The 72,089-nt window shown below is 39.6% G+C and overlaps 3 protein-coding genes across 3 annotated transcripts; all 3 read right to left on the reverse strand.

Moving 5' to 3' along the window:
• Window positions 1–1,010: 1,010 nt before the first annotated feature.
• Window positions 1,011–16,053, reverse strand: LOC114559603 (probable polypeptide N-acetylgalactosaminyltransferase 8). Its single transcript, XM_028584347.1, has 10 exons — window positions 15,818–16,053; window positions 15,451–15,617; window positions 8,150–8,336; window positions 6,438–6,607; window positions 6,177–6,265; window positions 2,404–2,589; window positions 2,101–2,238; window positions 1,836–1,928; window positions 1,514–1,684; window positions 1,011–1,286 (listed from the first exon to the last, which is right to left on the reverse strand). The coding sequence occupies exons 1-10, from the start codon at window positions 16,051–16,053 to the stop codon at window positions 1,167–1,169; spliced, it is 1,557 nt and encodes a 518-aa protein (XP_028440148.1). The 3' UTR covers window positions 1,011–1,166.
• Window positions 16,054–37,295: 21,242 nt separating this feature from the next.
• LOC114559604 (probable polypeptide N-acetylgalactosaminyltransferase 8) lies at window positions 37,296–42,284 on the reverse strand. The gene is made up of 8 exons (XM_028584348.1): window positions 42,136–42,284; window positions 40,313–40,510; window positions 40,036–40,150; window positions 38,772–38,957; window positions 38,463–38,600; window positions 38,198–38,290; window positions 37,854–38,024; window positions 37,296–37,597 (listed from the first exon to the last, which is right to left on the reverse strand). Exons 1-8 carry the CDS (start codon window positions 42,282–42,284, stop codon window positions 37,478–37,480), a joined length of 1,170 nt encoding a protein of 389 aa, XP_028440149.1. The 3' UTR covers window positions 37,296–37,477.
• A 126-nt stretch (window positions 42,285–42,410) lies between these two features.
• LOC114559605 (probable polypeptide N-acetylgalactosaminyltransferase 8) lies at window positions 42,411–47,941 on the reverse strand. The gene is made up of 4 exons (XM_028584349.1): window positions 47,707–47,941; window positions 46,169–46,517; window positions 45,800–45,966; window positions 42,411–42,454 (listed from the first exon to the last, which is right to left on the reverse strand). Exons 1-4 carry the CDS (start codon window positions 47,873–47,875, stop codon window positions 42,411–42,413), a joined length of 729 nt encoding a protein of 242 aa, XP_028440150.1. The 5' UTR covers window positions 47,876–47,941.
• Between the last annotated feature and the right edge of the window lie 24,148 nt (window positions 47,942–72,089).

Consider the following 72,089-nt stretch of genomic DNA (forward strand, 5'->3'; position numbering starts at 1 on the left):
GACCAATGAGCAGAGAAGTGCACTTCTTGTTGGCCGCTATTAAAACAATGCTGATGTTTGATAACAATGTACTTTTATGTTTTGATGTATTCTATGTATGCTGCAGCTGGGGTAGTCAACTAGGATTGAATCAAATAACTGTTAAATCTAAATCCATATCTTATGTTTCATACCTACTCTCACAGATAGATCATTTAGCATACTGGAGGAAGCCCTATTGTCCCCACAGGAAGATACCTTCTGTCCCAGTCTTGTTGTCGCAAACTAGATTAGAACAAAGGAATATGTATTCCTGTAAGGCTTGGAAATAACTGACGTCCACACATTAGAACCTTTCATCTATGACCTGGAGTAACCTGGAGATTCAGAGGTGCGCCTTATCTTGGGGGACAACGGACCAATAGAGAGAGTTTTCATTCAAGGAACCACCCAGTAACTCCAAAGACAATATTTGTGAAACTTAGAAAGCTTTGGGACTCTTAAAGGTCCTATGATATGCTGCTTTTTGGATGCTTTTATATAGGCCTTAGTGGTCCCCAAATACTGTATCTGAAGTTTCTTTCCCAAAATTCAGCCATGGTGCAGAATTACAGCTACTAGAGCCAGTCCCAAAAAGAGCTTTACTTAGGATGTGCCATTTATGTGTCTGTAGCTTTAAATGCTATTGAGGAGGAGAGAGGGGGGGTGCAAGGTGGAGGGTGGGGGTGTGGCCTTGACCAACTGCCATGCTTTGCTTGTTTTCAAGCCATGATGTCTCTCTCTTTCTCATGGGCGGGCCAAACTATCTGGGTGGGCAAAGCAGAGAAAGGGGGAGGTAACCTTTCCCCTTATGACATCATAAGGGGGAGATTCCAGATTGGCCCATCTGAGTTTTAATTTTCTCAAAGGCAGAGCAGGATACCCAGGGCTTGGTTTACATATGTCGCCATTTCTAGCCACTGGGGGACCATAGGCAGGCTGGGGGAACTCACATCAATGTTAAAAAAAACTCTTTTCATGCCATGGGACCTTTAACATGTGACTCCACATGGGGGGAGCATTTTTCAGTTAGCTGCAGTGATACATCCTGTTTTGTCATGTCATTTTGTTTACTAAACCATTTTGTTGAATCTTCATTTGGACCCAGCCTCTCTCCTTCCTCAGAAATTCAGAAAACACCACACACTTTAAAAGGCTTTGATTATGTTTTGGATTTCCCATCTTTGGCCAGAGCATTCCTGTATTAGAAGCAGGTTGTTCTCAATCTCCAGACATCTTTTTGTATCTCTGTTCTTCAGTTCTTTGCCCTGGAGAAGAAAAATAAGTGTCAAGAATACAAACGCACAGCCTGTCATTATACAATATTTAGACAATCAGTCAATAGTTTGATCTATGAGTCACCCTGAACTTGACACACTGACTTTTAACGTTTACTTTTTTACTGGAATAAAAAAAAATCCTTTTGCCACATCTCTTCCCTGACTTTTATATACTTTGCTCTACGTTTTAATAATAGTTTAACAACGTATAATACCTGAGTGAAGTCCCAGTAAATCCCCATTCCTTTCTGCTTAGCCTCTTTGCAGTTATGAAGGCCAGGCTCCGTTTCTTTTCCCCCCGGGTCAGTTAAACACCGGTTGTCATTGTACTTGTGGGACTTGATGCCGCCTATATAAAGCTCACCGTTTGACCGATAATAACAGATCTAAAAAAAAAAAGTCAAGGAGAAAGCAGATTGGTCAGTTACTGTAAATAAGCAAATGACAGCAAACAGACAATATTTCCAATTGCCACTTGTAACTTTTTAGTGACTATAATCATTAATCTTGACAACCACTGTTACTTGCTTTACTTACTTGAGGTTGATAGTAGTAGCAATTGTAGGCAATGGGTGTGTGACCTGGCACGGGTCCTTGGTCTATGCACTGGTCAGCATCAAGATTCCTTATCTATAAATGGGGGAGTTCATCATTTTATCAAACCCAATGAAAATGTATCCAATACTATGACATGTATCATTAACATACACAATGTAATGTGGCAGTGCACATGTGGCGCGAACACCCCGCAGTACTGCCTCTACCACACATACAAAGATACATTAGATACAACTAAACTTACTCCTCCATAGGCAACTAGGTTAGTCAAGGGATCCAACTTGGGATACACATTTTCCAGGTACCATTTGAAAGGTTTACAGTTCAACCTTTCCCTGAGTTTTTTCCTTTCAGAGATATCCCCAATGTCAATTCCGTGATTCTGCAGAGAATAAGGCATGATTTGTTTGTCACATTTGTACTCATAAGAAAAGCCTTTCATTATGGACCCTCGGATGTTCATTCTGCATCATGTGTGTATGAGGCATGCAGTATTCCATAGAATGGGCATCATCATTTTTGTTGTACTTGACAACATTTGAATTACCTCAAACGGCAAGTTCCAAGCCAAGTTGACGTTGTGTTTGTATTCATCCATCCAGACTTCTGCTACCCTCAGGGCGTTTCTCTTCATGGCTTCGCTCAGGTCAGGCATGTAGGGCTTGTGGGCCCTCTCAATGTGGGCAATCTTGGAGCATGGAACTACTTCAATACTGCCTCCACATGTCCACACCTATATGAGCAAAAAATAAGCTTAGCTTTATACTACTTGATAAAACGGAATAATTAATCAGTTACCAACGATAATTGTGGAAGTGCAAAGCATGAATAAAAACAAAAGTTAAGAGTTAATAAGAGCTACTTAGAAGTTCACAAAATGTGGGTAGCACCCAGGGGCGTAGCACCAGACCCTGGGCCCTATGCATAGGCAGTCCTGATGGGCCCCCATGTTCCTCAACACCCCCCCCGAAAAAAAATAAACAAAATAATCGGGCCTCTGTACACATGAATCCATAGGCCTAGATGTTTATAGGGTAATAACTATTAACTATAATGCTTAGTAGCCTGATGACACACATTTCAAACCTCCTTTCTCAACATTCTCTAGCCTATTTTACTGTGGTTACTACTACATTTTGTTTGTTTTCTCTGTACCTTTACTTGCCAGCCTGCATACTATGGTGTCTCTCTGATCATCTGTTAATTTATCTGGCCATAGTCCTGGATCCTCTGGCAAAAACTGGTCTGCACTGCTCTGCCTACTTTCCAGTTCCTCATCTCTCATTTCCACACTGTGCTCAGAGCAACACTCATGCTCCCTGCTGTCTTCACTCCCATCATCCTCAATCACATCTTCTCCATCATCTTTCTCTATGAAGGATACATCTGATATTAACCTCTTATCCTAATTGTAACCTAATATAATAAAACACACTAAGATGTTAGTGTTACTTAACACCTTTCAGTCAAAATGGCTAAACATGGTTTGCTTTAATTTTGATATAAGCTTCCCTTGTTTCAAATCCAAAAAGGAGGCCGAGGGGTCTGTTGCTCCCTGCTGTGACAGTTTCTGAAACTGAGGGCCTTGTGTTTCACAATGTTAACATCTGCTTCTACTGAATCTGACATAACTATAATGTTGACATGATATGTATCTACCGATGAGCTACCAAGCTACCTATGACACTGATTAGCCTATTATTGCTAATTATAGACATTATAGCCTATTAATTTAAAATTAAACAGGTTTTAAATTAGGCTATTACAATGGTGTGTTATATGCAAACAGCATTGCTAGTGTAGTTTATTTATTTAGCCTTTACCTCAGATTACATGTATAACCAAATTATCATTCAAAAGTACTGTACTGTTCTGCTCTTTCAATGGGTTGTCTCAGTCCGTTTTTAGCACTAACGGTCACGGAGATATTCGTTAGTTTAGCACCATGGATTTGGTTTTCTAGTTAGTGCTCACCTTTCTTTGAAAAGAAGTCAGTTACCAATTGTTTCACCTCATTTTGTTTTCTCTCCTCCTCCTGTCTTTCCTTTCTTTTTGGTAGCCTGATTTTGCTTTCTTTGAGAAAGACATTTCTACAGCAGAAGTTTGCGCTCCACCAGATGCTCAACTAACATAAACAAAATGCGTGCAGATGGACTAAACCATTTGGCGCATTAGCAAGGGGTGGGTAAGACCTTAGATAGTCTTTTTTGTATACAAAATGTAGTCAGTCAATCACCCAAGTTATTCAGTCAAAACACTTTACATTTCATCTGACATGCATTATGAAATTTAATTAGGAAATAAAAATATCCAGGTGAAATAAAATATATTACAGACTTTTCAAGGGCCCTCTCTCCCCTTGGGCCCTGGTAATCAGTATTGGTATTACCCCCAGTCCGACGCACTCTTATATGCACTTAACAGTTTGTAGGGCTCCATCTCTGGGAGACCCCTGCAGCTGACCCATAAAGTTAATAATTATAATAGAACATTTGTCAGGCAACCAGTGGAGACTCAAGGACTCAAGTTACTACTCCTAGCCAAGAAATAGCCCCTCTGGGAATTTTTGTACATATTTCATTATATTATATTATATATGAGTGCCAAAAGGACACAACTGAAATAATGACACATAGAAAACAAGGCATAACAGTGAAATTGCTTAAGTGAGCTTAACGCCGTGTTAAAAGGTAAAAGGTGGGTAGATAATGCTAACAACACTTGGGGCGCGTTATCAGATTTTACAGGTGAACCTAAACTAATTTTGGCCATGTACTGAGCACAATATTTGATTATTTTGTGTTATCAGATTGAATGTTATCATAAACAGACAATATTGCTACAGTCTAGGTTGAGAAATAGGTTGAGGTTATTAATCTTAAAAATGACAAGAGTGGGCCTTTTTGACACAAACATTTCCCCAATATATTTCAGAATATGGGCTTATGGAAGTATACAATTGTAAACCACATTCATTTTATTTAAAATGCATTAATTACACTTCAATCCACACTGAATAAAGATAAGATCATGTCTTCAGCTGTCCTATAAATGAAGGCCTATTTTAGGCCTTCATAGGACAGCTGAAGACATCTACAAATACATACACTATTAATATAACTGCATGTACATTAACCTTTTCATATATACATTATTCTGCATTAGTCTGTCTGGAAAATGTTTGTGCTAAAAAGGCGTATCCCACTCTTTTACCATTTTTAAAATGTTTGATAAGTAATTTTCAACTTAAACTGTAGCAATATTGAGTATCTTATAACACAAAAAGATCAAATATTGTGTACATGGCAATAGCAGCGGACTCAACTCTGGTAAAAATTTGTTTTGGCTCTCCTGTATAATCTGACATAATGCCTTGTATTGTGTTAAATAAATTAGTCTTAGAGGTGTTAGTTGGTGGATTATGTTACCTTTGGGCAGAGACAGGCTAGCTGTTGTCTTCCTGTTTCCAGTCTTAATGCTTAGTTACCATACAGACACAAAAGTGGTATCAATCTCATTTAACGGTCAGCAAGAAAGGGAATAAAACATGATCCAGTTAAAGTGCTCATATTGTGCTCATTTTCAGGTTCATAATTGTATTTAGAGGTTGTACCAGAATAGGTTTACATGGTTTAATTTTCAAAAAACACCATATTTTTGTTGTACTGCACATTGCTACAGCTCCTCTTTTCACCCTGTGTGTTGAGCTCTCTGTTTTAGCTACAAGTGAGACATCTCACTTCTGTTCCATCTTGGTTGTGAGTCACACATGCACAGTAAATACTGCTAGCTAGTCAGTTGCAGAGTATGAGGGCGTGCCACGCTAGCAGCTAGGCAAGCATTATAAATTGTGTTCCAAAGTGACCACGTTGGTCTCTGAAGTAAAGGCTGGACTACAATAGAGCTGTTTGGAGCAGTTGGTGAACAGTGTTTTCTGTTGGAGATGGTAAGTCCCTTTGGGGGGGACTTTGGGCTTTTTCACTTTGTAAACCTATAACATGTACAAAAAGATATATAACACAATAAAGGTTAGGGGAAAAGCCAAAAAGCATAATATGAGCACTTTAAGTCTAAATGGGGTAATCCATGTATTTCAAGGTTTATTAGACGCAAACACTGCACAGCTGTTAATAATACTATGATACAGGATTTTACAAATCTGGAAAGATATTACAGCAGGAATCTGTCCCAACGATTGTGAGGTAACCAGTTCTGGTTTTACTAAGTAAGAGGGACAATTGTACTGAACCCATGGATCAACTTGCTGCAAGTTGACCTGGGACTGTGTCATCAGGTGTTAGATAGATGAAGCTTACTCACTCGAATTCCCAGCTCAACATTTTCTCCACCGTACACTTGCATTCCTTCATCGAGAAGTCCGATTTCTCCCAGATACTTTCTTTCAGCAACTAGGATCCCCATGACAGATGGACTTCTGAAGTGAAAGAAGAGACCTGTTACTACTGTAACATGTTGCATCGCCATAAGCATAAAAGTAAAGCTTTCAGATCATTAAGAATGCCTCATCCAAGATACGTATATGTACACGATATGTTTGACACACATGCAAGTTTGTCAAACATTGAGTTTGGTCCGAAAAGCTCTCATACATGCACCATAAAGCCCAGTCGAAGGCGTGTGATGCTGGCTGGTATGGAATAACCTTGAGGTCATCAAAGTTTACTTTGTCAAACACAGGGGACGTCACCACCGTTCGGTCAGCCTTGATCTGCGTCAGCAGGGGTTCCGCCCTGAATGAGGGGAAGGGAGGAGAGGTGGCTTACCCATCACTTCATTAAACTGTTGTTTCTGGAACAACCAGTGACACTGCTGCTTCATATTTCTTCTTCTTTGTCTCTATGAAATGACTGTAACTCCGGAATGGGAGCTGGCATGTGTTCTGATGTGCCATTCGCTCCTTTCACTCCTTTCATTTTATCAGCAGTTGCTGAGATCAAGCATTCCAAACAGACAGAACACACCCAAATGGTTTTGAATACTTCCATCTCCTGTGCATTATGTTTCATTTGTACGCAACCCAAGGGAACACTGGTGCAGCATTTGGAAGGTGGAGGGAGCTTCAGACTGAAAAATGTCCAATTTCGATGCAGAGATCTAGTTAATGTTACCCAAATTAGACTGTTTTGTTTTGGCTAATGCGCAATTACAAAGTCAGCTTGCCAAACTTACTACTGCACTACAAATGAGCTGTGACTAGAAGGTTGCAAGTCTGAGCAGCACTTGCCCTACCCTCATTCCCTCCACTGTGCAAGGCCTATAACACCCTCATTACCTACGTGGGCATGCCAGTACACCCGACTGTGGTTGTACTGGGATAACTCTGTGCTTGGACGGGGCTGTTGCAAATGGGAAAACAGGGCGTTCCTGAAAAAGTTATTGTTAGCAAAATGTATTATGGTTAATCAAGGGCTAAGATGTGAGGTGTTATGGAGGCCGCTGTGTTCTCCCATCCTGGGTGTGTTTGTTGTCTTTCTCCCCTTTTCCCTGTGTCTGTCTGTTTTGCTGGAGCGGCTGGAAGTAGGTCAAGGGTCGTGGCTGGGCGATCAACCTACTTGCACGGCTGCCGGCGATTCTGCAATCTCCTTCTGCTCAGCAGTTGCTGATTCCTCTGATCATGGCTGCAGTATTTAGACCTGGTTGGAACCTGTCTTCGGCGCCAGATCGTTACAGCTACCAAAGTGACCTACACCACTCAACCTGTTGCCTTAGACTGCTGTTCCGCCAGCCATTTGCTCCTCAGACCTTCCATCTCCCTGCTTGAATTCCTGTGAGAGTTTTTTGGACACGCCACACTCTGCCCACGCCTGCTGCAGTCTTGTCTCCTCCACCGGCGCAGCTAACTGTCCCTGGCTGCTTTGTTTATTTCTGTGACGATCATTAAAAGACATTTTAAACGTTTTCCTCCGTGTCTGACTGTCCGTGTTGTGATACTCTGTGTTCTGGGTCATAGCCACAGCCATAACATGAGGCAGGCCAACTTTGACATCAGCTCACCAGAGTCAGTTTGCACTTGGTGGTGGTATAGACATTGTAAACATTTGTCAGTACTGGTGGTAAGCTTGAGAACTTTAAGAGAATCTCATTACAATTTGAATTTGAAAAAAACGGAGGGTTGTTTAGGAAGACACGAGTTAGGACAGCTGCCACTAATATATAATGTTAACGGCTTCTACTTATAGCACCTTTAATGTGGAATCAAAAATGACATATATGCCAGTGAAAATGGTATACATAAACCAGGTATAAAAGATTTATTGTTGCCTCATTCTTACCACAGCTCATGGACTTCGATGTGCGCATCCAGGATGGCCACCACGTCAGCAGTAGCAGCCCTCCAGCCAGACGCCCTGGCGTGAGACAGGCCATATGACTCATTGTTCCTCACCCTTATGATAGCGAGACTTGGGTTCTCCTGCTCGAGCGACTTCACGTACATGTCAAGGTCACCCTTCAGGTTTTCTAAATTGAGAGAAAATGCAGGCATTTTTTTTTTATTAGGGGTGTGACAGATGTTGTTTTTATCATAGAAAATTTAGACGGGGCAGTGACACCATTTTCCATACCGATTACCCAGAGTGCAAAGTACACTTACAATTTTGAGAGCAACAGTTGTGATTATAGACGTGCCTCACATGCTCACAAACTACAGGTTGCAATTGAAATGAAATTTAAACATTAAAGGAAAATGAACCTAGGGGTTAATAACACATGGGTACCGAGTCGACCATTCTCTGGGACATGTTTTCATGCTAATCGAATGTGACCATGTTACTGGTTACTGGTTAAACGGCGTTCGTCGTACTGTCTTTATAAACTATCTTTTTAATAAACTGTCTGTACACTTACAAATTCCTACAAGTGATGATTTAAATCACAGTCTAAATTATAATACATACAGTTTAAAAGGGTTAAGCATGGCAGAAACGAAATACACTCCTTAAAAAAAAAGAAACAAACAAAAACATACATAAATAGAATGGAATAAAATAAATTAAAAGAGGGGAAGGGGGTAGCCACTCTGATATTGTTGTAGTTGGTTTCTCAAAAAATGTCAAGAAGGGGTGACATATTTTGTAAAATTTATTCTCAGATCCCTGGGTAGTGTAAGGTATTTTCTCTAAATTCATACAGCAGAGTGTATCTGATCCAGGACTGAATCCCACATGTGAAGGTAGAACCTAGGTCCTGCTCCCATATGGTTCTTATAGCTGCTAATGAAAGGCTATGCAACTTTGAAATAAGGTTGTAAAAGACAGAAATTGTGCCTTTTAATGTGGGGTTAACAGAAAGAAACATGATTAACTGGGGGCTTATTAGGGAATTGGGGAATTAACTTCTGTATATAATGCCGGATTTGTAGAAATCTGAAAAGAATTGTCTTTACGAAACCAAAGTTTTTTTGTCATTTAAGAGAAACTAGCAAATAGATCATTAATAAATAAATTTCTGATGCATTTTAAGCCTTTTTTATGCCAGATCTTAAATGCATCATCCACCATCGCGGGAGCAAACAGATGATTAGCTGCAATTGGGCTGAGAAGTGAAAAAATCTGCAATCCAAAATTCTTCCTAAATTGGGTCCAGATTCGAAGGGAGTGTTTAATCATGGGACTACTATTGGGAATAGCAGAAGAGAGTGGGAGTGCGGCGCTTAAGAGGGCAGATAGAGACAATGGGCTAATAGTGCTGGACTCCATTGTTACCCAGACTGGGGCTGAGTCGTTGAGGTGAAAATGCACCCAATACACAAAAGAACAAATATTAGCAGCACAGTTATAGTATTGGAAATTAGAGAAGGCCATTCCACCTGTTTGTTTGGGTCTTTGAAGAAAAGGTTTCCGTAACCGAGGGTGTTTACCATTCCAAATATAATTTATCATTAAAGAGTCAAGGGCCTTAAAAAAGGATTAGGGGAGAAAAATGGGGAGACATTGGAAAAGATATAGGAACTTTGGAGAAGTGTCATTTTAATTGAATTTATGCTACCTATAAGAGAAAAAGACCACTTTGATAATATTTGCTTTGCCTGATCCAATAATTTGAGGAAGTTAAATTTAAATAGGTTTTTAAAATTTCAGGTAAAACATACCCCAAGGTAACTCAGATGATCTGTCACCACTTTGAGTGGAAAAGCAGTATACTTAAGTTTAAGAGCTTGTGTATTAATCGGAAAGTGTTCGCTCTTACTCAAGTTAAGTTTGTAGCCTGAAAACTGACTAAAGACCCCCAATACAAAAAGTGCCCCCGGTCGGGAGGTGGCTGGCTTTGAGACAAACAAAAGTAAGTCATCAGCATATAATGATACCTTATGCTCGATTCCTCCTCTCCATATTCCCTGTATCTGTTCGTTACTGCGAACCACCGCAATAGCAAAAAGGAGTGGGCTCAAAGGACAACCCTGCCGGGTCCCACGATGCAAATCAAAACTACTCGAGTAACGGCTGTTTGTTAATACTGAGGCAGAAGGGCATGCATATAATAGTTTAACCCAAGAAGTGAAAACAGGACCCAAACCCAATTTTTCAAGGGTAAAAAACAAACAAAGGGGGGAGTTTACCTGAGTCAAATGAGTCTGAGAAAACTGAACATAAAAAAGGCAATAATTCAACTGAGAATTTCTTTAAAAAATCAGATGAAAGTCCGTCTGGGCCAGGAGATTTACCTGATTGCATAGATGTTATTGCTGCAGTAATTTGCTTTTGAGTAATAGGTGCCTCAAGGCTATGCCTCAGGTCTTGAGAAAGGGAAGGCTTGTTTAGGCTACTGAAAAAGGTTTCCATAACAGTTACGTCTACTGTACAATCCAAACTATACAAATTTGAATAAAATATTTTGAACTTTTCGTTAATCAGCTTCTGATCTGATGTTGTACACCCACTGTCTGTCCGTATTCCAGGGATAAGTTGCTTCTCTCTAAATCTGCACAGTTGATTGGCCAGGAGTTTACCAATCTTGTCACCATGCTCGTAAAAAGTACTTCTGCTCCTAAGCAACTGGTCGGCAACTTGACCAGAGGAAAGAAGGTTGAATTCTGTCTGGAGTTTTAAACGTTCTTTGTAAAATTCAGATGAGGGCGAATTAGCGTATTGTCTGTCTATGTTCAGAAATAATTTCACCCCTCAAATAGGCTTTCAGGGCTTCCCAAATTGTTGCAGTGGACACATCTAGTGTTTTATTTATACTCAAAAAAGTTTTAAGAAAACTCTCATCTGAGAGCAACAATGGATCCAGTCTCCACTGCCTTCTTGTACAATCAGTATCTGAGAAAGCCAATTGAAGGAACAGAGGAGCATGCTCTGAGATCACAATACTTTCATAACTGCATGACTTAAGGTCTGACATTAATGAATTATCAACAAAAAATAATCTATTCGGGTGTAGGTGTGGTGAACATGTGAAAAGAATGAATATTCTCTTCCTGTATGGAATAAAAACCTGTATGGATCAGAGAGGCTGTAATCAGCAATACATTATTTGATATGACCAGCAGATCTGCTAAGAGTGGCAGGGTTATGGGAAGAGCGGTCTAGTACTGGATCTAAATAACAATTAAAATCCCCACCTAGAAGAGTGAAAAGTGAGATCAGGAAGTTGAGAAAAAAATCTCTTAAAGAATTGTACATCATCAACATTAGGCACGTAGACATTGACCAAGATTACTGACTTATTGTAAAGTTTGCCTGAAACAATAATAAAACGTCCATTTTTATCTGATATAATGTTTGAGGACTCAAAAGGAATATTACTATCAATTAGGGCTGTCAAAATTAACGCGTTCATTTTTGCATCAATTTTTTAATATTTAACTCGTTAAAAAAAATTAACGAAATTAACGCAGCTGTGTTTGTTTACTTCATGTGGCGGCTGAGAAACGTAATATGTCTCCATAACACCAGGCGGCGCTACTCTGTATTGTTGCCCAAGTAATGAAAACCGGCAGTTGATTGGACGAACGCGTCACATGGGTTTGTTATCTCTGGATATTGAGAGCCAGACTGTCATGGCGGCCGTTCAGAATACGATCTCATATTGTACTAAAATAGTTCACTGAAACATGTTTCTGAAAACATTTTAAGCGAGAAATAGGCCGTGCAGTTGCTGAATCTGTCTTCATTTCAGGTCAACAAAGGTCAGTTTAGAAGATTTTCGTCAGATTTTGAGAGACTAGTCACGTCACTTCACTCCGCTCGCCATTTCCCCGACTGCCCTGCTGGCGACTGAACATAGGCTCGTTGGAGATGAACTGCTCCTCACCTGTAAAGTAGACGAGAGCAGGCGACAGCAGCCGGGGACGGTGACAAAAGCCGTTTGTAGCCGTTTCCAGCAGCCTTCAGCAGGACTAAATAAGCCAAATTGTTGCTGCTGTTGTTCTGAAAGATATTAAACATTCTGAACTTAGCAGAACCTTTCCTTGTTTGTTTTTTTCTTCATATTTGCAAAGTTAAATGATTTAGCATTTAAATATCCATTATTATAAGCTTCAGTCTCAATTTAAAAAAGCGATTAATCGCGATTAATTACAGCAAATTGTGCAAATAATTAGTTAATTTTTTTTAATCGATTGACAGCCCTACTATCAATACTTATACTGCCTTACCCCTGAAATTAGAATGGAAAAATTGTCCACGCCAGCATTTACCTAATCGCCATTGGTCAGAGTCAGGTAAGTTGGTTTCTTGAAGGAAAATTATCCCAGCCCTGAGCTGCTTTAGGTGGGTGAAGACTTTACCTCTTTTCACTTGGTGATTTAGCCCCTTGACATTCCAACTAATTAAAATCAGATTGTCCTTCATCTAACTCAGTTATAGTGAGGGAAAAAGAAAGGCACACGTACAGAATATAGTAGCAAAATAACGAGGAAAAGAAAAACACACACAAAATAACTGAAAATACAGCAGGTGGTGGCTTATCAGCCAAACTCCCAGTTAACTCCAACCCATCCCACCCTAACCTCACCCCATATATAGCTCTAAACAGCAAACCACAAAGTGCGTGAAGTAACATCAGTCTGAGCGATTGGCTGGGGATATGAATCGAACATTCGTCCACAGTTGTATACTCACAGTCAATCGAATTTACTATGGACTCGCACCCAAAGTAGAGATGTAGTTGGATGCCTCAAAGACGGATCGCAACCACGTCCTTTTGCCGCTCTGGAGAGTGATGCGCAGCTTCGCAGGGAAAAGGAGAGGGTTGGAGATTGCACTGATAGAGCTCTGCCATATTCAGCACGAACGTTCTGTCTCCGACTTCTCCCTTCCAAATCAGACAGTTTAGGCTTCAGCGACTTGTTATCTAGACTTGTTACTAGTAAGGAGCCTCAAGTTGCTCCAGGCGTCCGCAGACAGCTTCTGCAGTCGACTTGAGATCAGTTATACGTTGCCCCTGTCCTGAGACCACGGCCTGGATGTTGTCTAGCTTAGCTTAGTGTCCATGCTGGCGAACGATGACTTGAACTCGCCGGCTATGGCTGCTATGGCAGCACGTTTTTGAAACTAATGTATTTCAATGGGAAGCATCTTTGGTGATCACAGCACAATTCTCTCTGCCAGTCGGCTGCAGCAGAGAAGCTGTATACAGCTTTGCTCTTATTGGTATTTTTAGCCCTATAACCGCTGTTTTAACCCTCATGTTGTCCTTGGGTCAAATTTGACCCGTTTTCAAAGTTTCTATGTCAAAAATTTGGGTTTCTTTCAACCAAATTGCCCCAAAATACCACTGATGGTTCCATACATGAAACAGGCTGTGATTATCCATCAACATAATTTATTGACCATGAATTCAAAAAAGCGTTGAAAAAAGTGACAAATCCAGTTAATTTTCCATAAATAAGTGCTAAACTATAGTGGTAATCAGTTGGAATGAAGTTGGCTGAGAAGATTGAACACAAAATTGGGTGATAGTTTATACTTTATGCTAATTATGCTAAACAGACAGAGAACAACACAAGGGTTAATCAACATTTATTCCCAAGATCTTATCATAGTTTATATGTATTTCTTTTAATGTTATTATTTCGGTCTTATTGCCAGGGAAGCTGGATTGCTTTGTTGTTTATTGATCATTTTAAAACTATAACGCTACATCTATCAACATTTATTTAGATGCTAAAACAGTATTTTTTCATTACTGGTATTTTTATTGTATAAATTCTCACGTACAACGTGCAGCTCTTTCACAGACGCAAAGTGGTAATTACTACGTCGCTTCCAGAAGATTTCCGCGGATTTTTAAAAACGTTATTACGGTGCATAACTTACTGGAACAAAACTGAGCAATAAAAAAAAATAAAGAAATAAATGCCATGATAACATCTAAATAAATGTTGATAGATGTAGCGTTATAGTTTTAAAAATATCCATAAACAAAGCAATCCAGCTTCCCTGGCAATAAGACCGAAATAATAACATTAAAAGAAATACATATAAACCATGATAAGATCTGGTGAATACATGTTGATTAAAACAGCGATTATAGGGCTAAAAATACCAATAATAGCAAAGCTGTATAGAGCTTCTCTGCTGCAGCTGACTGGCAGAAAGAATCGTGCTGCGATCACCAAGATGTTTCCCATTGAAATACATTAGTTTAAAAAACGTGCTGATATCACGAAAAAAAACTAATTAAACGTGTCCGTATACACAAATCAATAGATTAAACATTTCACGAACTGCCGTGAGAATGGGTATTCACTGTAGATGCTGCTATCTACTTTAGCTAATTAAGAAAGCTAGTCAACAGGCTTCATCTTTTTTTCTGACAACGTTTTGTCTGAGGCTGACAGAGGCTTTTCTGACTCTGAGGCCGTTTGGTTTTTAAGCAGTTTCAGCTGAGGGACATTTTCTGAGACGTGACGCCTTTTCAACTGACACTTGACTTTCATAAACTTGACAGAGATTTTTCTGAGACTGACGACTTTTGGTCCGAGGCTGTTTTTTCAGAGACCTAATGCAGTTTTGTCTGAAGATGACAGAGGTTTTTCTGAGACTGAGTGACTTTTAGGCTACTCCGATGCCGATTCGCCTATGACCTGATGCCTTTTCATCTGAGACCTGATGCCATTTCGTTTGAGTCTGAGACCTGAGTCTAAGATCTGAGGATGTCCTAAAATGAACACCGTACAGGCTAGCTGTTTCCAGTCTTTATGTTAAGCTAAGCAGCTGCTGACTGTAGCATAACATTTTACCATACATATATGATGGTGATATCAACCATGGCATGCCATCTAACTCTTGGCAAGAAAGTGAATACACATGTTTTCCAAAATGTCCCAATTCCCAAAACTATTACTTTAAAGCCAAAAGTTCAAGTGACAAAATGCATTTTAGGAGATTTTACAAGACTGCTTAGAAAAGTAGATACGTTCCAAAAAATACAATCACAAAATAACACCCATAACATAGATTAGAGCCTAAGATTAAAAATAAAAGTTAGAATATGAGCAGCAGTGGCATTGCACAATGAAATGTGATTTCAGCCTGTCATGTCTCGCAGTATGACAGTAGCCTATACATAATGGATCAACGTGTTTATGACATGTTTGCACAATCTCATCCATTTGCACTCAACTTACCTTCAGAGCTATTGTCATCCACCAATATGATCTCCTTCAGCAGGTGTTTAGGGGTGCGGTCAATGATGCTGCGCATAGCTCTTTTGATAATAGACAGGGCCTCATTCAGGTAGATCAACACTACTCCAATACTTGGTAAGTCTTCTGGGTAACTCTTTTTCAGACACCTATTCAGAAACAGAAGGATTTCTAAAACCACCATCTTTCCATCAGTGAGCTGTGTAAATGCTTTATCTAAAGACAAACCATGTGAACAGAGAGGTGAAGAATAATCAACAAACAATGAACTGGATGGGGGGCATTTCTTTAACTTTTATCTGCATATGAATTGAAATGACAGCTCTGGCATCATAGCAAATTGTTGTACCTTGGATCCCTGGTATCTGGAAGAGCTCGATCTAGAGGAAGGCGATCGCTGAGAAAAACGTTGTATCCATACTTGTCAAACAAAGCCTGTGCCTCTCTTTGGTCATCCTCAGAGAGATTCTCCCCCCACGTCGTGAGCAGGGCAGATTTGGGAAACAGTTTATTAGACTTTTTCTCTTGAGGAGTCTCATTTTGGTCTGCAGCTTTTCTCCATCTCAGTCTGTCCTCTTCAAGCATTTTCTGCAGGGTGTCCTGCTTTTTCTCAAAAGCTCTGACTACATTGTCTTGATAAAAGGATGACAGGGAGAAAGTCAAATGAGCAGCATGATTACTGATGACTACATGTTTTCTTATTTAAAATAAAGCACTTTTTCTTGAGATGAATGTTCTCTAGATGGATTCTACATAAAATCAGTGGTGTAGTCTATGTGATACGTAGCTCCAGGATTTCCATATACCCACTTAAAAATGCCCAATGACATGCAACAACATACTTTCCATTATATTTTTGATATATTTTGAATTGTCATATGTTTTTCTTCTTCACATAGGCTATATAAAGGTATTTTCACCGTAAATTGGTGCATAAAAGTGTATCTGAATACAGGAAATTGGGTCGTTGATGCTCAAAACTTCCCTTGGGGAGGACACCCAGAAATTTAATTTCATTTATTTGTATTTTGAACTATATATATATATATATATATATATAAAGGGTGTCACGATTTCAATTTTAAATCGAAATCGACCAAAATTAAGTCACAATCTCGATTTTTTAATAAAAAAATGGAATCGTCGATGCTGCCACGCCCCCATGTCATGTCCGGTCGGCTTGTCAAGCGGAAAAAAACACGCACGTTGAAGTGCTGCAAGTCAACCTCCTCAACAGAACTTGAACCCCCTCCTCCTCGCTCCTATATTCTGACTCGCTGGTGTGGAAGTATTTAGGATTTCCAGTGAGTTATGTTGACAATGTTTGCGTTGTTGACAAAAAGCCACAGTTTTGCAAGCTCTGCTATGTGCGTGTACCATATTCTGTGTGTTTACCATTGCACATTAGCCTAGCAGCTAGCGGAGTTTTCCTCCGTAGCTTAATCCCGACAAAACCGCACAGTTGAATTTCAGCATGCATGCACGTTTTGTAGCCTACAGAGCAGCTTATATTGGTTATATTAGAGAGAGCAACAAGTTAACGGACTGCCAAATCGCGAATATATATATATATATATATATATATATATATATATATATATATATATATATATATATACAAAGTATATATATATATATATATACAAATACAAAGTGCGTAGCAACACACCAAAGGAACAAGAACAATATCTATACAGTGTTACAAATAATATTAAAAATACTTTTACAATTAAAGCTGCACTCAGACGCAAATAGTCAGTAATGAAAAGGGAACTCCCTTCTGAGTTCAATGATACCTCACACAAGACTACGTCATACAGTTAATTAGCTGTGAAAGGTGGAATGGCCAAAGCATAGGGGTCGGGGCAAACCTTTATCAATAAAAAAGGAAGTCTCTGCTGAGTTCATTGATACCTCACATAAGACTCTACCTTAAACGAGTCACCAATTATGAAAGGGGCGTGGCTTAATCATAGTGGGCGGGCCTAACCATCACCAATGAAGAAAGAACTCTTTGCTGAGTTCAATGACACCTCACACAAGACTCTACCATAAACAGTTAAAATGTTATGAAAAGGGGTGTGTCCTGAGTAAGTGGGTGTGGTTAAAGTATAGGGGGCGGCACAGTACCACATGTAGACCACACATTATAAGTTTCATGTAAATCGGATGATGTTTGTCATATAAGGCTAATTTCCTGTTGCCAGTGGGGGGCGCTATGACCAAAAGTCAATTTTGGCATGTAAATTTCCTCACACCGTTGGAAGAAAAGTTTTTCTTTTAATAACTTTTCATCTTTTATGGTCTTTAGATGACACAGACCGAATTTGAAGTCCATCGGATGAAATCTCTAGGAGGAGTTCGTTAAAGTATAGCACCTTGACTTTTAGGTCTACTTCCTGTTGCCACTAGGGGGTGCAATGACTTTGAGTAAATATCGGCCTTTAGATATTCTCAGGGTTGGACAATTATGAATCCTGAAAAGTTTCGAGCCAATTAGAAAATGTACACTCAAGTTACACCCACTTCCTGTTTTGATTGTCAAAACGGTCAAAACGGACAAAATGGACACCCCGCCACGGCCATGACCTATGACCTTAAGATGGCACAGACCAAATTTGAAGTTGATCGGATGAAATCTCTAAGAGTTCGTTAAAGTATGACATGTGGAAATGGCCAAAACCCTTAAAATACGTAAAGTTTCACCAGAATTGCTGCGACCAACAATTTTGGTAAGTTTCTGAGTATGTTAAGCCCCTCAAAAAGGTGATTAATTTGCCGGTGGAAGAATTCCTTCAGTTTCAATTCAATTCAATTTCAATTCAATTTTATTTATAGTATCAAATACGTAACTGCAGCTGAAGGAAAATGTATTAACCCTCCCAGGGGCGTAGCACAAAAAAAAATTTATTTCTATTTTTGGGGCTTTTTTCCCTTTATTTCAGAGTGAGAGACAGTGGATAGACAGGAAAGGTGGGAGAGAGACGGGGGAAAACACGCAGCAAAGGGCTGCAGGTCGGATTCGAACCCATGCCGCTACAAAGGACTCACAGTCTTACTGGGTGAGCTAGAGGTTGCCCCAGAAAGGCATTTTCTATGGGTCCCTCCCCGCATCCACAGATATTCAATCTAGCATATTTTGGGGCCTTACTCACATGAGGGCCCTGGGTACTCAGTCCCCTTTTTCACCCCAGTTCGACGCCCCTGAACCCTCCTGTTGCCCTCGGGACAAATTTGACTTATTTTCAAAAAGTTTCTAAATGAGAAATTTGGGTTTTCTTTTGAACAAATTTTCTAAAAGCAATAACATTGTTAGGGACAGCTTGTTATTTATATAAGGGGCCAATGGGGGAGTCTTGGGAACTTCAATCAAAATAGACATAACCCTTCCTTTATCAACAATACATTTTGGATGACCCTCCAACATGATTTGGAGATTAAAATAACACTGCCCAACAATTTACAGTACTGATTTGCACTTAACAAAACTGCACAGATTTCTATTACTTTTTTACAACCATAATAGACATGGCTAAACAGCTGCATTCTCATCTGACGCATCACACTCCTCTGTTATGGTGTGGTGGCCATTTCAGTAGATTTACTCACTAACATTGTTGTGGAAACACAATAAGCATGGAAACTAAATGCACACTTCCTGCATTACTTCAAATACTAAGTTACTCCTCTAGTAAACTAGTATTCACATGAAATAAACAATAAAACATTGAGACCATTCAGCAAAGCACGCTGGGTAATTCAACACTGGTTGCTATGGACTCGTCACTAGGCTTCCTCAGTCATTGAATATTTTAGCATAGGTAAAAGTGCCGAAGCTGAACATTATCCAAAACTCCATTTCTCAGACGAGCGTCAATTTGGGAGCTTGCATGCTACCACTCCTTCCTTCTCAAATCCCTTGAAAAGGCTGTCGTTTGCACAATTTCACAAATAATCACCATGACTAAACTTTGACATGTACCAGTGTGATCCACTCAACATCCTCTGATCTTAGCTATTAGTCGAAATAATTCATAATTTCTGCTTTTTTTTAACTAAAAAAATAAGTATAATGCCACATAAATTAGGTTTATTGACAATGAATTAAAAGAAATGTTAAAAAAAGAGCCAAAAAAACTTTTAAAAAGTGTCAAAAGCATAGAAAAAAGCGACAAAAACGTTGAAACAACAACAACAAAAAAGTTCATTTTTAATTTTGACCCAGAAGGACAACAAAATCATGGTCAACGGGAAGACAACACAAGTCTTAAACATAAATAAGAGTCTCTGTGAGGCTAGGCACAGCTTGCTTTGAGCTAACGTCAGCATGCTAACATGCTGATATTTAAGAGGTCATTTTTTACCATGGTAACCCTTGTTAGTTGCTAGTTGCTTAGATGTCCTTTGAGGACAAACATGTCTGCATAACAAAATTGCCATTCAATTATGTACAATATTAATATTATTTCCCACTTTTAACTGAGTGATCCTAACTACTAAATATTCATTCTTTTTTATTTTAACCCATTCCCAGTTTGTTTACATAATGCCAATGTTGTTTTTATGATTTTTTTTTGTGATTACTAAATGCTAGGGGTATTTTGTTTTTACAGTCTGATATATGTCAGTTTTTTAGCAACAACATTGCAGTCCTCCATAACAGCAGCAATACTCTTGAGTGGAAACCAGGAATATATTACGTATTTGCCCAATAGAGGAAACTGGAAAATGGCTCAATCTTGTGAAAAATAGTAAGGCTCTAGACTGAAAGCCTGATATAATAGAATGCATGATTTATTTACTGTAATGGCTGTGGGATAACCAATAATGGCAAAAATAAAAATAGTTTTTCTCTACACTAGATTAGTAATTAGATAATCAGCTTGTGGGTTGCACACGGTCATTAAAACTGTGTTGTTTGTTTGGCAGGCTTACTGAATGCTCTTACAAACCAACCAGAAAAACGAAAGCAAATGTTTGGCGCTGAAGGTGGTATCACGCACAAACTATCTGTGTTCACTTTTAACACACATTAATTTGTTCCGGCAGCTGACAGATAGTAGGTGGATGGTTCTTTGGGAGTGGGGTGGTGACAGGTGGTGCATAGGCAGGACAAGAAATATATTGCAGTGTTATTAGAGCAGAATAAATTCTGAGTCTCAGAGTCAGCAAAATCTGCCATATTCTGCTTTGAATGTCAGGTAATTTCAGTTAAAAAAACCCTGTCATGTGTTTTTGTTTTGGTGCACAACTAGTAGGGCCAAAATGTATTGTGAACCCAAATTGATATATGGGCCAGATCTAAATCTGCAAGGGGCCGGATTTGGCCTGCGGGCCTTGAGTTTGACACGTGTGGCTTAGTGGGTTAATTATTACCGGGATGCAGAGTTAGAGTTCAGTAGAGTGAAGGCCGCAGGAAAGAAGCTTCCTTTGAACCTGCTGGTACGGGTGCGGAGAGACCTTGCTGATGAGACCAATCACCGTAGTGTTGTCTGCAAACTTTACAATGGTGTTAGACCCAGGTGTGCAGTCGTAGGTGAAGAGGAAGTAAAGGAGAGGGCTCAGCACACATCCCTGTGGTACGCCGGTGTTAGGCGAATTGGAAGGGGTCCAGTGAAGGTGGTAAGCAGGTCTTGAGATGGGCCAGGACCAGCCTCTCGAAGCATTTCATTATGATGGGGGTGAGTGCAACTGGATGGAAGTTATTAAGGCTTGTTGCAGTGGACTGGTTTTTTGCACCGGTACGATGGAGGTGGTTTTAAGCATGCAGGGACAGCTGCCTGGTCTAGTAACAGATTGAATATGTCAGTCCAAAACCTCAGTCAGCTGCACAGCACAGGCCTGATTGGTCTGAGTGGCCTAGATGGGGGAGGGGAGTAGCTTTATATGCATCAGCTACATTATTGAAAACTTGGTCTAAAATATTTTCTCCTCTTGTGGGGCATGATACATTTTTTATGGAATTTAGGCAGCACAGTCTTTAAATTGGAGTGGTTGAAGTAACCCGCGACAATGTAGGCTGCCTGAGGGTGCAGAGTTTGTTGCTTACTAATAGCAGAATGCAGTTCTTTCATGTAGGGATGGGCGACACCACACTTTTAGGATTCGATACGATACCGATACTTTTTCTTGCATTTTTATCGATACCGATACCGTTAATTTCTTATTGGCAATTTTTGTCAGTAAAAATATTATTACATTTAAGACAAATCACAAGACAAATACGGAACAATTTATACAAAATGTATTATGGTCAATACATAATAAAATTAAAATTAAAATAAATAACATAAATATGAATGAAATAAATTAAATATGAACAAAAACATACACATTTTCACTTTTCTTATTTCTCAAAAAAAAAGAAAAATACCAATCTTGGTAGAAAAAGCTAAAATGAAAAAAATAAAACTAATACATCATAACAATGTTATGTTTCTAACCTCTTTGTAGAAGTAAACATGTAACACTTCACTGAAGCAAAAACAAGAGGTCATAAAGATCAGAATAAACGAGGATTTCCTCATCCTATAAACCTGCATAAGAAAGACAGTTGTTCCCTGAGAAAATGAACTTGGCTGTGTCGCACGCATTGGGTCGCACATTGATGCTCATTTGCTCGTCTCCTGTCACGTGACATGGGCCAGCTCAATACGGCGCCAGGTACAGGGGTGTCACGGCACATAGTAATTTAAGTAAGTAATCTAAAAGAGCTGAAAGTGATGCATACACCCCCAATTATTATTTTTTAGTTCATATCAATTCTTTTTTAAGGAAATCAATGCCAAATTAGTAGCGTGAGTATATCGATATATCGATACCACAGGATCGATATGCCCATCCCTACTTTCATGGCAATCTTAGCATTAGCATCAGGAGGTATGTAAACTGCTGTTGTTACAGTTGATGTAAACTCTTTGGGCAGATAGAAAGGTCTACACTTAACCATGAGATACTCCAGGTTAGCTGAGCAGTGACTCTCTGTGATAGTGATGTCCGTGCACCGCATTTTGTTAACATAAATACACAAACCCCCACCTCTGGTTTTGCCGGAGTCAACAGCTGTTCTGTCCGGAGGAGGCAGCGTGTAGCTAGCTCAATAACGCTGTTGGGTATTCAGCTGTTAAGCCTAAGTTTCTGTGAAAATCATGATGTTGCAGTCCATAATCATTCTGTGTGTGGTGATCCGCAGCCACAGTTCATCCATTTTGTTCGCCACCGAGCGAACACTGGCGAGGAAAAGGCTTGGAAGAGCAAGTCGATGTGGAGTTAGCTTTAGCCTCTGCAGCGGCGTTTCAGTCCTTCCAGAAAAATGCAGAGTTTTTTTGTGATTGTTGTGGGCAAAAATCCTTGATTATGCGGCACGTTTTCTTAAAAAAGAAAAATAAATTGCGGGAACTTGCAAAACTGCGGGAACTTGCAAAAACTGCCGTTTGATGAAAAAGAGAAAAAAAAGTTATTACCCCCCCAACACCCTGCTTTTCGATGATGTTCATGTCGCGTAATTACAGTACGTCACTTCATAAGTTCCCATGGAAACAGGGGAAAATGGCTGCTCTTGTTTTTCAACTTTCTGCTAAGATATATGTGACTTTTTTGCAACGAAAATGCGGGGATTATGAAATCATGTAAGCCCCGCATATTTTAGCGTGGAAATCGGCAATTTATGCGGCAAAAGTGTGGCGTATTTGAAAAAATGCGGCCCCCACATAAATATGTGGACTTTGGCTGATTATTACATTGAATTATGCAATCGCATAATCGGGTTTTTCTGGAGGGACTGGTGTTTGCGTGTCCGTCTGCAGAGCCCTCCAATCGGTGTGGGGATATCCGGATGTGCCGTTGGTTTAGCGATCTCTGGAAGTACGCTAATAACAATGTCAGAATGGCAGGAGCCGATGTCCAAAAGTTCCTGTTGGGTGTATGCTAGACTGTTTTAACCGAAAATACTTGAGATAAACAAGCATATTATTACTAATTTGCAGAACACAGCGTCACAAAGCTTCAACCGCGCCGCCATCTTGCTCACACATACTTCCTATTTTAAGCTGCTCTAATCAATATATTTTTTATAAAAAATGAATCAAATGACTATGTGTAAAGTAAGGGGCCATCCACGTGGAAACGCTTTTTGGTGTAAACGCATATATTTTGCATCGTTTTGGCTGATCGCCCAAATGAATCCTGTAAATGTACTGCCTTTTTTGAAACCTGGTCCCAGGGTGAAAAAATCGAAAACGCTGCCCTTGCATCTTCGTTTGGACGGCAACGCCGCATACTTGCATATCAATGATGTCATCGCCACACCCTTCAACCTCTAGACTTCAACCTCTCATCCCGCGAAGTCTCATAACAACAATGACAGACTACATGCTTGTGTTCCTGCTGGAGAAGATATTGAGCCTATTAGGGTTACTAGGGCAAAATATACTGTCTGCTTGTATACAGCACGCAAGCTTTATGTGCATGCTCATAGACAGTATATAATTGACCAATAGACCCCGTTGCTCTGGACGGAGACCAGTGAAGGATATTAGAAGCACTTTTCCGGTGATGGCCAGCTTTACTGCGCAGCCTCCAACTGAGAGAATGTGACGTGAGCAACGTGTCTGAAAGTTGGAAGTCTTCTGGTAGCTGTGCCAAGAGAAATCTCAATCATTCCCAATCTTACAGATACGGAGAGTGTAGGTATATGTAAGGAGATAACATGGGCACAGGCTAATTATTGCTAACTAACATGCTAGTTAACATTAGTAATTAAACCTAAACAGCTAATGTAAGTCGAAACTGCCTGCGAGCTTCTCCTGTACTATACGGTAATTCCTCTACTATGCGACAGTAAGTCACTTGGTTATGACACAATCGTTAGCTTATTTTTACAAAAGCGTCTGCTACGGAGCCATAACGTGAGGTACAAGGTAATGGAGCCTTTTATACATTGTCGTGTTTCTTTGGAACTAAACAACGGACAAATAGAGTCTTTAAACATTTCTGATGCAAAGTTATTCGCAGTCAAGTGACGTAAAAAAAAAATGGCGGTCAGCGGAATGCTAACAGGAAGTAATGGCCAGTTAGCAACAAAATGGCGCCATAGATGGCTCGAGTTCTGAAGCGAAGCTTACCCCCTTGTGCATGCTCCGTCTCTTCTTCTCTGTTTTTTGTTGAATTTCTGTAGCAGAAACACCGCCACCTATAGGCCTGGAATATGAAGTAGTGTGTTGAGTCATTTACAAATGGATCTGTTTGGACGCAAATATTCTTGAAACAATGCCAGGGAAGATGGGGAAAAAAAGGTTGTTTTGGTACGTGTGGACGTGGCCCAAAAGGTGCCGTTCAAAGTGACAAATCTACAAAGAATTATCAGCTGACAGACACTACAGTTCCCCTCAGCTCTACATAGCTTTTCAGCATCGTTTACCAGAAACACATTTTAGTGTACTGTTGAGCTGTAATTTGAGAATGTTTGTGACCTGACCCCCATTCTTTTTCCTGCTTCAAAACGGACCAAGCACTGCCTCAACTTGCATGTGTCGCTCAGCGCAATGTCGTTTCGTTGCTCTGATTGGTTGTAGATCTTTTCAATTGCGCCCAGAGGCATTTTGGTCTGCGCTGTTAATAAATCGAAAATATACTGAGAGGTGCAGTTGGTGGAGAAAAGATAAAATGAGAGTGAATATTGGACTTTATAAGGTAGAGAGAGAGAGAGAGAGAGAGAGAGAGAGAGAGAGAGAGAGGAGGAAGGGATGGGGGTACGATTTTTGCATCTTAAAGTGCTCATATTATGCTTTTTGGCTTTTTCCCTTTCCTTTATTGTGTTATATATGTTTTTTGTGCACGTTATAGGTTTACAAAGTGAAAAAGCCCAAAGTCCACCCGAAAGGGACTTACCATCTCCAACAGAAAACACTCTTCACAAACTGCTATTTGTTGTAGTCCAGCCTTTACTTCCGTGACGAACATGCGTCACTTTGTAACCAACCTGTTCTCACATCAAACTCGTAAAATACAGATGTTTGGACACTGGCTGTCAGCGTCTGAAGCGACGAAAAAAGCGTCCTTCAGCGTGTTTGTATAACATACCGGGGAGAGCAGCAGCTTAACAGGGTTTAGCGAGTAGTATGTAAGGCCTCCACGTAGGGAGGTTGGTTGGGGTGGCGGATGGGTCAAACATAGGACTCTTACCCAGGAGACCGGGGTTTGTGTCCCACGAATTTCCTAAAGTCGCTTTCTTCTTTAACCGTCCCGTTATTCCCGCGTGTCACAGAAGCGTAAGCCCACCCACGACCTTTCCCTAAACTCAACCATCCCATTCCCACGTATCACGGACTTTTCCTTAACATAACTGCGTCAAAAGGGATGCCAATAGTCCCGACCAAGCGCGTTTAGTTGAAGCGCATTATATGACTCTAAATGAGACTTTTAGCGTCAATAACAACGACAAAGGCACCTGACCAAGCATCCGTATTTTACGAGATGGGAGTTAGAATCTCTTGTTATGGCACGTCAGAAGAATACTTTGCTTCTGACCGGCTCTAAATACATAAATAGATAAAGTTGCCAAACGTGTTTTAAATGAAGTCTGTTACTAAGGACAATATATAAAGTGCTGTACATGTGTGTTTCTATAGTGGACCAATGCACCTTCAATTATTTTGATACATTTTTTTGTATTCTTTAACAACTAATTGTAAAATCCTCCCAAATTACAGTCTTAGTTTACTGACCAATAACTATATAGTGTAGGCTACTGTACATTCATGAAACAACAGGGAGAGGACACCTCAATAGTTTTTGACCTTACATTTTGCTGGGGGGAAATAACTGATGAATACACTCTGTTACATTCTACAATGTGCATTAAATGTATCACTTAATTATCTTTATAGTTCTTAGATTTCTTCAGTGTCTTTTCTTTTCTACATCCATATATACAAGGGAGCAAAGCATATAATATGTAAAGAAGGAAACTTGTCCTCTATAAACAAAAAAACGTGAGAAAAAGCATGGCAGATAATAGCGGACCGACTGAATGATTACGAACTACTGCTCTTAACTGAAACCATTAAATGAGTCACTTGCCTACTCTGGCCTTGTGAGCAGAAGATGTCTCGCCCTCTCTCTCATAATATAAATTTCCTAAGTAATTTATTAACTCCCGCTCGCACAACTGTTTGTTTGTGCAAATGACAGAGTCATTGAATGGTTTTAAGAGAAGTGGTTCATGACTGTATATTTGTAGACTACTATTCAGTCGGTTCGCTATTACCTGTCACACTTTTTCTCACTGTTTTTCATTTAAATTTTGTTTACCGAGGCCAACTAACCTTCTTTACATATTATATGCTTTGCCTCGTCGTGTATATGGACATAGAAAAGAAGGACACTGAAGAAATTGGACTCTGAAATCTAGAAACTATAGATAATTAAGTAATAAACTCATAGTAGACTACACATGTAAACATGACTTTAACAGAGTATTCATCAGTTAAAAAAAACAAAAACAGCAAAATATAATAATATATACAAAAAACATTGAGGTGTCCTCTCCCTGTTGTTTCATGAATATATAGTAGCCTGAACTGTATAGTTACTGGTCCAGTGAACGAAGACTATAATTAAGGATTGTAAAATTAGGGTATGTTTTTATAATTATACAATCCTCTCAAATTATAGTCCCAGTTTACTGGACAGAACACAAATTGTGTGCCAAGAATGCCAAACAATAATATACATGATAAAGACTACTGTTACATACTGTTAAATAATAGAAAAAGAAATAAATCAACTAAAAAGATGTGTTGGTCTCTAACCAGTCGGTGAAAGGAGCGTGAAATCGCCCTCAGGCGGATCCACAGCCGAACTATTTCACATATCTGCTTTACAAAACATGACCCCTATCCCATGTCCCCTTCAGTAGCCTGCTTAGCATTATATTTATGCATCCCAAGAAAGCTCCTCAGTCAGCGGCAACCTTACAACCCACTACTCCTTCAGCAAAATAAAATTGAACCATTGAATCATAAATTTATGAAAACCAAGGTCACAATTTCATTATATACATCATCACAGACCCTAAAGCTAATGCTCGTCCTGCTGATTCTGCCAAGTCCCTCTGAAAATCTAAGGTTTTTATTAAATACAAAACCAACAAGAAATATATGTATATATTATAAATATATATTGCTCTGCTGCTCAAATTGCTTTCTAACATGTATTATCTGTGTTTTTTTTACTGTTACTTTAATGGCAAGTATTTACTACACCACAAACTAATAATGTTTAGAAATTCTTGTAAATGAACCTCTTTCTCTGAAACCAACACAATGCCATCAGCATACAACAACAACATTTATCTGGTCTTTCAGTTACACTCTTGCATGTGCATGAGTTTGCAATAAAATGTCTTCCTCTTCAATTACTTTCGATTACAGATCTTTAATATAATAGGTTTACTTCATTACTAATCCGTTGTTATGCGATTACAAAGCCAGAACTTTACACTCGTCGTTTAACTCTTTTTTTTAAGGTTGCTTCTGAATTGGTACTCACCCAGCTTATTTAGGGTCTTTTCAATCGTGTCCAGTTTCCTCCTCACAATGTCTTGGTCTGTGACTCCCTCTGTAAAAGATTTGCCTGTTCTCCAACTCACGATCATGTAAATTATGATGTATATTAAGAATAAAAAGGCTCCAGCTTTTGTAGCTCCTCGCATTGAAGTCTTCATTGTGCTTTCACACAAAGGATTACATTAGTTATTCTGTCTCTTCTCTATAGCCAGCAGCTTTACAGATAAGTTGTACAATAAAGCAGATCTTATCTTAAAGATACCATCGCTTACCATAGTTTACAGTTGTTTAATAAAACAAGATTTAATGAGGCTGACATCAGAACAGAGTCAACACACAAGCCTAATAGTACCTTGCTGACTTGAGGGTGGTCAAAGTACACCAGTATTTACTGTGCCTACAAGCATGTTCAACTTCCTTGATTTTATCTTATTTGGTTTTATAACATGCAAATATCTTATCAATGACAACCTGGAGCATACAGTACAGGCCAAAAGTTTGGACACACTTTCTCATTCAATGTGTTTCTTTATTTTCATGACTATTTACATTGTAGATTCTCACTGAAGGCATCAAAACTATGAATGAACACATATGGAATTATCTACTTAACAAAAAAGTGTGAAATAACTGAAAACATGTCTTATATTTTAGATTCTTCAAAGTAGCCACCCTTTGCTTTTTTGATTTCGCTGCAAACCCTTGGTGTTCTCTCAATGAGCTTCATGAGGTAGTCACCTGAAATGGTTTTACCTTCACAGGTGTGCTTTGTCAGGGTTAATTAGTGGAATTTTGTCCCTTATTAATAAAAAAGCAAAGGGTGGCTACTTTGAAGAATCTAAAATATAAGACATGTTTTCAGTTATTTCACACTTTTTTAAGTTCCAATTCCATATGTGTTCATTTATAGTTTTGATGCCTTCAGTGAGAATCTACAATGTAAATAGTCATGAAAATAAAAGGAAACGCATTGAATGAGAAGGTGTGTCCAAACTTTTGGCCTGTACTGTATGTGGGTCAGTCTTTATTACTTGCAATACTTATATACAGTACATTACTGGAACTATCATCATACACATATTACATTTAAGATTATGGTCCTGCATGAATGTTCAAATCTTCAAAACACATTTGGGTTAATGGCTTGTTTTAGTTTTTTTGGCAGACACTGCGTCACAATTATGCGTTTATCAAATTATACAAAGCCACCGAGCTTTGGCAGTAGCAAAAATAGATCCTTTTTGTCACTCAGACTTTTTTGTGTTAGTTGGAAGACAACATCAGCAGAAAACTGCACTTTAAAATCATTCTTTTTATTTTTTTATTTTGGAAAAGTCATTTATGGCTACCGAAGCCTGCATATCATTCATCACTTTTTAGTTGTATCTATATCTTGTTAGATAGATATATAGATAGATAGATAGATAGATAGATAGATAGATAGATAGATAGATAGATAGATTTTTATTGATCCCAAAAAAATGGGAAATTACGGTGTTGCAGCAGTAAAAATATCAGACACACATCACACAAACAGAATATACATGAAGTAAAAGGATACAATATACATGAAATAATAATAGGATACAATATAAGAACAGATGGTTTAAAATAAGTTGGGAATAAAAACAGTACAACTGTTTAAATAGTATTGATAAAGCTGTAGATAAACAAACCTATTGTGCAAGTTGCAATTAGTGCAGTTGTGATGTCTATGAGTCTTATCTGTCACTCAGTGAAGAAGTGTTAAATAGTTTGATTGCCTGCGGCAGGAATGATTTCTTGTATCGGTCTGTGCAACATCGAAGCTGTCGGAGCCTCTTAGAGAAGGTGCTCCTCTGTTGGACCAGTGTGGGGTGCAGAGGGTGGTCGGGGTTATCCATGATAGATAACTGTTTGTTCAGTGACCTCCTCTCCACCACAGCTTCAAAAGTGTTCTGTTTGCAGCCAATAATGGATCCAGCCTTCATGATCAGTTTGTTCAGTCTGTTTGTGTCGCTGGTTCCGATGCTGCTGCCCCAGCAGATGGCGGAGGAGAACAGAGCGCTGGCCACAACAGGCTGGTAGAACATCTTCAACTGTCTGCTGCACACATTGAAGGATCTCAGCTTCCTCAGGAAATAGAGTCTGCTCATCCCCTTCTTGTAGACTGCAGTGCTGTTCATTTTCCAGTTCAGCCTCTTGTTGATGTTGACACGCCCAGGTATCTGTACTCCTCAATCATGTCCACATCTCCACCCAGGATGCAAAGGGGCTGCGGAGCCTTTCCCTTCCTCGTGAAGTCAATCACCATCTCTCTGGTCTTATCCACGTTCAGCAGCAGGTGATTCTTACCAGACCACTCCACAAAGTTGTTACCAGATTTGAGTAGCTTTAAATCAGTGTGTCATTACACTCTGCTACTTCTGTCTGTTACCTGAAACCAAACCCACCTTGAAAAGAGGAAGTATCTAACAGGAAGTAAGCCATTAAACACATGGATCCAAACAGACTGTAGTGTTATAATGGTCTCTGTTTGGAACTTCTTTCTTAGTCAGGATTAGGGCTGCATGATATGAGGAAAATATCTATTTGCGATTATTTTGACTGATATTGCGATTGCGATATGATTCACTATATTGGAGGGAATGATCATGTTTGTATTCTTATTCTCATTTTCATTGAAAATTGAAAGAAATTAAAATGATTATAGTGTGATTTTTGCGAGGATCTGTACAAACAGATTTTTTTCTTAAGTCTGTAGGAAAGGATTTGTAGGCAGAGACTTCTCTGCAGTACCACAATACTTTCAGAAACTTTACATTCAGAATGGTTTGACACATATTTTGCCTTTTCACAAATATTGCGCCCCCTCTGCAATTTGGATATTGCACTAGTCCATAATACAATTTACATTACAATGAACTGTGCAGCCCAAGTCAAGATGGCAGTCTAATTGGGAGCAGTTTGCATTTTAAGTCTAAGGAACAAGATGCTAGGATGCAGGATAGAGGATACAAAAAGGGAAGTTCAATCTTAAACATTTTTTATTTACTTTTATTGGTTTTACGTTTTTTTTTGGTTAAACCAGTGCAGCATAGGTAGTCACTGCAGATGCACTGGTTTTCCAGAAAGTATAAGTTCCTCTATGTGGAAATGTTAAGAAATAAATGTTGTCAACAGTGGTAAAAGGACCCAAAATGACACAGATCATCGGATCACAGCCATGTCTTCATATTTACAGCATCATGGGAAACATGCCACTCATTCACTGATCAGGATCCAGAAACGGTGTACCCCAGTCAGGATGTGATATGGGATACGTTTGAACAGGCCTTCCAGGCAGTGAGGGGCCTGGTCACATACGCTCCAGTGTTCAGAGACTATTACTACCAAGGTCTCACCCAGTTCTACATGGACAACGTCATGTATCTGGAACTGCGAGCTTTACTCCCACAGGTACACTATTGGCACGCCTAGTGTGTCCTGTGCATTCCGTTGTCTGGTAATTTATTAGTGTTTAGTTTTTTTGTTGCTGAGATATATACAAGTTGGACGGCAGCACTCATGACACAGCCTGGATTCTGAAGACCCACCAGGAGGTCACCAGACAGTTCACATCAGACCACCCAGACTTCTTTGGAGCAAGAATCATCTTCACAATCAATAGTTGACTACCCTTAGGCTACATTAACATTGCTAAATTTTTTTTAAGTGGAGTTTTGAGCCAAAAGCGACCTGTGCAAAGTGTTTTTAGCTCCAGTAGAAGAACTGATCTCCGTTTAAACTAACACCCCCAAACCTCATATCTCAGGAACATTCCTGAGCAGAGGTATAATCAGATAGAATGACTAAAAACATTCAAACAATTAGCCAATACTGACCATTACATAAATGCATAAAATAAACATTTTGATTTGCATATTTGTTAAGCATCTCTTAATTGGGACCACGATCAAAATTGCAACACAGTCTCCTACTTCAAACATATCTTTGGCATATCTGCAATGCAACTTGGTACTTATTGGCAGACATAATTGCAGACATCTGTGACGACTGAAATTGAAACAACTGTGATGTGTTGGTCAGGAAACAGACTCAAGACTGTCCTGACTGCAGCAGTATGGTAGGTGTCACATGAAGAGAATTCCTAGTGATTTTGGTGAGCCCCTGATCTTCCATTAGCCTGGATGCCAGCCGAACTTAGCTCCGCCCACAACATTTGAGCTCGGGAAGTTTGGTCTGGACTTGATTCATTGTGGAGCAACTATGCTTGAACCAGAGCTGTTCGGACCAATCAAATTGTCAGGGTGGGGTTTATATGATGATGGACAGATGATCAACAGTAACGTAATCAACCACGTCATCAAAGAGCACTTGGGTTGAATTAGTTTACAACAAAGATGGCTGGCGCTGGAGAATTGAGATCATAGATATATATACTGAGTCAGTAATTAATTGAGATGTGTAGATTCCGCCATTGCGTCTGTTATACAATATATTGACAGCGCATTCATTTTAAAAGAGAAACAAGGCATTTGTCGATCGGAAAGATGTTTTTGCCATCCTTCCTACAGGATTCGGCAAAAGTTGAATTTATCAGCTGGCCCCGATGGTCGCTAAGAAGATGGGGCGCATACGTCACATACTCCATTGCTCTGATTGGTTGTAGGTCTATCCAATTGAGTGCAGAGGCATTTTCTTTCCTGGTTCGTTTGAAACACATAATCACAGCCCAATGGAGCAGTATCAAACTCATATTCTGACTTGAATCTGAGTATTACGACGTCAGGCTAATCTTCCATGCATCTCCACAGTCAAGTGAAGATTTCCACTTTTAGTGACCGCGTGCATCTTAATGACACCTGTCCTTTCCTATAGAGCCATTATCAGGCCAAATTGAATTAAGTTTATTATAGGATCCCCATTAGATGTGTCCTTAAACACAGCTAGTGTCCCTGGGGTCCACATTTTTACCAGATCTTTTGGTGTTGGTGTTACCAGATTGTACCAGGCAGGGTGGGGGAAAAGTAAGTCAACTTTATGCACAAAATATTTCTAATCTAATGTGGTCAAGAAAATGAATTGCAATTAAGTTTACCACATTCTACTCTCAATGCGTTGAACTCCTTTGAATTGAATGGCCCCAGAATAACATAGTCTTATATCACATATTTCCTAGGAACAGCCCAAATTTTTTTTTTATATTTCTGGAAACTTTTACTTTTACTCCACTATTTCCCCTAAGTGTCTTCCTTACTTGTTACTTGCAAGAAATGTTTTTGTACGTTGGAGTGAACAAAAAATTTAAATGTTTCTTTTCTTTGTTTCTTTTTTTTTCTTTGTTGATGTCAGACTTTGAATTTGATGTTTAAGAAGGTTTGGAAACTGTGCATATTATGCTATACTATAAGGAAGCCACAATAAAGTTCACAGTCAAAGGTTTTTTTTTCTCGCCTAGCCAGAACGCCCATAATTTCCAACAATAGTAATTAGACATCTGAACAAGTTGTACCTTTGTAATAATCAGAACTACAAAAGTACTAACAACAATACAATAGTTTAAGCTGATTGGGGAAACCAGACAAACCATAAAGGAGTATTTATAGAAGGAGGCTTGGTTCTCAAGTATTGTACCTTATTTGGCTCTTGTCTGTACCTTTGTCATGCCCCAAAATGTACATACAAACCACTGGTCTGAGACCAGCTGGTGTTCTCAATGTTGGTTGCGCAGATCTTAGACACTTTATACATTGTTTGTCTGCTATTTCATTACTAAATTCACTTCTGAGACTTTTTATGCCATAAATCAACAATGTAGAGCTCAAATATGGTCCGTTTTACAAAAAATGATGGCTAAGGGACCGTTTGGTATTTATGGAATGGACCACTGGAGGAAAATAGGTGATGGTCTTGTATTTTTATTCTTTGTTGAGGGGAGGGTCATCCAACATTTTTCAGTCCAGATGGGGGGTGTCACCCAACTTTTGTATTCATGAAACAGCAAAATTTTAAAGTGGCTTGTTTGGTGCATATTTTTCCATGTAGCTCTTAGTCTCTGCCCTCCTTCGCTACCAGATGGGTCTGACCCATGAGTTTGCTGTGGGGCAAGGGGAGCTGTCCCCCTGGTGGCTGAAACAGATAATTGCATAGTTTAATAATTACTCTGGCATGACCAGATATTTTATAAATATCTTAAATAACACAAAACTAAACTAAATGGTGGTAGGTAATACATCTGATTTCATATACTGCTTTAGTAAAAAAAATATTTCCTGGCTGACGATGCGAGCAGCAGGATGTAAAAAACGAAAATGAATGTTGCTAGTCTGGACATCTTACCGTGCCAAGGTTGCAATAAAGGTTTCCTAAATGCCATGTAAATACATTAGATGTCAGCTTACTAATTGATTGCGGATTTTGTGTAGATTTGGACTTACGTTTATTCCACTTTGTTTAAACGGCGAAGTGGCGGAAGCCTAGTGACGAGTCCATAGCAACCAGTATGTGTGTTGAATGTTACCCAGAGTGCCTTGCTGAATGGTCTCAATGTTTTATTGTTTTATTTCATGTGAATACTAGTTTACTAGAGGAGTAACTTAGTATTTAAAGTAATGCAGTAATGCAGGAAGTGTGCATTTAGTTTTCATGCTTATTGTGTTTCCACAACAACGTTAGTGAGTAAATCTACTGAAATGGCCACCACACCATAACAGAGGAGTGTGATGCGTCAGATGAGAATGCAGAGGTTTAATCATGTATGTCAGTGCTGAAAAAATAATGGGAATCTGTATATCTTTGCCAAGCGCAAACCACTGTAGAAGGTATAGATAAATTCTTGGGAGAGGGCCATTCCTTTTTTCCAAGCCACTTTGGAGCGTCATTGAATTTTTTTACTGGCGAGGGGAGGGTCATGTCTATTTTGACTAAAGGTCCCAAAACTCCTCTGGTGGCCCCTTAAATAAATAACGAACAGTCCCTAATTGCTAATTTGGTTCAACTGTGTCGGAGTTCAGATGCTCCACAGTCTGACGCGACAGCCGATGAGAGAAATACCTTTGCATGCTCGCCGGACAATACTGGCGTCTTTTCTACAGAAAGTCGCCAGATATGTCGCTAGTAGCTTTTTTGAAAAAAAGTCGCTAAGGGGATCTGAAAAGTCTATCGACAAAGTCGCTAAGTTGGCTGGAGCTTCGCTCAGCTCGTTGTAAAGAGGGGTGGGGTTATGTATGTGTGTGTGTGTGCGTGTGTCGCTCGTTGTAAACCAACCAATCAGCGCGCAGCTCATGTAAATATTCATGAGCATACCAAAAAAGGGAGAAAACCTCCCATTTCATTCAGGGCTATTTCACAGGGTTACATTAGGACGCATAGAACAGCACCCGGGCCATTTTCAGCCCAACCAATGTTACATACCCTATTTGGAGACCTTAAAGAACAGTGTGAAATACCCTATATAAATCATTCTATCACCCCTTTAAAGCTACATCTAACTAATAGCATTAATGGTTTTATGACCACTGGTGCCATTGAAGAAATTTAGCTAAGCCAAACCTTTATTTAAACTGCAAAACAAGGCAAATCTTAAACTCCCATCTTATGCTATGCCCCAGGTTTGAATCTGATAAAAACCCAAACATTTGCATTAACTTTTCTGCCTGATAGAATATATTTGGTTAAAAAAGGGAGAGTTCTCTGCGCTTCTGCAGACCACAACAATCCGGTGCAACCAAGGCAGGACACAACAGTATAAAATAACAAAAAATTGCCGGTGCAACACAGATGTCTTCTTACTTGATGGTTTTATTTCTTAAGGTGCATAACAGTGACTAACATTTCGATGCAAGGACTCTGATGAAGATGTAACCTTACATCGAAACGTTAGTCACTGTTATGCACCTTAAAAAATAAAACCATCAAGTAAGAAGACATCTGTGTTGCACCGGCAATTTGTTTTTATTTTAGAATATATTTGGTGTCCTTGAGTGGAAGATTGAAGGGAGAAAAAAGGATCAACATGCATTTATAAATTGCGTAATTCTCCTTTATAAGCAGTATTTATAAAATGCTATGTGTCAGTGATCCCAGCAATGCGCTTTCCCACACAATGCCTATAATATGGACAGACAATTAGCAATTATAACTCAATTTTTTACAAATTCTTTTTTTTAATTGGCAGAATAATAAATTGTACAAATAATTACTTCGTCCATTCATAAACTGTTGAGCAATTGCCCATTTTACACATTCAGGTGATATTATTTACTGACCAATGAGCAGAGAAGTGCACTTCTTGTTGGCCACTGTTGAGTTTAAAAAAGTTAAAACAATGCTGATGTTTGATAACAATGTACTTTTATGTTTTGATGTATTCTATGTACAGTGCAGCTGGGGTAGTCAACTAGGATTGAATCAAATAACTGTTATATCTAAATCCATATCTTCTGTTTGATAACTACTCTCACAGATAGATCATTTAGCATACTGGAGGAAGCCCTATTGTCCCCACAGGAAGATACCTTCTGTCCCAGTCTTGTTGTCGCAGACTAGATTAGAACAAAGGAATATGTATTCCTGTAAGGCTTGGAAATAACTGACGTCCACACATTAGAACCTTTCATCTATGACCTGGAGTAACCTGGAGATTCAGAGGTGCGCCTTATCTTGGGGGACAACGGACCAATAGAGAGAGTTTTCATTCAAGGAACCACCCAGTAACTCCAAAGAAAATATTTGTGAAACTTAGAAAGGTTTTGGACTGTTAAAGGTCCTATGACATGCTGCTTTTTGGATTCTTTTATATAGACCTTAGTGGTCCCCAAATACTGTATCTGAAGTCTCTTTCCCGAAGTTCAGCCTTGGTGCAGAATTACAGCCACTAGAGCCAGTCCCACAATGAGCTTTAATTAGGATGTGCGATTTCTGTGTCTGTAGCTTTAAATGCTATTGAGGAGGAGAGAGGGCGGGGGGGGCAAGGTGGAGGGTGGGGGTGTGGCCTTGACCAACTGCCATGCTTCGCTTGTTTGCAAGCCATGATGTCTCTCTCTTTCTCATGGGTGGGCCAAATTCTCTGGGTGGGCAAAGCAGAGAAAGGGGAGGTAACCTTTCTCCTTATGACCTCATAAGGAGCAAGATTCCAGATTGGCCCATCTGAGTTTTAATTTTCTCAAAGGCAGAGCAGGATACCCAGAGCTTGGTTTACATATGTCGCCATTTCTAGCCACTGGGGGACCATAGGCAGGCTGGGGGAACTCACATTAATTTTAAAAAACCTGAAGTGAAATTTTCATGCCATGGGACCTTTAACATATGACTCCACATGGGGGGAGCATTTTTCAGTCCGCCGCAGTGATAAATCCTGTTTTGTCATGTCATTTTGTTTATTAAACCATTTTGTTCAATCTTCATTTGGACCCAACCTCTCTCCTTCCTCAGAAATTTTGAAATATGCAACACCGCACATTTTAAAATGCTTTGATTATGTTTTGGATTTCCCATCTTTGGCCAGAGCATTCCTGTATTAGAAGCACGCCATTCTTAATCTCCAGACACCTTTTTGTATCTCTGTTCTTCAGTTCTTTGCCCTGGAGAAGAAAAATAAGTGTCAAGAATACAAACGCACAGCCTGTCATTATACAATATTTAGACAATCAGTCAATAGTTTGAGCTATGAGTCACCCTGAACTCATCCACCCTATATTTTATATAAAAGGGTGAGACACACTGACTTTTAACTTTTACTATTTTACTGGAATAAAACAAATCATTTTGCCACATCTCTTCCCTGACTTTTATATACTTTGCTATATGTTTTAATAATAGTTTAACAACGTGTAATACCTGAGTGAAGTCCCAGTAAATCCCCATTCCTTTCTGCTTAGCCTCTTTGCATTTATGAAGGCCAGGCTCTGTTTCTTTTTCCCCCGGGTCAGTTAAACACTGGTTGTCATTGTACTTGTGGGACTTGATGCCGCCGATATAGAGCTCACCGTTTGACCGATAATAACACATCTAAAAAAATCAAAAATTTAATTAAAAGTCAAGGAGAAAGCAGATTGGTCAGTTACTGTAAATAAGCCAACAGCAGCAAAAAGACAAACACTTCCAATTGCCACTTGTAACTTGTAACTTTTCAGTGACTATAATCATTAATCTTGACAACCACCGTTACTTGCTTTACTTACTTGAGGTCCATAGTAGTAGCAATTGTAGGCAATGGGTGTGTGACCTGGCACTGGTCCTTGGTCTATGCACCTGTCAGCATCAAGATTCCTTATCTATGAATGGGGGAGTTCATCATTTTATCAAACCCAATGAAAATGTATCCAATACTATGACATGTATCATTAAAATACACAATATAATGTGGCAGTGATCATGTGGCGCGCACACTCCGCAGTACTGCCTCTACCACACATACAAAGATACATTAGATACAACTAAACTTACTCCTCCATAGGCAACTAGGTTAGTCAAGGGATCCAACTTGGGATACACATTTTCCAGGTACCATTTGAAAGGTTTACAGTTCAACCTTTCCCTGAGTTTTTTCCTTTCAGAGACATCCCCAATGTCAATTCCGTGATTCTGCAGAGAATAAGGCATGATTTGTTTGTCACATTTGTACTCATAAGAAAAGCTTTTCATTATGGACCCTTGGATGTTCATGTTCATTCTGCATCATGTGTGTATGAAGCATGCAGTATTCCATAGAAAGGGCATCATCATTTTTGTTCTACTTGACTACATTTGAAGTACCTCGTGCGGCAAGTTCCAAGCCAAGTTGACGTTGTGTTTGTATTCATCCATCCAGACTTCTGCTACCCTCAGGGCGTTTCTCTTCATGGCTTTGCTCAGGTCAGGCATGTAGGGCTTGTGGGCCCTCTCAATGTGGGCGATCTTGGAGCATGGAACTACTTCAATACTGCCTCCACATGTCCACACCTATATGAGCAAAAAATAAGCTTAGCTTTATACTACTTGATAAACAGAATAATTGATCAGTTAGTGCAAATCATGAATAAAAACAAAAGTTAAGAGTTAATAAGAGCTACTTAGAAGTTCACAAACTGTGGGTAGTACCGCCGCTTCTTATATGCACTTAACAGTTTGTAGGGCTTCATCTCTGGGAGACCCCTGCAGCTGACCCATAAAGTTAATAATTATAATAAGAGAACATTTGTCAGACATCCAGCCGAGACTCAAGGAAGTTACTACTCCTAGCCAAGAAATAGCCCCTCTGGGAATTTTTTATTTAAAATGCATTAATTACACTTCAATCCACACTGAATGAAGATAAGAACAAATATCTTTATCTTGAATTAAGGCTCAGCAACTTTCACCAAGGCTATTACTCTTAACATTTTAAAACCGTCTACAAACACATACACTATTAATATAACTGCATGTACATTAACCTTTCATATATACATTTACTTATTATTCTGCATTAGTCTGTCTGGAAAATGTTTGTGCTAAAAGGCGTATCCCACTCTTTCACCATTTTTAAATGTAAGTATTTTTCAACTTAAACTGTAGCAATGTTGAGCATCTCATAACACAAAAAGATAAAATATTGTGTTAATTACATGGCAATAGGAGCAGACTCAACTCTTTCCTGTAAAATCTGACACAATGCCTTGTATTGTGTTAAATAAATTAGGTTTAGAGGTGCTGGTTGGTGGATTATGTTACCTTTGGACAGAGACAGGCTAGCTGCTGTCTTCCTGTTTCCAGTATTAATGCTAAGTAAGCAATGTGCAAGAATGTGAACAAAACATGATCCAGTTAAGTCTAAATGGAGTAATCCATGTATTTCAAGGTTTATTAGATGCAAACACTGCACAGCAGTTAATACTATGATACACGATTTTACAAATCTGGAAAGATATTACGCCAGGAATATGTCCCAACGATTGTGAGGTAACCAGTTCTGGTTTTACTAAGTAAGAGGGGCAAGTGTACTGAACCTGTGGATCAACTTCAGGTGTCATCTGGAGTTAGACAGGTGAAGCTTACTCACTCGAATTCCCAGCTCAACATTTTCTCCACCGTACACTTTCATTCCTTCATCGAGGAGTCCAATTTCTCCCAGATACTTTCTTTCAGCAACTAGGATCCCCATGACAGATGGACTTCTGAAGTAAAAGAAGAGACCTGTTACTACTGTATAATCTAAAAACATGCTGCATCACCATAAGCATAAAGCATTCACATCATTAAGAATGCCTCATATGTTTGACACATGTGTAAGTCGGAACAAGACAAAAGCAAAGCAAAGCAATTCACTTAAAACTTACTTTCCAGGCAACGAGCCGTCTTTGAGTTTGTAATACTCGTCCGAAAAGCTCTCATACATGCACCATAAAGCCCAGTCGAAGGCGTGTGATGCTGGCTGGTATGGAATAACCTTGAGGTCATCAAAGTTTACTTTGTCAAACACAGGGGACGTCACCACCGTTCGGTCAGCCTTGATCTGCGTCAGCAGGGGTTCCGCCCTGAATGAGGGGAAGGGAGGAGAGGTGGCTTACCCATCACTTCATTAAACTGTTGTTTCTGGAACAACCAGTGACACTGCTGCTTCATATTTCTTCTTCTTTGTCTCTATGAAATGACTGTAACTCCGGAATGGGAGCTGGCGTGTGTTGTGAAGTGCCTTTCACTCCATTCATTTGATCAGCAGCTAATGAGATCAAGTATTCCAAACAGACAGAACACACCAAAATGGTTTTTAATACTTCCATCTCCTGTGCATTAAAGGTCCCATGACATGGTGCTCTTTGGATGCTTTTATATAGACCTCAGTGGTCCCCTAATACTGTATCTGAAGTCTCTTTCCCAAAATTCAGCCTTGGTGCAGAATTACAGCCACTAGAGCCAGTCCCACAATGAGCTTTCCTTAGTATGTGCCATTTCTGTGTCTGTAGCTATTGAGGAGGTGAAAGGCGGGCGGGCAAGGTAGAGGGTGGGGGTGTGTCCTTGACCAACTGCCACTTTGCTCGTTTGAAAGCCATGATGTCTCTCTCTCTCATGGGTGGGCCAAATTCTCTGGGCGGGCAAAGCAGAGAAAGGGGAGGTAACCTTGCTCCTTATGACCTCATAAGGAGAAGATTCCAGATTGGCCCATCTGAGCTTTCATTTTCTCAAAGGCAGAGCAGGATACCCAGGGCTTGGTTTACACCTATCGCCATTTCTAGCCACTGGGGGACTATAGGCAGACTGGGGGAACGCATATTAATGTAAAAAAAAACCTCATAAAATCAAATTTTCATGCTCAAAACCTTTCTTTTTAGTAAACTTCTGTGTACACAAACAATGTTCTCAATGCTCGAGTTCATGTGTAGAGCCCCTGGTGATACTTTGAGCAAAGTTTCATGTTGTGTCGAGCCTTCTTACTGTTTTGAAAATAGCGATTTTTATGCTATCATAGAAGTGCCCATAGCTCTCCCATTCATACGGTAATTCTTAAAAGTGGCGTTTCCGTCCTAATTATGCTTTTAAAATTAAAGTTTGACTCAGGTACATTCCCAAAAAGACCCTAGGTTGCATTTTGGCAAGAGTTACGCTTTAACACCCTCATTGCCTACGTGGGCGTGCCAGTACACCCGACTGTGGTTGTACTGGGATAAGTCTGTGCTTGGACTGGGCTGTTGCAGATGTGTAAACAGGGTGATCCTGAAAAGGTTATTCTTAGCAAAACATATTGTGGTTAATCAAGTGCTAAGATGTGAGGCAGGCCAACTTTGGCCTCAGCTCACCAGAGTCAGTTTGCACTTGATTGTAGTATAGACTAGCCTGGTTAACAACAGACCCTTCTCAGAGCAAATCTCAAATTTGCCGGAGTTTTCCCAGGCTAGGTATAGACACTTCCCTGCATAACATTTGAACATGATAATGTTGTCAGTACTGGTGGTAAGCTTGAGAACTTTAAGTGAATCTCATTACAATTTGAATTTGAAAAAATGGAGGGTTGTTTAGGGAGACACGAGTTAGCACAGCTGCCACCGATATATAATGTTAACGGCTTCTACTTATAGCACCTTTGATGTGGAATCAAATATTACACACATGCTAGTGAAAATGGTATACATAAACCAGGTATTTATTGTTGCCTCATTCTTACCACAGCTCATGGACTTCGATGTGCGCATCCAGGATGGCCACCACGTCAGCAGTAGCAGCCCTCCAGCCAGACGCCCTGGCGTGAGACAGGCCATATGACTCATTGTTCCTCACCCTTATGATAGCGAGACTTGGGTTCTCCTGGGACATGTCAAGGTCACCTCCTGCATTTTTTTTTTATTAGCGCTGTGACAGATGTTTTTACCATAGAAAAGTTTAGACGGGGCAGTGACACCAGTTTCCATACCAATTACCCAGATTGCACCCAAAGTACACTTACAATTTTGAGAGCAACATGTCAAGGTCACCCTTCAGGTTTTCTGAAATGTAAAAATTGACAGAGGGAAAATGAAAAAAGCATTTCCTGTTTTTTTTTTATTAAGTTTGGAACATCAAACCAATTTAAACAATAGTGACAAAAGATTTGTAAATTTTTACCATAGAAAAGTCCAAACCATCATGGGTGAAAAAGTGACACCAGCCACCCTTTTCAACAATACGTTTGCGATAACGTGCAATGAGGCTTTTACAGCGTCCTGGAGGAACCCAGATTGAATTGTCCTAAAGTTACAGGGTTTTACAATTTTAAGGTCATACCACAACATCTCAATAGGAACAGTTGTGCCACTCCAAATCATAGCCATTCGGTGGTGGACCTGGTGTGTTTAGGATCATGCTCTGCAGAACCCAAACTTGAGTACACGAACAGAGGATGCAATTGAAATGAAATTCATAGTTCCTTTTAAAGTCTTCCAGGTCCTGAAGCAGCAAAAAGCCCCAGACCACAGTTCATATTTTACAGTTGGTATAATGTTCTTTTTATGAAATGCAGTGTTCCTTCTACGCCAGAAAATATACCTTCCAAAGGGATTAAGAATGTTGTCCCAAAAGTCTTGGGGATCATATGAGACGAGCTTTGATGTTCTTTTTGCTCAGCAGTGGTTTTCTCCTTGGAACTCTGCCATGCAGGCCATTTTTGCCCAGTCTTTTCCTGATGGTGGAGGCATGACTGGTGATGACCTGCAGGTTCACTGCCATTTCTGGGATATGTGCAGTTCTTTGGACGTTGTTGTGGGGTCTTTTGTGACCTCTTGGATGAGTCGTCGCTGCGCTCTTGGAAATTTTGGGCGGCCGGCCACTCCTGGGAAGGTTCACCACTGTTCCATGTCTTCGCCATTTGTGGATAATTTGGTTCGCTGGATTCCCAAAGCTTTGGAAATGGCTTTATAACCCTTTCCAGACTGATAGATCTCAATTACTTTCTTTCTCAATTGTTCCTGAATTTCTTTGGGTCTCGGCATGATGTGTAGCTTTTAAGGATCTTCTGGTGGACCTTACTGTGTCAAGCAGCTCCTATTTAAGTGATGCCTTGAACAGGTGTGGCAATAATCAGGCCTGGGTGTGGCTAGAGAAATTGAACTCAGGTGTGGACAACCACAGTTATAGTATGTTTTAACAAGCTTTTTCACACAGGGCCATGATGGTTTGGATTTTTTTTTCTCCTTTAATAATAAACACCTTCATTTACAAATTGCATTTTGTGGTGTTGTCCTTGAAAATTGGTTTGATGTTCGAAACACTTAAAAAGGAACAGGAAATGAGGAATTTGTATATGCGCCCGAATTGTTTTTATGTTTTCATGTTGATGTTTTGACTGATTATTATAACGTTAGTTATCGGGGCAAGCAAAAGTAAAAAGAAATCCCTATTTCTATATGCGCCAGAATTGTTTTTTAAGTTGATGTTGTGACTGTATTCAATTTGAAGTACTTACTGGAATTGTTGGGTCTTTGTAAATTATAGTGTGGTCTAGCCCTAGTCTTCTGTAAAGTGTCTTGAGATAACTCTTGTTACAATTTGATACTTTAAATAAAATTAAATTGAAGTTGTAGTTAGGGATGATGTACTGATTAAAAAGGTGTTTCTAATGTTTTATTCACCCATGTGTGTATATTAGGATGGACAAGAATGAGAAACACCATTATATATTGCAATCCAGTGCCACTCCACCACTAATTACAGTCTTGAAATGACTAAATGCTGTTACATCATACAGGGGTTTATGTGCTCTTAAAAAAAGGAGTAAAATGCTTCCTTGCCTTTTCTTGTTGAGAATTAGATAACAAGATCGGCATCACTATCTGTCTGGTAAATGTAAGGCTACAGCCAGCACTTGGTTAGCTTAGCATAAAAACAGGGAATAAAGGAAAACCGCTAGCTTTGCTCTGTCCAAAGCTCACAAAGTCCACCTTACCGAAACTCTAAAGCTCACTAAGGCTACGTTCACACCGCAAGTCTTGATGCTTAATTCAGATTTTTTTGCTCATATCCGATTTTTTGTTTGGCTATACACATCATCTTTTAAAAGGTGGCCTATATCAGATTCCAGTGTAAACTGTTTGCGGTTTCGAACTGACCTACATGCGCAAAAGAACAATAACAATGACATCAGACGCAGCACGCTGTTGCACTAAAGTTAGGGAGGTTATGGAGGAAGTAAGCATTTTTGCTTTTATTTCAAAATGTTTGTGTAATGGAAGCCTTAACATTAATGAGCAGGTGCTGAGGAGGAGAAGAATGAAGAGAAAGAGAGCCAAATTGGCTATTTTGGCCTTTTGCAGGGTTATGGCTCCATTTTGTAGGCCTAGTGAAGTTTTTAATTTTACTGTCTGTGTCTAGGGCTAACTCTTGCCTGCGCATAATTGTGACAAATGTTGATGTAGATTGACATAAAAGTTGCATCAAATCCACCTTGGTTGTTCAAACGGCGGCTGCATCAAAAAAAAGAAAAGAAAAAGAAAACAGACCTGGGTCTGATTCAGGACCACATATGGAAGTGGTCTAAATCGGATTTGAAAAAATCTGATCTGGACAAGACTTGAGTGTTCACACTACTTCTGAAGAAGTCAAACCTGGTCACTTGACCCCCAAAAAAAGATTTGGGCCACCTTTGCCTGCAGTCTGAACGTAGCCTAATAAACACATATTTATTTGTTTAATGTGTACAATAACTGTGGTATAAAAACGCCAATTTATGGTTTTCCTGGGGGTTATGTGCTGGAGCTTTACCATCCTAAATTCTTGTTGTTACCATATATATGGCATAGAAAACTAATTGTTGTTTTTATACTTTTTTGAACAGATTAAACAAACAAGGTGTTACATATTAATCAGTGAGCTTTAAATGTACTAGTAGACAGATTGTTTTTTTGTTTTTTCCTAACTTTGGACAAAGCCAGGCTAGCTGTTTCCAGTCTTTATGCTGAGCTAAGCAGCTTCTGACTGTAGCATAATATTTTACTATACAGATATGATAGTGATATCAACCGTGGCATGCCATCTAACTCTTGGCAAGAAAGTCAATACCGGCACACATGTTTTCCAAAATGTCCCAATTCCCAAAACTATTACTTCAAAGGCAAAAGTTCATGTGACAAAATGCATTTTAGGAGATTTTACAACACTGCTTAGAAAAGTATATACGTTCCAAAAATACAATCACAAAATAACAACCATAACATAGATTAGAGCCTAACAGTAAAAAAAAAAAAAGAGTAGCAGTGGCATTGCATGAATGAATCATGTCTCACAGTAGCCTATACATAATGGATCAACGTGTCTATGACACATGTTTGCACAATCTCATCCATTTGCACTCAACTTACCTTCAGAGCTATTGTCATCCACCAATATGATCTCCTTCAGCAGGTGTTTAGGGGTGCGGTCAATGATGCTGCGCATAGCTCTTTTGATAATAGACAGGGCCTCATTCAGGTAGATCAACACTACTCCAATACTTGGTAAGTCTTCTGGGTAACTCTTTTTCAGACACCTATTCAGAAACAGAAGGATTTCTAAAACCAGCGTCTTTCCATCAGTAAGCTGTGTAAATGCTTTATCTAAAGACAAACCATGTGAACGGAGAGGATAATCAGCAAAAAAGGAACTGGATGGGAGGGGCCATTTCTTTAACTTTTATCTGTATATGAATTGAAATGACAGCTCTGGCATCATAAGAAATGGTTGTAGCCTACCTTGGATCCCTGGTATCTGGAAGAGCTCGATCTAGAGGGAGGCGATCACTGAGAAAAACATTGTATCCATATTTGTCAAACAAAGCCTGTGCCTCTCTTTGGTCATCCTCAGAGAGATTCTCCCCCCACGTCTTGAACAGGGGAGAGTTGGGAAACAGTTTATTAGACTTTTTCTCTTGAGAATTCTCCTTTTGGTCGGGGATTTTTGCTTCAGGTTTCTCTTTCTGCTCTGGCTGTGTTTTGGCAGTTGGCTGTTTGACCTCTGCAGCTTTTCTCCATCTGAGTCTGTCCTCTTCAAGCATTTTCTGCATGGTGTCCTGCTTTTTCTCAAAAGCTCTGACTACATTGCCTTGACAAAAGGATGACAGGGAGAGAGTCAAATGAGCAACATGATTACTGATGATTACATGTTTTCTTATTTAAAATAAAGCACTTTTTTTCTTGAGATTAATGTTCTCTAGATGGATTCTACATAAAATAAAATGGTATTGATACCCAGAGGGAAATTGGTCATCAGAAGCACAAGAGAGAGAATAAATAAAAAAAGGATGAAAAAATGGTAAAAATACATTAAAACACTAAATATATCAACAACAGATAGCAACTGTCAAGACAAGTTCCATTAGAAGTCATTCATGTAATGTTTGACTCCACATCTGCAAGTATTCTTTTGGTGACACTTATGTAAGGGTTAATGCCGTCTGACGGTTTACGCCTCACTCTCGTCCATTAATACCTGACAATAGAACACTTAGGAGAGGTCCTGGTATTGTGCATGCTGACTCACTGAAATATCTTACTGGGACACTTGATGGAATTGAGCCATCGTTAAGGTTTTCAAGTTCAGCTGTGCTTTTCCTACTATGACAAGTCAAAATGTCTGCTGTGAAAAAGGTCCATGGACACCTTGTCGGGCATTAACCGTTACATAACTACTTGTGTAGTGAACGGACATTTAATCCTTCTGCTTACCTTTCTAACACTGAATGAATGTCAGTGTCGCTGAAGTTAAATTTTATTTCATTTATTATTTTTTTGCGAAAACAAATCAAATAAATATATATATATATATATATATATATATATATATATATATATATATATATATATATAGAGAGAGAGAGAGAGAGAGAGAGAGAGAGAGAGAGAGAGAGAGAATAACATAAAAATACAAAAGTGCATAGGAACACACCAAAGGATAAAGAACAATATATATACAGTGTTTCAAATAATATTCAAAATACAATTACAATTAATATTTTCAAAAACTGTCGAAAAGGAGCAGGATGAAGCGAAGTTTATTTTACGGTTTTGCATTGGCCCTGCGTTGAGCTTCGGGTCCCCCGGTGACCCTCGCGTACTATGTGATGTCATTTCACGTGAACTGGCACGGGGATTCCCCCCCCTCAGAGAGCCGTGCTGCGATCGAACGCTTTTGGACAGGCTAATCCAAAATGTAAATAAACTAACCAAGTCCCCATGACACGAAGGACAATACAAGGGCTAGGGGAAAAAGATGAATCATTGCCTCAACTCACGGAGATTGCTGATGCTTGTCTCCAGATCAGAAAAACTCCTGATCAAATGCGGTGTGTCCAGCTGTTTGTCAGTCTCAGGCTTATATCCACCCTTTAGAAACACGCCCACATAGACGAGGAGCCCGATCCCCCCCAGTATGACGACTGACCGCTTCAAAGACACTCTCATAGTGATAGCGCACAGTCTGAACCCCCAGCAAGGGAATGGGAAACCTTGAAAGACGCGCGCGTAGCGACCTTAGACTAGGCTACTGAACTGACGGCGTCAACCAGACAAGTGGCATGTGTTCATGAATCATGATCTATGTGGATGATATGTTCTTTTGTTTAAAAGTGCGTGAGCAGCAGTGAAGTGAGACCCGTTCTTCCTGTATTACTTGCCCATATGAAGCGCAGATGTTCCCATTAGTGGGCCGAGCCCAGGCTGAGAAGTCAAACAACATTTAGCACCTCAACCGTGTGGTAACTGCAGCTGAAGGAACATTTATTACAATAAGTTCTTACAATACATTGACACATAAAGAAAACTTTTAGGGGAAACTGTGAGAAGGTAGGGACGGCAGGTAAGGTTTTATATATATATATATATATATATATATATATATATACCCAGGTAAAAAAGTAGTATACTTTAGTGTATTAGAAATATGAATGAAGTACATGAAGTATAAAACAAGTATGCTTCTACTTGTTGTGCTTTATTTAAAGAGTATTTAATATGTACTTTTTAAAAGTATACTTCAAAATAGATGTAATTAAGTTCAACTTCAGAGTCCAAAAAGTAAGTATACTAATTTACCAGTAATCAAATTATTTTTTAAATGTACTTTTTGAAAGTGTACTTTGTTGTTAATGTATTTTAAATTGTATAGAAGTTTATTTTTTTTAAGTGTATTAAATTTGACATACTTAGAGTGGCAATTCAGTGTACTTATGGGAAGTATAGTTTTTGGAAATTAATTGTTAGTATACTTTTTTAAAGTGTACTATGATCTTACTTCATTAGAAGTGTGACTTCTGTACACTTTATACAGTACACTCTAAAATAAGTGTATTTTTAGTGGCATATCAGAGTACTTTCGTAAAATATGTTAAAATACAAAAATGTATAGTGGTAACTTAGTGTACACTTATAGTAAGTACACTTATTTTTAATACAGAGTTAGTATAATTTTTGAAAAGTACACTAATTTCACGTCATCAGTAGTGTAATCTTAGTACACTGTAAACAAAGTGCACTAAATATAAGTGTACTTTTATTAGCATATCAAAGTACACTGAAAAAATGGGAAATAGCAGGTCTTTGAATTTACAAAAATGAATTTAGAATATGCTACTCAATTCATTTATATTCCTTTCAAGAGCATGCTTTAATCATGTAGACTTCAGTTGTTTTTGAAAAATGTTAACTGTATAGATTCCTTTTGCGTTGATTGAAATTGATTGAACATTTTAAATGATCGAATTAAGTTTGGTTACTAAAAAAGAGTTGGTATATTTGAATCAAATGGCACCAGGAAGTGTAGGTGGCACTTCCCGGGCCCTTACAACAAACGTTTATGCTGCCAACAAAGGCAAACTGTTTCAACAAGGACATTTCCAAAACAAGAAGAATGTGAAGAAGAATGTTGCAGGATTAATTCTACAGCAGCCATGTGTTGTCTCCTTCACGAAAAAGTAAGTTAACATCAATCCAAATGATTTTGTTCATAATGTTTTTGTACTGAATGTAACAGTTACAAAAGTCCGTTCACTTGTTTGTGCATTCTATAAATATATCGGTTTTCTTGTAACTAAGTTAGCTAATACCATCACTAACTAGTAACTACTTAGTTTAGCATTAATAATTGTGTTTCTCCCCCTGACGGTCCTGCTCCTAACAACGGTATTTCAATGTAGCTAACGTAATGTTAATGGCAGCCGGTGAAGAGGAGCCAGTCAGCCTCATAAGAATGAGTGTTAAGTGGTCGGGTTTAGTTCACAACATTTAGATTACATTGATGCTGTTGTAACGTTACTTTATGTAACAAAAAAAAGGTCCGTCGAGTTGTTTGGGCATAACGTTATATGTTGGTTTGCTAATAGCTAAGGTTAGCTAGCTAAGACCACAGGCTTACAAGTTCAATGTAACGTCGGGTAAGAACGAACGAGTGTTGTAGCTAAAGCTGTCGGTTATTCAGTTACAGACACAGTGTGTGTGTGTGTGTGTGTGTGTGTGTGTGTGTGTGTGTGTGTGTGTGTGTGTGTCGGTTATATGCGGGAGGGTGCTGCTGACATGAAAATGTATTGGGGCAACTAACGTTAGCACAGTGTATGGGAACTCTTTGTTTATCATGTCATTTTCCTAAATCTCGCTCCACTCTTGCACACTAAAGAAGCCCTCCATAAATCATTACGTTTTCATATAAATGAAGCACCGTTTTTAAGGTCGGACTCAAACTGGATTTTTAGCCCACCTTTGTGTCTTTGTTGTGTGCTTTATTTTGTTTGGTCTTTTAATTATTGAGTCAATGTGCTTGGTTCACCTCTCTGATTCTAAATGTTTTCTTTCATAGGATCCTATTTGAACAGCATACACAATTAAATGCTTTATAGTGGTAAGTGCTGTCATATTTGTTTTTTCTTTGTATATTTCCTAAAATAATTGAAAGTTACAGATGGAAACATTTATTTGTTTCTCAATTGTTTACAAATGAAAATGGACCTACTCTCAGATATAGCCATTTTAAACTTTAACAGTATCAGAAACATTAAAACACCAACTGGTTGTTTAGTGTTATTTCTTTTTTTGAGAAACATTAAGATTTTAGAATTGTGGAAAGGTTATGTAAAATATTTTACATACCACAATTGGCAAGAACGGCATACAAATTGTAAGGCCCTACGTCTATTTATTTTTCATCTTTCTCCTACTATATTCATCTTTTTGTCTCAGTTTTAACCTTTCCTCTATTTATTTTCTTACTTATCTTCATATTTGTATCTTTCTTTGTCTTTACTGTCAATCTCTTTCCTACGTGATTTGGAGTTGACAGCAAGGCTTTACCTTACCTTTGTAGTAACCATGCTGTAATATTCTTAGAGAAATATGTACCCATATGACAGTGTACACCAGTAGTTGACTTCAAAGTGTAGTGTGTTTAAAAAAAAACAATGCAATCCACATGTTTATATATGTTTATTACAGTTAATAATAATTACATGATCTAAGTACTACTAAGTGTGGTAAAGCCACATATTTTTGCAATCTGCATTTTAGTTTGTGTGATTTGTTTCTGACTTTCATATGAACGTTTACACCAAGCTTGGTCAGTGCTCAATATACTACTGTGATTGAAGTAGTTAAATAAAAGATGTCCATCCATCCATCTTCGTCCGCTTATCCGGTGTCGGGTCGCGGGGGGAGCAGCTCCAGCAGGGGACCCCAAACTTCCCTTTCCCGAGCAACATTAAAAAAAACTGACCGGTAGATCGAGAGCTTTGCCTTCTGGCTCAGCTCTATTTTCGTCACAACGGTGCGATAGATTGAATGCAATACCGCACCCGCTGCGCCGATTCTCCGACCAATCTCCCGCTCCATTGTCCCCTCACTCGCGAACAAAACCCCAAGGTACTTGAACTCCTTCACTTGGGGTAAGGACTCATTCCCTACCTGGAGAAGGCATTCCATCGGTTTCCTGCTGAGAACCATGGCCTCAGATTTAGAGGTGCTGATCCTCATCCCAACCGCTTCACACTCGATTGCGAACCGATCCAGTGAGTGCTGAAGGTCGCAGGCCGATGATGCCATCAGGACCACATCATCTGCAAAGAGCAGCGATGAGATCCCCAGCCCACCAAACTGCAACTCCTCCCCACCCCGACTACGCCTCGATATCCTGTCCATAAATATTACAAACAGGATTGGTGACAAAGCGCAGCCCTGGCGGAGGCCAACCCTCACCTGAAACGAGTCCGACTTACTACCGAGAACCCGGACACAGCTCTCACTTTGATCATACAGAGATTGGATGGCCCTGAGTAGAGACCCCCTCACCTCATACTCCCGCAGCACCTCCCACAGTATCTCCCGGGGGACCCGGTCATACGCCTTCTCCAAATCCACAAAACACATGTAGACCGGTTGGGCATACTCCCAGGCTCCCTCCAGGATCCTTGCGAGAGTGAAGAGCTGGTCCGTTGTTCCACGACCAGGACGGAATCCGCATTGTTCCTCCTCAACCCGAGGTTCGACTATCGGCCGAACCCTCCTTTCCAGCACCTTGGAGTAGACTTTACCAGGGAGGCTGAGAAGTGTGATACCCCTGTAATTAGCACACACCCTTCGGGCCCTTCGGTACCCTGCAACTGCCTCCGGAGTCCTCCGGGATAACGTATCCTGGAAAGACTCCTTCTTCAGTCGGACGGCTTCCCTGACCACCGGTGTCCACCACGGTGTTCGTGGGTTACCGCCCCTTGAGGCACCTAAGACCCTAAGACCACAGCTCCTCGCGGCAGCTTCAGCAATGGAAACTTTGAACATTGTCTACTTGGGTTCAATGCCCCCAGCCTCCACAGGGATGCACGAAAAGCTCCGCCGGAGGTGTGAGTTGAAAGTCTGTCGGACAGGGGCCTCCTCCAGACGTTCCCAATTTACCCGCACTACACGTTTGGGCTTACCAGGTCTGTCCAGAGTCTTCCCCCACCCTCTGACCCAACTCACCACCAGATGGTGATCGGTTGACAGCTCTGCCCCTCTCTTCACCCGAGTGTCCAAAACATACGGCTTCAGATCAGATGAAACGATTATGAAATCGATCATTGACCTTCGGCCTAGGGTGCTCTGGTACCAGGTACACTTATGAGCATCCCTATGTTTGAACATGGTGTTCGTTATAGACAATCCATGACTAGCACAGAAGTCCAACAACAAACAACCACTCTGGTTTAGATCAGGGAGGCCGTTCCTCCCAATCACGCCTCTCCAGGTGTCTCCATCATTGCCCACGTGTGCGTTGAAGTCCCCCAGCAGAACAATGGAGTCCCCCACTGGAGCCCCATGCAGGACTCCAGTCAAGGTCTCCAAGAAGGCCGAATACTCCAAACTCCTGCTTGGTGCATATGCACAAACAACAGTCAGAGTGTTCCCCCCCACAACCCGCAGGCGTAGGGAGGCAACCCTCTCGTCCACCGGGGTAAACTCCAACACAGCAGCGCTCAGCCGGGGGCTTGTGAGTATTCCCACACCCGCCCGGCGCCTCACACCCTGGGCAACTCCGGAGAAGAAAAGAGTCCAACCCCCATCCAAGAGTATGGTTCCAGAACCAAGACTGTGCGTAGAGGTAAGCCCCACCAGATCTAACCGGTAGCGCTCCACCTCCCGCACCAGTTCCGGCTCCTTCCCCCACAGAGAGGTGACGTTCCACGTCCCCAGAGCCAGCGTCTGCCGCCCGGGTCTGGTCCGTCGAGGCCCCTGACCTTCACTGCCACCCATGTGGCATCGCACCCGACCCCAAAGGTTCCTCCCACAGGTGGTGGGCCCATGGGCTGGAGAGATGGGAGCCACGTAGCTTGTTCGGGCTGTGCCCGGCCGGGCTCCGTGGCAAACCCGGCCACCAGGCGCTCGCCGATGAGCCCGCCGTCTGGGCCTGGCTCCAGACGGGGGCCCCGGGCTTCCTCCGGGCAGGGTCACTCCATCTTTACCTCGCTTATTCATTGGGGTTTTTGAACCATTCTTTGTCTGGCCCCTCACCTGAGACCACTTTGCCTTGGGAGACCCTACCAGGAGCACAAAGCTCCAGACAACACAGCCCTCAGGTTCACAGACACACAAACCTCTCCACCACGATAAGGTGATGGTTCACGGAGAAGATGTCATTCATATAAATTCATGCATCACCTAATTTCATCATCACATACAGGCCTGGCCTCCAGGAAATAACAGTTTGTTTAATCTATCTAATCTTGTGTTGTTCATACTGTACAATGATGTATTACTTGTCTTTGTTGAATAATACAGAAGACAAAGAGCTTAAAAATTATTGCATATTAAATTGCAATCACAATATTTGTGGGGGAAAAATTGCAATTAGATTATTTTCTAAAATCGTTAGCCCTACTTAGTACTCCCTTATGATTTAATACTTGTGTATTTGTTTCTCAATTGGTCTTAGTGACTGCCCTTTTTTTTTTTTTTTTTTTTTATTCTTTTTTTTTTTATAAAATAGGGCATGGATGAAGACGCCATCAAGGAGGCCATTGAAGAAACCAGTGTTGGGATTTATGTTCTTAAAGAACATGCTTCAAGTGATGAACCAGGGAACATTGGTATTGTCCTTGAAGGCATCAAGATGTTGCAAGATCTTTATAATGTAGCATTACCTGTTGCTACGCTGTTTGGACTAATGTACAGTATGCCCTGAACTTCAGCTACCCTGCTCGCCTTCGATCCAAAAGATTTGCATGGAACTTGATGGAAGGAAACTTACCAACAAAGCACTTGCTCTAAAAAACAGGCTCTTCCAGTGAAAGGGCCAGAGAGACTGCACCGTCAACTAAACAACGTAGTTGTCCCTAAAGGCATCGTTGGTATGGCTGTACTCTTTGGACTAGTTTTTTTTTTGTTTGAATTAACTGGACAGGATTTGCATGGAGCTGCATGGAAATAACCTTTTGCAAACCAAGCAAAAGTTTTCTCTCTAGAAAACAGACTCCTTCATTAAAGACCAACAGGCATCTTTGGTACTGCTATACCAGATGGAATTTTTTTACACAGGGTTAACATTTTTTTGTCATTTGAAAAACTACTTTGAAAACCGAGTGCACAATTTAAAGGGTAACTTCGGGTTTTTCAACTTGGACCCTATGTTCCTCTGTTGTTGTTACTGATGGGAACAACGATCTTCGACGTTGGTCCAGTATAAAGCGAGTAGGCCTGTCACGATAACAAGTTTTAGACGATAAATTGTCCCAGAAATTATTGTGATAAACCATAATCTTGTCGTCCTAAGACCATTTTTATCTAATATAATGATAATGGCATAATAATGCAGGTACACTTTTTCAAAGATCAATTAACTTTTATTTCTAAGGAATTTTTAACACTAGAACTGGAAGATATTTTAAATATCCACAATATGTCTTTGATATTCTTTAGTAGGCTATGTCGTCTTTTACGCTGTTGTACAGTTGTGGAATTGCCATTTGTGGCACGTATGTTCCCCCAGGCAACTGGTACTGACCGTCAAATGTTTGCATTATTCCTCGAGTGTTTGTGCGAGAGACTGCAGACTCTGTACTGCTGTTAACAATTATTTATTAAAAACTAAATATTACATTTAAATAACATATAATTAATAAATTATATCTATCTATATCTATGTGGCTATCTGCCACATGGCGAGTAAATATTTTTACCATAATAGTTCTGTTTTTCAGTCTTCATTTTGGTGAAGGTGCAGCTCCTCTGCAGGTCGGAGCTTCGCGGGGGTGGGCCGACACACACATGCGCGCACACAAACAAACACTGGCGCCACTTTCCTGAAACCGCTTGCAAGACATCGGTCACAGCGGCCTGTTCAAGGGTCCTGCTTTTGCCAATATCTGCTTTTGTGTTTTACTTTTGTGTCAATAATAAAGATCCTTTTCTGAAATGCAATTTGTAATCTGTTGATGTAATGCACTTGAACTGAATTGTAATATAATACACTTGTAGTGTAATAGCAACATTCATGCTTAAGTATAACAAAATGGGGATAAAAGTATAGATGAAATATACTTCAAACTATTTGTTTCTACCTTACACTATAATAACATTGCACTGAAAGTACGTGTTTATGATGTTTAGGTTGTAATTGAACTTCACTTCAAACATTGTCATAGTGGGACACTTTAAAAGCACTAAATATAGTTATGAAGTGCATTTGTAGATCACTTGAAATATAACAGAGGCATACTAAATTAACATAGTTAATAGTAATTATAAGTATGATAGCAGTATGCACAAAATATACTTAAACACAACTATAAGTTGCGCTGCAATGCCTTTTTAAGTGTATTTCAATAAGAATAGCAATACAATGCAATTGTACTGTAAGTGTGCTTAATTGCTCATGAATCTTGATTTTCATTAGTGTATTTTAGTGCACTTGAAGTTTAAAAAAAGTTGTTCCATTTTAGTATACTATTTACACTTGAAGTGTAGTCAAATAGATGTTAAGTTGAAGTTAATACATAATTGAATACACTTAACTATACTTGGATTTGACAAAAATAGTAGAAAATTTAGAAAATATACTTAGTACACTTTAATAGAATTCCTTTTCACCTGGATATATATATATATATATATATATATATATATATATATATATATATATATATATATATATATATATAATAATCAACAAGTCAATGTTGCTATATAATAAATAAAATAAGAGTCTCAGGCACAGCTTGCTTTGAGCTAACATGCTGATATTTAAGAGGTCATTTTTACCATGGTAACCCTTGTGCATCCCTTAAGAAGTTGCTTAGATGTCCTTGGAGGACAAAAATGTCTGCATAACAAAACTGCCATTCAATTATGTACAGTATTAATATTATTTCCCACTTTTAACTGAGTGATCCTAACTACCAAATATTCATTTTTTATTTTTTTTTATTTTAACCCTTTGCCAATTTGTTTACATAATGCCAATGTTGTTGTTTTTTTCTTCATAGAGCTTCTATGCAGATGGCAGAACATAACGTCATCTCAGGGGTTGAGCAGGCCAAGAAGGCAGTCTTCCTCCGGCTCACTCAGATTCACAAATTTGACCCCTCCAGGAAATGTTCAAGTGCCAGAATACGTTTTTTTCCCATCCCAGAATTCTGTGTGGATTAGCCAGACCCTCCTCTGCTTCGCAGCGTGTGGATGGTCTGGCAAAGCGAGACTATGCTTTATGTTACTGTACCTATTATCAAATGTCGCCATTTACTCTACTCTGAGCCCCAGAGTTTCAAACTAAGTTATGTCATTGCTGACCACCTACCCAACTAATGCATATGTCATTCCATTAGCATCAGGGTCTCTGACAGCATTGATAATGGCCTTGGCCACATTCACCACCTGCGGGAGAAAAGAAATGGTTTAGTTGGGTTCATGTGATAAGCACATTCAGTAGAGTTATAGATAGAACTTTTGACGCACGGAAAGAACACGCACTTTTGATAGCCCCAGTGATGGTGAACGTAAACTCCCATGCTATCAACAACTGCACCAAAACATAGACTTATAAAAAGAAAAAAGAATAAATGATCAGAGCCATCCACTCCATAATAATATAATATTCTGAAGTAGCCAAACTTACTGTACCTACACTCCCTCCTGCAGCATTGGTCTCCATCTCTGTTGCTTCTGGTAATCCACATTCATACCCACAGCACGCTTGTTGTTCTGTGCTGGTTAGTTCCATAGATTTGTTATCCATGTCTATCTCTTCATCCTCCTCTTGCTCGTTTTGTTCTTCCTCATATTCCTCACTGTCCTGTCTCTCTCCCTGGTGTGCTGGCTCAGATATAGCGCTAACATGCTAGCTGTATTAGCGCTAATGCTAGCTGAAGCTGCACTTCAGTTTAAAAACAAATCAGTCAGTTTGCAGCATTTTTCAACGTCAGCCAACAGGGCTCTCTTATATTTCTCTCTCTTTTTCTCTGCTCCCCCTTGTGTCGCTTGATGCCTTGATTCATTTTTTTGTCAACAACTTCCAACCACCACACTGACGCAGACCATAGACACATAAAGACGCAGACGCGGTCTACTCGGCTCTACTTGATTCGGTCTTGAAATTCCCAGAAGGCATTGCTTCATTTTAACTTTTGCAAACAAATATTCAAATAAAAGAAATGCAGGTAGATTTGTTTATTTCAACCCATGCACGTTTACGTTTTTGAACATCTGATCTGAATAAGTAATTTTGCTACAAAACAATACAGACTGATGTAAAAGTTCGTGACTGGTATAAATACAAATCAGATTACGTAACCAACAGGTGTTTAGGGATTTGTATACATTTGGCTATCGTTTAGCAAAATAACTTTGTTATTGATGCTTGAAAGGGGGCCGAGAGAAATTATATGGGCCGCAGTTTACAATTAAGTGGCCGCATGGCTGTGACAATCATGCGGCTCTCTGATTGGCCGGCCGGCCCAAACGGCCCATGAGGGCCCGCGGCCCCTCCGGCATCTGCCCAAATGCCAGATTACCAGTCCGTCACTGGTCTCAATGTTTTATTGTTTATTTCACGTGAATACTAGTTTACTAGATGAGTAACTTAGTATTGGAAGTAACGCAGGAAGTGTGCATTTAGCTTCCATGCTTATTGTGTTTCCACAATGTTAGTGAGTAAATCTAGTGAAATGGCCACCATACCATAACAGAGGAGTGTGATGCGTCAGATGAGAATGCAGCCGTTTCACAACCTCTGTCATTGCTGTAAAATAAACGGACACCTGTACAGTTTTGCCAAGTGCAAATCAGTGTATTAAACAGCTAGAGAGGGACATCCTTGTTTCTCACAATTGTATTGAAGGGTCACCATATTATGTTAAAGGTCCAATATGGAATATTTGTACTGTAATAAATCCAAAAATGACAACAATGCCTCATCAGATATTAAAGCCCATGTTGCAAGGTTTATTTTCTAACGATTTTTTGCAATTTGCTTGTTGGTAATACACATTTAAACTGTTACCCAACAAACTTCAAATACAATAGATAACACAAAACGGAATAAAATACGAAAAAGTAGTACTTTTTTACAGTGGTTTCTCCTTTCCCCCACAATGCATTGCATGACGTCACGTTGGGGAGACGACAGGCGAAAGCCCCGTCTCGGTTCACTGTCCCGGTCACGGTTTCTGCCGCTGGTCGGCAAAATATGGCTTTTGGTCTCGACCGAGTCAATGTGCCTTTATTATGTGTATAATAATATTGGGGGGGAAGTGAAAGGCAGCTTGAACGGGGATGCTATTCGGCTTGTCATAAATGTAAACAGCTAGCTAACGCTACGCCGACGTTTTGCTAACGTTAGCGCAACAGTGTTAGCTTAGACTGCTGCATAAAGCCCTGACTGCAGTACGCAGATCGAGGAGTGGCTCAATGTGGGTGGAGCTAAACGTTTGACTCCGCCCACTTGCCAAATAGCAATTGGCAGAGCCATTTCTCTATCACTCTGGCAATTGGTCTGAGGGGAAAACACAGGACTTTCAAGCTGACCGGAGATCTTTTCCCGCGTGTGAAGTTTGCTTTTCCCGTTGTTGTTTTTCTTAACCCAACCGTCCGTTGTTGGCGTCCCCCAGAGACATGGGCCCGTTTCCCGCGAATTACGTTTGCTTTCCCCATTATCCTTTTCCTTAACCCAGCGGCGGAGTGGAACCAAAACATCTACCAGGAAATTTTGTAGACCACCGGCCGGCAGGCAGTGTCCGTCCGCGGGCAGCCAGCGTCCGTCCGCGGGCAGGCAGCAGACAGGCAGCGGCTATGGAAAGCCAAAAGGGTCTCAATTCGTCACAATTCGCACGCCGTTTTGAACGGCGTTTTGAACGGCGTTTGTGGTGCCACCTGGCGGTTAATAAACGCCACTACACGTCTAATGAACGCCACCTGGTGGTTAATAAACGCCACCTGGCGGTTAATAAACGCCACCACGCGTGTGACGTCACCAGGCGTTTAATAAACGCCACCAGATGCTTATTAGACACCTGGTGGCGTTTTGATAATCAACTCCACCCTGTGGCTTTCACAGCCAATATATTTGAACTCTAATCACCCAATCAGTAAAGAAGGAGGTCAGGCAACACTAATCAAGCACAGATCTCCTTTGCAGCTTGTTTAAGCAGCCCAAAGAAAATGCACAACTTTGTAGTATGTCACTTTTGTATTGCCAGACATCAGTAGGCACTGGGTGCTCATACTTTATTTAATTAATCAATCCAAATCATCCTCCCAAAAATGTAATAAAAAGTGGTGAGGAGCTATTTTCATTATTACCTGCTTAAATTTAATAAGCGCTGTCACACTAAAAACTGACTAAACGCTGTCACACTAACAACCTAATGGCATCACGTCTGCCTTTTATTGTACATTTTATCTGGGTCTTTTGTTAAAAGGGTTTCAGATATGGTGATATTAAACCAAGAGAGGGGTTAACATGAAGAGTAAGCAGATTTTCAAAAATATTGTACTCTTAATTCAACTACTAGGAACCAAAGAGTAGTTTACCAGAAAATCTGACAACTCTGAAAATCTTGACAAAAAGGATTAATAGTTTCTGTAAAGGGCATGCAACAATCAAACCTAAATATTATTATAAATCTTATTTAATTACTAGAAAAAAAGCTAGTTTGGGACAATTTAAGACAGCCACAGCTGTCTTGCATAAAGTTAGTTAAATAAGAATTAGTTATATCTCAATAAAAACTAAATTAAAATTATAATGGCAGCATAGGGCACTATCACCATTTATTTTAATTCCAGTAAGAGCAATTGACCCGAAGATGGCTAGATATACTAATTATTTCCTCTACTTTCATATCTTTATGCAAAAAACACCCACCAGCGCTCTATATAAAGCAACTAAATTAAACATACGTGTCATACTTCATTTGACCTTTCAGGAGACTTACCTTGACACAGGAACAGCAGGTGTCAGATCCCTCAACACATTCAAATACTATGGTTTATGATCTTGAGTCAATTGGACATTAAGTTGTAATGATAAATCATTATAAGCATTTTAATTTATTTTTATTCCATGCATTACTAAAAATGTAAAGCTGAAAAAATGTACTGACAAACACAAAAGCATGACAGATATAAAACATGACATTTATTAAATAACATCAAAAATTCAGCAGCACTAGGGTGCAAGTAGTCCTTTGTGCATAGTTTCTGGTATATGGTGGACCACGTGACATCACATTGCTTTCCTGTCACCATTTTTGTGTCTGGTGAAAGCTAGGGGACCTACGTCATATCAACCACAACAGCTAGAGGAGACGGATACGTGATACACACAAGAGAATACGAGGAACAAATAGGTTTTGTCCGTAATGTTAACCAGCCATCAGCCCTTAACAAACAACTTGCTAGTTAACCTTACTTGTGTGATCAATCTATACTTAACCACCACAAATATAACACTGTTGATAATTGATGACTTGCATGTCCTGTTATCACATACTCTACATTTGTTTTTCTTCAACTGCCATATCTTGGTGTCATTTACCTCTCCGGCAACAGTGTATTGATGGGCATCTGTACTCATGAGATACTCCAGTGTATGAGTATGTATTACGTACAAGTTAATGTTAAATGTGCCAGGAAAAGTAAGCAATTTCTCTATACATTTTAGAGAATTGTTCAATATGTTTGATGTTGAGATGGAAAAAAATGTGCAAGGTCCAGTGGAGGTGAGTTAAGCAGGAATGGTTCAGGAGGTTCTTTTATTGACTGCCATGCAGGGCTGCGATGGAGAGCTGATAGTCAAGTGACACCTTTCAAAACAATGGATGACCCCGCAGCCTCCCCGGGAAAAGTTGAACTGGATCAGCACTGTTTCGGAGAATGTGATCTCCCTTACAGGAAGATGTAGATGGAGCGGATGAGGGGAGTCACTAGGGTACAGAGAGAAGATGACATTAGTGGAAGTGACAGACATTCAAAGTTCTGTTTCTGTCTGTATGGAGTATATAGTGTAGGACAGATCCCTGTGCCCCAGAGTACCTGTGACTGGCTGACTTTGAAACAAAGATAAATGAGCATACATGAAGAAAAATTATCTGTGCGTTTGTTTTCTTTGATCCTGTCACTGCCGTGCAGTCAATACACTGTCTAACATTTGGCGCTGTGTGGGCAACTTTCCATTATATCTTTCATAATTAAAAAAATGCTCGGCTGGAAGTTTTCATTCTTTGATTTTCTTTTACTGTCTATTTTGTGTAAACAGCTGGTAGCGCATTTGCTGCTCGTGTTACAACCCAACGTGGAGACTGCAGTGCACACCTTTTTCTTAACTTAAGTCACACATTTTTTTGCATTTATGTAATTGCACAGAGTGACATCGCAATTAGATTAATCGTGCAGCCCTAATATATACAGTATACTATTTGGTGTCCACCTGTTTTATGCAGAGGACACTTATCTCTCCCCTGGTGATTGCATGCCAGACCAGAACTGCAAACTGGACTTTTGTTTTGAATCTCATTTCCGACACACCTGCTCATGATAATGCAAGTTAACAACATCCCACTGCAGGGTCATTAAAAAAACGTCCCTAGCTGCATTTGCTGTATATTTAGGATCATCCTCCTCCTGCATTGTCCTAAAATTGGTAAGACTCCTTGAAAAAAAGGGTCTACATTAGCTTCATTGTTCACCCAGTATGTATTTCAACACACTAACACTATTGAAACCGAGTCAGAACTTGGTTTTAGTCAGTTTGAGTTTATGTTTCATTTCAAATCATATATGCCATTCATAACAACCTAAATGTGTCACTGTCTGAGTGATGGACTCTACTCTCTAATGTTACTTACCAGCTGTTAGTTCCCCCTGGCTGTCCACAGGTTACTAGTGCAGTAATAGGCTGAATCAAATAAATTAACCGAGCAAGCAGGTCCATCCCCCATTTCCACGCGAATTATCAGTAGCTTGTCTCAATTATTTCACATGCAAAGCTAACAGTATGCTACGAAAACAATGCTAATGACAATTGTGCTATCGCTAACTGCTATTCACAGTTAATGACACAATAGATACTACAACACTTAATTACAGCATATATAATCACACACATGCACATGTATATTTACCTCTTGTCGATTTCAATATGCCAAAACACAGCAGAACTGGTTGTCAGCCTCAGTAATGGATAACAATGTCCTTCTACAACCTACTAAACCTCACAAAGTCCGTTCACTTAGCATCTCTGACTCTGTCTCTCTGACTGGATCTCTGCAGGTTACAGCTAAGCACCGCCCCTCTACCTGGGATTGTAATTACATTGGCTGATAGGTCATGACCTTCCAACAAAAGTACAGAAAGACGATGATTGACATATTAGGCTGCTATCAAGTTAAACTGTGTGGCAGATTACCCTTACACGTGCTGAATCATGTACACTTCACTCAAACTACAGTCAGCTGCATCAACTTAAAACTTTGATCTTTTAAAAACTTTTAAACGTTTTATTAATGTTAACCATTTTAACATATGGCATTAACTTATATTTTCTTCACCATATTTATATATTTGTATTGCATTAAAATAATTTCAATAAATATCTAAATGAAATGTATCCAGAGCTACATATTATTTAGAACACTTCTTAACTTTGCGTCTGTATGCACAAACACTTTGATGGTAATATACATATTGTGAACACAAAAACCACACTAGAACAAGTCAAAACGCCTCTACTCCTTTACGACTGAAGAGGGACCAGTTAACTAACTTTGTAGAAAGTTCACACAGACTAGGAGCAAAATATCCAGAAGAGCTGCAAAACAAGTAGCCTAATAATAATAATAAAAAAAAAACGATAGTGTAGCACTGTAGTTACTCACTGACAGATACACCACTACACGTCTAATAAACGCCACCTGGCGGTTAATAAACGTCACCACGCGTGTGACGTCGTCAGGCGTTTAATAAACACCAGGTGGCGTTTATTAGACGTGTAGTGGCGTTTATTAACCGGCAGGTGGCGCCACAAACACCGTTCAAAACGCCGTGCGAATTGTGACGAATTGTGACCCTTTTGGCTTTCCATAGTTCGCAGGCAGCCGGCGTCCGTCCGCGGGCAGGCAGCAGACAGGCAGCGTCCGTCCGCGGGCAGGCAGCCGGCAGGTTAGTTTGTCCAGACTTTCCCGATTGCCACTCCGCCTCTGCCTTAACAACCGTCAGTTGTTGTCTGGCGTTCCCCAGAGACCAGGGCTTATTTCCCGGGAGTCATGTTTGATTTCCCCGTTATTCTTTTCCTAAACCCAACCCTGTTCTTTTTTCCTTTTTACAATTCAAATATCATTATCTATCTCTATATCTATATATAATATATATATTATATTATAAAGGTGTTGCATTGACGTTTGAGAATGTGCTGCCTGATGTCCGCCACCAGATGGCGTGCCCACGGAGTCAAACGTTTAGCTCCGCCCACATTTGGCCCAACCCCGATCTGCGTACTGCAGTCCAATTGCACCTTACTGCAGTATGCAGATTGACTCCGCGCAGGCGCCATCTGGTGGCGGAGATCAGGCAGCACATAGAAAACCCACGTAGAATGTAGAATAAGGATTATAATATAATATATATTGATTATAATTATATAATATATATATATATATAGATTATGATATGATTTCATTAAAATAAGGATTATAATATAATATATATTGATTATAATTATATAATATATATAGATTATGATATAATTTCATTAAAATACACAGGGAGAGCTGATAATTTAAATGTCTTACGTGGCATTGTTTGATCAACTCTGTCCTGATATGTTACACCTCTGGGTTCAGGTCTGGTGCCAAAATGTAGTTCTTTTGGAAAACATGTTTCTTTTTGTATCTTAAATGTAAATACCAGCCTACATAATAATAGTAATAATAATACATACTATTTGATATACATTTTTGTCTCAACTTGTGAATAAAATAATGGTAATACATATATACATACTGTATATGTTTAAACTTATATATATACACACACATATACACACATATAACATTTCAAAGTAGCCACCCTTTGCTTTTTTATTAATAAGGGAACAAATTCCACTAATTAACCCTGACAAAGCACACCTGTGAAGTGAAAACCATTTCAGGTGACTACCTCATAAAGCTCATTCAGAGAACACCAAGGGTTTGCAGAGTTATCAAAAAAAGCAAAGGGTGGCTACTTTGAAGAATCTAAGATATAAGACATGTTTTCAGTTATTTCACACTTTTTTGTTAAGTACATAATTCCATATGTGTTCATTCATAGTTTTGATGCCTTCATGAAAATAAAGAAACACATTGAATGAGAAGGTGTGTCCAAACTTTTGGCCTGTACTGTACATAGATACATACCTATATATATATATATACACATACATACATACATATGTAACGGAGTAGAAAATACTTGGTTTAATAATTATGGCAAAAGCGGGGCAACAATGCCACCTATTGGCACGGTGGTAGTTATGACATTGTGTTTACGGAACTACACAGAGTGATGCGGGAAGCGCAGTGGTAGGTCACGTTCTCCCGCATGTTCCGGGATAATTAATAATTTTGTGAGATTTCAAATGTTCATACTTTGTATTTTACCATGTAATGTACATATATTGACGTTAGCTAACTATCTTGAGCCCAGACTATAAGCTATCTAGTCTTTAAAATTATATTTTAGAGACTTACTGAAATGTACATTGTCAGTGTTAGCCTAGCATAATCATTTGCATCTGTTCTGTGTTTTGTTCAGACTGTTATCCTGAGACCAATGCGATTGACATGCCACTGCTGTACTGTGTTACAGAGCAATAAGGAAGATACGGTGCAATAAAGACCCCTGTAATCCACCTGGCTGCCTCTGTATGTATGATCAAACATGTTACCTTTCATGGTGGTCGGGCCCTAATAAAGGTTGGAGAAGGCAGAAAACAGTGAAATAAGAAACGCCCACAACAGGCAACATACCCCGTTCTGTCTAGGTCTCAGCAACCTCTAGAAAGGAAACAGACTGTGGTTGTTATAGGCACAATAACAATGCAAGATGTAAAAAAGATCAGTAGCTGATTTTAAGTATACTCATTTAACGAAAATGGAGAATGACTGCAAAACCACCTCTACAACATTGATGGATGTGTATACAATAATACCGCTAATACCTGATACTTCAGAAACAGAATAGCTAAATCTTTTTGGAGGGACCGCTTCCAAATCATGAAATAAGTGGAGGGATTATGCTTTAGTTTGCAAGCAATAGTTGACTACAAGACTAATTAATCACATGACTTCTCACCTGTTGCCGTCTTTGCTCTCGTCGCCTTTTTCTGTCCTGCAATCAATCTTCTTCAGGCCTTTGTGATTTAATGACAACATACATTCACTATGAAAACATTCATGTTGGTCTGTTGACAGTGAGTAAAACAGTTTTTTTTTGTGATGTGATTCTAAAGTGTTATATTGAGGGAACTTATGGCATGGGGAAGTTCTGCAGGAGAACAAGACACCACCATCTCCGAATTTGCAGCATGTTTTCCTTTGAAGAAGGAAAGGAAATGCAGGACGATTTAAATATGTTAAAAAAAATAACACCTTGTATATTAACCATAATGTATCACAATTTACACATACCTTTCTGGAATCGCAATTGGCCCCCACTACAATGTACAGAGCGTACTGTAAGCCAAGAAGTACTGGTTAATATAATGTTATGTATATTGGCATATTACCCCATGATTCGTTTTTTCAATAGAAATTAATGTTTTGAATGTAGCAAGCAAACATTTTACAGATAACAGCAATGCTATAACATACTGAATATGTCTTACCATCAAAACAAACACACCACAGTTGTTGGAGAAGCATTGATTTGTTAGGCCCTGAGGTGTGAACAAGGTATTTTAATAAAAGAATGGCAAGAAAATAGTTAAATGTTAGCAAATGCTATTAAGTACTATCTCACCCGGACATTATTCACACCAAGCTTCCTCTAGGGACCAGGAGATATGCTGTAAGCAATGGGTCTATACAAATAGTAAGCAGAAGTAAATAAAAGTAACTCAACTACAATCAACTTTTGATTGAAAAGCATGCATAAACGATTGGAACAAAGCTTGAACAGAATAAAGAAGCGGTTGGAACTTCAAATAAAAAAAATTCATAACAGGCTTAAACAGAACTGCCCCACTGAAATAAGTTATATAGTTCTGTTTCCATCTGTTTAAGGAATCAAAATAGTTGGAATATGGAATTAAATATTTTAGATCAACTAAAAACAGAACCATTGATTAAAACAAACAAAAGGACAAGTGGTTAAAACAGAACTACCACTATCCAGATAGGATGATGTGAGGTGCCCTAAAAACCTGAATAGACTGGTTCTACTCTCATCTCTCCATACGCTGCCACTGAGGGAATCTAGAAAGAAAATCTCCCTAGCCTGTGGCCTCAGTATCTGTTAAATGTTGAAATTCAAATATAACCAGATACATTGAGTTGTGGAATGTTCCTGAAATCCCAACAGAGCTGACAAGCATTTAATTATAGCAAAATATTAAAATCAGCAATGAGCAACTTTGTTGTGTAAGGAAAGTAGAAGAAAATATAAAAGGTATTTACACAGAGTATCCAATGTCCAGGTACGAACACTGGGAGAAGAATCCACTGTAGACTGGCTGCATTGTCCTGTAAAGAGACATCAATAGCTGAATATGAAATGCTCAAACTTCACTCAATAAAGCAAAACCGTTAAACAAATTACCGGCAGGTGATCCATGGGGTTCCTCGATGATGGTGGGAACCAAGAGGAAATGACATAGCTGTCTGCAGCAAACACATTCTCTACTCTCTGTAACAGAGATAGTTTGCTAAATCTCTTCTGTAAAAATGTATTGACAATTGAACTTGACTATCCAATTCATTTGAATTAAATATTTCACAAGAGCTACACTACCTTCTCAATCACTTTGAGGCAACAGTTCAGGATCTAATAGAACACATAAACACAAATTATTGAAAGATTTTGAAAAATATTACATAAACCATATCAGCACAGTACATTCTCTATGGAGTTCCTGTCCCCAGCCTGCTCTGTGTGCTGATAACTTGTGGAGACTAGTGAATTCTCCATGAGGTCTCTGCTCACTGTCATCATTTAGTACTGTAAAATGCAACAACAGAAAAATAAAATTAAGTGTGAACTGTTACATTTCTCCTTTGAATGATGTGTAAAATAGAGCAATGACTCACACTCTTGAGACTCGTCTTGTTCTTTGCAAGATGACCCTGCTGACATTGCAGCTGATGGGGAGTGAGCTATAGGGAAAAATGCTATACATTATTGTCTAAAGTAGATGAAGACAACAACTGTGCATAAATTATTCAATAGCATACCTAAGACTACCCTTCCATGGCTGTCACACTACATTGCAACATCTGGAGGAACAATCTTGCTGTAGTGATCTTAAATGTTTTGGTCCTTGCCATGTTGTAATGATGGAGAATGTTTTGTTGTAGAAATATATGCGTTGATGGGGTTGTCAGATTAAAAAAGTAATTGTTCTTTCTCATCCCTGAAAACAGCTGCTCCGCACACTGGCTGTTAATAAGACCAGCAAGTTCAGGCACAAGCTCCAGCTTTCGCAGAACCTCACTCTGGTCTTTGCTGTTTCCCTGGTGGAACACATCATTCAAAGCAAAATGCTGTGAGGACCCAGTGAGAGGGTGACCATCTTTGTCAGAGAAGAATTTGACATCTGGGTGTGTGGGCCAATCCAGGGGGCCCAGTGATGATAGCTCGGGGGCACAACAAAAGGGTTCTTCCGACCATCTTTGTGAACAAATGTGATTAGTTAGTATTAGCTATTATTATCACAACATTAAACACATATTAATACACTTAACTCTCTCTCCAACTGTTCTTAAGCTGTTCTGTGTTTTGACAAGACTTACATGGAATTAATCCCCGACTGATTATTTTTGTGACCACAACTGGTTTATGTCCACATTGCCATCATAATTATCAGGTGGACTTGGGATTTCACTCACTGTTAAAACAATAGTTTGTTATTCATAGCTCAATTACAAAAAAAACAAAAACACTCTGAACATGACAGTTGATGCAGCGTTATTCAAGGGCATGGTTATTATGATGTTACACAATTCAGAGAGAGATGAGGTGCTATACAAACAATGAATCTAAAATATGTGAAATAATACCTTATTAAACTCCTGGCATATTAAAAATGCCTTTTTTGTGGAGGTCCATGTCAACAACCGCTGGGCTGTATCCACATGACACACAACTGTACGTGTAGTCATGGTTGGTAAGGGACTCAAAGTGAAGGTATGCCTGCAGAACTCTTTCCTTGTTTGGAAAGAACACCTTGTCTGTTGTCTATAATTTCTATTACTTTACTGATAGCAGTATGGGTCTGGAAAATTATGAGAAACTGGAGCATTTCAAGGTTATAACAGTTCAAAATAAAAGTAATGTATTTTGTTACAGTTGCATCTTCAATCGTCATTTATTTTACAGTAATTATCTGTAATGAATACATTATAATAAAGGACAAACAAGCAAGGATAAATATACTGTATATTATTATTACTATTAGTGTGAGTGTGTGTGTGTGTGTGTGTGTGTGTGTGTGTGTGTGTGTGTGTGTGTGTGTGTGTGTGTGTGTGTGTGTGTGTGTGAGTGAGTGAGTACCTGTAGTGCATTCCTGACCATCAGGCACAACTGCAGAGACAGGATGATGTGGTCATCAAAGTTGTGGATACCCTCCTCCCACTCCTGGTATCTGTAAATCATGCCACAGTTCAGGCATTGATATTCCTAAAAACACAGTCCAACCAAAGATCATGGTTATTGCTTGCATGTCATTTGAGATTAGTAGAAATACTATTTCTGTTTCTCATGTACAGTACATATAAATTATGTAACCCACTAACTGATAAGAACACAAAAGAAAGACCTGTGATGGTACCAACCTTCAACTACACCTGTGCTAGTCAGGATCTTGCCTTTCAATGTTATCAGTTGTTCACAAAGTGTGTATTCACATTCTACACACTTTGTTTCTCTGGAGATAAGGTGCTTAGGAAAGCTGTCCTGTGTTCTTCCCTCTCTCAACTGCTCTATGAGAGCCTGGGGTATATCTGCTGGGAGCTTTTTGTTGGTGAGGTGGTATTCAAGCATTCTTGCAATTTGTCTGTCAAAAACCTCACACATGATCTTCTGTGTTGGCCCCCAAGTATTCTTCATGACATGTATGTTGTGTTGCAGGACCAGAAAAAGATTTCTAAACTGCAAACACACCATGTGTACTATCGACACACTGACAGGCCAAAAATCTGTCCTTCGACACCGTCTCAAAGAGGTGGGTGTGTTTTCTCCAGCAGTGTGTTTTGAAGTTTTTTTTGTTTAAAATCACCTTGCAATGAGGACAACTGAATTTCTTTTGTTCACTAGATGCTTTAGTGGCCTTGGAACACAGGGGCTTCAGCATGCTCCTCCTCCTGGTGTATTTGTAAGTGCCTTGAAATTTGCAATCAATTTACAATTGTTGCTTAACAATAGCAACAATGGAAATGTGTTGCCGTCCGACAACTTAATCCACACTTGATCATTGTGAACTCTGTAAGAAAGGAATGAAGTGAATAAGATTCATATTTGTGAAAAAATACTAATTAATTAATTTGTGTACTAGGTAAGATAAGCACCTTTGTGTTTTAATGAAGAATGGCCTTTTATATGGTTGTCAACCATACATTTTGCACCCACGTATTTGCAGAAGGGACAGTGGAAAAGTTCACTGTTGGTGCATTTATTAATGGTTGGTGTATCACCATCCAAGAGTATACTAATGTGTCTCTATATATCAGAGGGGAAAAGAATAGACATAAAAGGCACACCATCACTTAAACCCCAGCTAGAACATAACTTTTACCATCTGAAATTGACATTTACAGTTTCTTTTTTTTTACCACATTTCCCTAATCAGGGATGGCCTCGGGAAGAGGAAGTAAATCAGCCTGGTCTTGACCGTGGACAGCATGAGAGGCCTCCAGCCCAGCATATGGGGCTCCATGTAGCGGGGGGTACTGCAGCAGGACACCTGTCATACACACACACACACACACACACACACACACGCAAAGGCAACACAAGATCAATCAAAGTAGCTGTAGGTAACAAATGGACACAGAGAATGAATGAAGGAATGTATTTCATTACATTTATTTTGATCATTGACAACGCAGAATTCCAATATCAAAATGTAATGCACTACGCAAAGACTAAGGCCGTCATGCATTAAACATTAATATTCAAATCCTGTTATTATGCCTTATCATACTCTAATGCAAGTGAATGATTTATTGATTACCTTCTTTATTTCTCTCAGACATACTCTAGGGTAGAAACACACACAAATACAGCGCATTAGTTACTGTGTTTATATACCTGGATTTGAAATATGATTTAACACATTGCAGTGAACCTATACCTGAGACAGACAGACATAGAGAGAGAGAGAGAAGTTCTTAAAAGAACTGTAGGTTTTGTTATGTATGTGTTATGTAGTGCAATGTGGTGCAATGTTGTGGTGCAGTGTGGGTGTGCAAGCTGTTGTACGATGTAGCTAGATAAAATATACAGGCAAATCTGGATGGGAAAAGAAAAATTTAAATCAGTTTTCAATGTTTCACAAAACATATTTTACCAAGGACCCACCAGACACACTTTCTGCAAGTAAAGTTTTTCAAACAGCATCCTCTGCTAATGGTATATAAGATGTTCTCCCATCTAATAATTGATATGACGTGTCTACATCAAGGTCTAAATATGAGCCATGCTTTTTCCCCTCTTTAATGTTGAGGGGGCTGGAGCCTTGGTATCTGCTTACAAGTGCTTCTTGTGCACTCTCCACTCTGTTAGAGCCGATTTATATTTAAACTAAGGAAAATGCAAATTGTGTTTTGGAAAAAGAGTAACTCTTTCAAATACTTACTCAACTATGAGTAGAAGTAGTTTTGGAAAAGGCTGCGGCCACTACGCTTCATGTCTAATGGCTACTTCTACTTGAAAATTGCAAAAAAAAACTACCACCTACCACTACCTAAATGTTATTATTTACACAACTGACATAAACATGAGGCCTTTGCATGTTGCTTGAATTAATAATTTAATGATCAACTTCGTGGTTTCTCCATAAATTATTTCTAATTTACACGAACAGAGAGTGGCAACTTACCTCTAGGCAGAAAAGTGCGCAAGACTGACACACATTCTTCCTCTTCCGGTAGCTATTGGGCAAGTGGGCGGAGTCAAACGTTTAGCTCCACCCACGTTGAGCCACTCCTCGATCTGCGTACTGCAGTCAGGGCTTACTCGTGGGATCTGCTTGGGCGTGCTGTTCGTGTCAGAGTGACCAATACAACCACGTTGGCTGACTTGCGACAAATGCTGGTTGAAGAATGGGATGCCATCCCACAGCAGTGTGTGACCAGGCTGGTGACCAGCATGAGGAGGAGGTGCCAGGCTGTTGTGGCTGTGTATGGTTCTTCCACACGCTACTGAGGCTCCTGTTTGTGAAATGAATAAATTGTTCAATTGCCAATATGTCTTGTTTCTTCAA

Source organism: Perca flavescens, chromosome 8, assembly GCF_004354835.1.
Source record: "Perca flavescens isolate YP-PL-M2 chromosome 8, PFLA_1.0, whole genome shotgun sequence".
NCBI classification, from domain to species: domain Eukaryota; kingdom Metazoa; phylum Chordata; class Actinopteri; order Perciformes; family Percidae; genus Perca; species Perca flavescens.

Bases quoted from the DNA above. Each gene is read 5' to 3' on its own strand.
- LOC114559603 (XM_028584347.1), bottom strand. From the start codon at position 16,053: ATGCTTGAAGAGGACAGACTGAGATGGAGAAAAGCTGCAGACCAAAAT. The intron at 8,337-15,450 runs GTAAGTTGAGTG...CTCTCAATTTAG, and splicing joins GGATGACAATAGCTCTGAAG to AAAACCTGAAGGGTGACCTT. The intron at 6,266-6,437 runs GTTTGACAAACT...TGGGGATCCTAG, and splicing joins CTTTTCGGACCAAACTCAAT to TTGCTGAAAGAAAGTATCTG.
- LOC114559604 (XM_028584348.1), bottom strand. From the start codon at position 42,284: ATGTCCCAGGAGAACCCAAGTCTCGCTATCATAAGGGTGAGGAACAAT. The intron at 40,151-40,312 runs GTAAGTTTTAAG...CTTTTACTTCAG, and splicing joins GACGGCTCGTTGCCTGGAAA to AAGTCCATCTGTCATGGGGA. The intron at 38,291-38,462 runs GTAAGTTTAGTT...CCCCATTCATAG, and splicing joins ACCTAGTTGCCTATGGAGGA to ATAAGGAATCTTGATGCTGA.
- LOC114559605 (XM_028584349.1), bottom strand. From the start codon at position 47,875: ATGAGAGTGTCTTTGAAGCGGTCAGTCGTCATACTGGGGGGGATCGGG. The intron at 45,967-46,168 runs GTAGGCTACAAC...GTTTCTGAATAG, and splicing joins CCAGATACCAGGGATCCAAG to GTGTCTGAAAAAGAGTTACC. The intron at 42,455-45,799 runs GTAAGTTGAGTG...TTTACATTTCAG, and splicing joins GGATGACAATAGCTCTGAAG to AAAACCTGAAGGGTGACCTT.